The sequence below is a fragment of the Nicotiana sylvestris genome, chromosome 10 (genome assembly GCF_000393655.2).
Source record: "Nicotiana sylvestris chromosome 10, ASM39365v2, whole genome shotgun sequence".
NCBI classification, from domain to species: Eukaryota; Viridiplantae; Streptophyta; class Magnoliopsida; order Solanales; family Solanaceae; genus Nicotiana; species Nicotiana sylvestris.
In genome coordinates, this window is record NC_091066.1 from 148,042,071 (window position 1) to 148,113,605 (window position 71,535).

At 38.3% G+C, this 71,535-nt stretch overlaps 6 protein-coding genes across 13 annotated transcripts; 2 read left to right on the forward strand and 4 right to left on the reverse strand.

Annotated features, from left to right (window-relative positions):
• Positions 1-13,425: 13,425 nt before the first annotated feature.
• Positions 13,426-15,832, reverse strand: LOC138880102 (uncharacterized). Its single transcript, XM_070159763.1, has 2 exons — positions 15,523-15,832; positions 13,426-15,047 (listed from the first exon to the last, which is right to left on the reverse strand). Exons 1-2 carry the CDS (start codon positions 15,830-15,832, stop codon positions 13,426-13,428), a joined length of 1,932 nt encoding a protein of 643 aa, XP_070015864.1.
• Positions 15,833-22,629: 6,797 nt separating this feature from the next.
• LOC104213138 (photosynthetic NDH subunit of lumenal location 2, chloroplastic) lies at positions 22,630-23,714 on the forward strand. 2 transcript variants are annotated; one of them, XM_009762574.2, is made up of 3 exons: positions 22,630-23,093; positions 23,163-23,229; positions 23,318-23,714. In XM_009762574.2, the coding sequence occupies exons 1-3, from the start codon at positions 22,747-22,749 to the stop codon at positions 23,414-23,416; spliced, it is 513 nt and encodes a 170-aa protein (XP_009760876.1). In that variant the 5' UTR covers positions 22,630-22,746; the 3' UTR covers positions 23,417-23,714. The 2 variants fall into 2 exon arrangements, with proteins under 2 accessions (XP_009760876.1, XP_009760875.1); XM_009762573.2 differs by having other exon boundaries at positions 22,630-23,229.
• A 242-nt stretch (positions 23,715-23,956) lies between these two features.
• On the reverse strand, positions 23,957-25,215 carry LOC104213136 (casparian strip membrane protein 2). The gene is made up of 3 exons (XM_009762572.2): positions 24,936-25,215; positions 24,462-24,585; positions 23,957-24,353 (listed from the first exon to the last, which is right to left on the reverse strand). Exons 1-3 carry the CDS (start codon positions 25,148-25,150, stop codon positions 24,138-24,140), a joined length of 555 nt encoding a protein of 184 aa, XP_009760874.2. The 5' UTR covers positions 25,151-25,215; the 3' UTR covers positions 23,957-24,137.
• A 6,824-nt stretch (positions 25,216-32,039) lies between these two features.
• On the forward strand, positions 32,040-36,180 carry LOC104213135 (uncharacterized). Its single transcript, XM_009762571.2, has 7 exons — positions 32,040-32,146; positions 33,958-34,116; positions 34,752-34,811; positions 34,934-34,981; positions 35,078-35,131; positions 35,584-35,647; positions 35,744-36,180. Exons 2-7 carry the CDS (start codon positions 33,973-33,975, stop codon positions 35,818-35,820), a joined length of 447 nt encoding a protein of 148 aa, XP_009760873.1. The 5' UTR covers positions 32,040-32,146; positions 33,958-33,972; the 3' UTR covers positions 35,821-36,180.
• Positions 36,181-37,562: 1,382 nt separating this feature from the next.
• On the reverse strand, positions 37,563-44,566 carry LOC104213134 (KH domain-containing protein At4g18375). 7 transcript variants are annotated; one of them, XR_011402754.1, is made up of 9 exons: positions 44,383-44,560; positions 42,768-43,371; positions 40,292-40,687; positions 39,940-40,194; positions 39,522-39,779; positions 39,275-39,339; positions 39,091-39,154; positions 38,307-38,416; positions 37,563-38,202 (listed from the first exon to the last, which is right to left on the reverse strand). XR_011402754.1 is itself a non-coding variant. In XM_070159960.1 (8 exons), the coding sequence occupies exons 2-7, from the start codon at positions 43,344-43,346 to the stop codon at positions 39,106-39,108; spliced, it is 1,602 nt and encodes a 533-aa protein (XP_070016061.1). In that variant the 5' UTR covers positions 43,347-43,371; positions 44,383-44,560; the 3' UTR covers positions 37,563-38,416; positions 39,091-39,105. The 7 variants fall into 7 exon arrangements, 4 of the variants coding, with proteins under 4 accessions (XP_070016061.1, XP_070016060.1, XP_070016059.1 ...); XR_011402756.1 differs by lacking the exon at positions 38,307-38,416 and adding an exon at positions 38,474-38,527 and having other exon boundaries at positions 37,563-38,172; XR_011402755.1 differs by lacking the exon at positions 38,307-38,416 and adding an exon at positions 38,474-38,527.
• Positions 44,567-66,473: 21,907 nt separating this feature from the next.
• On the reverse strand, positions 66,474-67,628 carry LOC138880103 (uncharacterized). Its single transcript, XM_070159764.1, has one exon. The coding sequence runs from the start codon at positions 67,626-67,628 to the stop codon at positions 66,474-66,476; it is 1,155 nt and encodes a 384-aa protein (XP_070015865.1).
• Between the last annotated feature and the right edge of the window lie 3,907 nt (positions 67,629-71,535).

The window sequence follows — 71,535 nt, forward strand, 5'->3', positions numbered from 1 at the left end:
ACCCTAACTATTTTCAAATAAAAGTAAAATTTCTGTTCTTTTGGATTATTTTTGCAAAAAGGAAGTTGGACCCGATGGGGGTTGCCTACATATCTCACACCCTGTGAGAATCAAACTGGCGTAGTTCGGGCAAGTTTGACAACACAAAAACCAATTTTTTTTTGTTTTTTTTTCTTAAAACAATAAAATTCTCTTTTTTCTTTTTTCTTTTTTTATTTTTTTGTTTCAAAATTTCGGCAGAATTTCGGTATATATAGGTTTTCAAAACAGGTAATTACCTCCCTTAGCCCTCACACTGCTATTTCTTTTCCAAACTTTTTTCTTTTATTCAAAAGTCGGTCAACATGCAAATCTGAAGCAAATAAATGCACAAGTAGCAAGTAGGATGCATCAGGATGGTCTTTTCATTTTTTGTACACCTGTCCTAGACAAACCCAACCCCTGTGTTGAGTCTCCAAAGTCAAAATGCACATGATGCAAACAAACGTTCCTATTAGGGATCCGGCATGAGGTATTGTTATACTAGGTTTATTTGTTCTAGACCTGGCTTACCCGAACGGACAACTCGAGCCGAGGGAGGGCTGCGTACCGGTAACTAAAAGATCATCCGGCTTTGCAACTTGTCCGAACCTCGTTCTATTTGGGATTTGACACTAACAGAAAGAAGTCACGACCAGCGTGCACTCCTCAGGAGGGAGAAGAGAGGGGTTTCGTAGCAGTTTATATATACAGTTCAGATAATATCAAAGCGGTAAAAAGCAACAATTAGCACATCAGGCCCAAACATGTAATAAAATCAGATAATAAATAAAGCTAAATAATAACAATTATTCTAAGCTTGAATTCTAAACCCTGAACCAGAGATTCTGGGTTCGGTCCCCAGCAGAGTCGCCAGAGCTATCACGCCTCCTTTTTCCTACACCCCCGGAGAAGTATAAATAAAGGGAGTTTTTCCAATTAAAAGACAATCGAAACGGGATTTATTTATTTAAAAATTCAGATTCGCCACTTGGGAATATTTTATGGTGTCCCAAGTCACCGGTTCAAATCCCGAATCGAGGAAAAGATTGACTCAGTTTTACAGTCCGCGAACAAAGAAATTCAGGTAAGGAATTCTGTTAACCCGGGAGAAGGTGTTAGGCATTCCCGAGTTCCGTGGTTCTAGCACGGTCGCTCAACTGTTGTAATTTGCCACTTGGGAATAAATAAATAGGATTTATTTATTTAAAAATTCAGATTCGCCACTTTGGAATATTTTATGGTGTCCCAAGTCACCGGTTCAAATTCCGAATCGAGGAAAAGATTGACTCAGTTTTACAGTCCGCGAACAAAGAAATTCAGGTAAGGAATTCTGTTAACCCGGGAGAAGGTGTTAGGCATTCCCGAGTTCCGTGGTTCTAGCACGGTCGCTCAACTGTTGTAATTTGCCTATTATCTGATTTTTTTATACATGTTTTAACCTATGGTTCAATTTTAACTTTTTAACCGCTTTTATTTAATTTTTAAAATAATTCAACGTCACATAAAAAAGTGTTTTGAACCGCGTCACATAAATGCGCACCCGCAGTCCGCAACTCATTTTATATAACGTTATTAGGATTTGGATTTAGGTCACATAAATGCGCACCCTAATTTAGGAAGGTAGATTGTTGAAATAACGCGCCTAAAGCAACTACGTGTTTTTAACTTTACGAGGGCCATGGGAATTTGCTAAACGGCGCGCCTCAAATTTCCAAAGAATTAAGATTCATCAAGTGATGGCCATAGGTTATATGATTCAAATGTGTGAATGGCACGCCTCAAAATTATTCAACTAAAGGAATTAGGGAGATGCGTAATGAAAACTAATTTGAAATTAAATATCCCAACCACACCCCGAAAACAGTACCCTTATTTTAATTATGTGCCTAAAGCTTGATCACCATATTCATAAATTGTTTGTTCTTTTCCTGTACTTGAGACCAATTGTATGTGTTTAAAAACTTGCAAAATGGTTTACGTATAAAGTTACGGAGAAACTTTAGTTAATATGAATACCATTTGTTTTATGAAATAATCATCACTCCACCTAATGCAAACTCAACTTTGTATATCCTCTCTTAAAATGCCGAAATCAGTACTCATAAAATCTGTTCGTACTATGTACACGTTTGGCATTTGCCTATTTATCAACATCACAATTTTAATCATATACAATGCACCGAAATTTTTACACAATTAAGCAATCATTACTTCAATACAGACGAGCTCATCACATGAACCAAAACCGCCTTCCACATAACTTCTACACATTCATTTCTAATCCAAGTCTTAACCATTTTGTTAATTTGTTTATGACGATTTGGTTTTAGACGAATAAAATCAGGCCAATTGTTGTCCAAACTTGTGAAAACTATTTACAACTACCAAATCTATACCTTGTAATAATGTTGACATCGCTTTGTTATAAGAGATGGGCTAATTGCACTCCTAAACTAAAATAGGCAATTTATTATCAAGAAGGAGAAATAGTCTACAAATTGATTTGATAGGCAAATTCACACTACATCTACTGTGAATACACAATTGAACCTCTCCGAATATCCCAATACCTTAAACATAATGGACCGTACCAATTTACCTCTAACTTATGGTTATCACAATAGCTGTTCTCATACAAGATTACATACAAACAAAAACACTTATCTCAGCTGGAATTAAAGATGCTTGACGAAGTATCCTACTGTAGTTCCTTGATAGTCCCATACTACCATACACTTAGCTAACATGGCTTAAACACAAAAAAAGTTAGTTAATGGTCAACATTCTATCAAGTTTCCTTTCTCAGCAGTTCAAAACCAGCTATAACCACAAAAGTTTCAGAGGCAAGTAAAATTACTATAGGGTTATACTGACTTCAAAGAGGCAAGCTGACTAATAGCTCCCATATTAAGCATACGACATGTCAATTAATTAAAAAAACAAAAAACTGAAACTAAACTAATAGATTTGAATGTGCAGAAGACTCATTTGGAACTCCAGCTTTCATTTCATTTCAATACCAAAACCTTGTGTGAGATAGTCTAAAAACATGTACCTGGAAGTAAAGATGAAACAGATGGGTGAGGATTTCAGCAGTAACAGCAGTAAAGTAGAATTCAGCAGTAACAAGTGACCCAATTTCAAATTCAAAAAATGATATACAGCAGCCCAGAAATTAGTTTTGATCGAACAGCAAACCAGATTCAATAATCTTTCGATGAAATTGACTCAAAATCAAGGAGACAGTGAATAAAATGCAGAATCTGCCTAGACTTTTTCAACGAGAAACATATTCATGCCCTTTATCACACTTGATGAACCATAGATGCCTTAACAAGTTGAAATTTTAAAATCGGAAACAATGGAACCACAGATCCCAGCTACCTCTCTGTGTATATGAATTTTTAGTCCCCTTTCTCTGAGGTTTGTCCCCCATTATATACCTCATCAACCAGCCCTTTCCAGCTTCTCTTTTCTTTAAAAATATATTCTTTCAGCTTCTGAAAATGTCTCCCATGTTCTCTTACTTTCTAGCTCTAAAAGGATATCAAGCTGACCACTGTCAGTTTCCTTTTTTATTTTTAATTCACTCCACTAACCTAGTGCTTTTAATTAATTCATTAATGCAATTTCACCCTACCACTACTTCCTAAGTTAGGTAAACAATCTCCTTTTATTGAATAATTCCCAGACTACCCTTTAAGTTCATAATTATTCAATTAGAATCTCTGAAGCTATAAACATTTACAGAATGGCTAGGCAACAAAACCAAAAGTGGGGGGTGTTTGGTATATTAAAATGGGGAATTAACCGGGGCCTTTGGATTAAAGGGGATCGACGATCCAGATTGATCAAGGGGAAAAACGGGGTCGTTTGGTGGCTAAGTGGGTGATCCGTGTATGGGAATGGGTCGGGTTGTGGGAAAGGTTTGGGACCGTTCGATCAGGCTGATTCAACGGTCCAGATTAGAGCATGTCCAAACGACGTCGTTTTGACTGAGGCTGGAGACGGACCGGGTTGGGGTAGACGGGTCGGGGCTGGTTTGGGGTGTATTTGATTTGGGCTTTGGTGGTTAAATTGAGTTTGGCCCAATTTGATTTCCTTTTCTCTTATTAATTCTTTTTCTTCCTAAATTGTCTTCAAAATTAAAACCAAAAATCCTAACTCAAATTATAAAACCAAAATTGACTTAAAATACTAATCCACTTTAAATAATATTTATCACAAGTAATTAAATACTAAAAAATAAAATAATCACACAATTTGACATTAAACACTTTAAAAATGCCAAATACGTTATTTTTTTATTCTTTCATTTTTGTAAAAATAAGTAATTTACTACTCAACTAAAAAATTATAAAATTAAATCCTAAATGCAAATACAATCTATTTTTTTGTATTTTTCATTTATTTAAACATACAAACATGCACGAACTCATGCAAATAATGACAGAAAATACTATAAAAATCCACAAAATTGCAAACAACGGAAAAAATTATTTTATTTTGGATTTTTTGGGAGTGATTCTCATAGGGCAAAAATCACGTGCTCACAAATCACATGCCCTAACATCACACAAGAGAGTAGTTCCATATATATAATGATAGTGATAACAATTAGGAACTCAAATAGACAGAATTCGCTCACTCTCCAAAAAGAACATTCACATGCCACAAAGATGCACCATAGGCTTGCCCCTAGTGTAGTACTCGACTAATCGAGCCCCACTCAGTCTAAGATCAATAGGACTTTATTTGGTTGTAATGTAGGCTAAGGGACGGGTAGGATACATTAGTGACTAACCTCCCTAAGCACTTTTAATACAATTACGTTGAATTTAAAAATCATCATTTTGTAATCCAACACTCCACCACATTTATTTAAACATCCCCATACATTAGGTGCAATTTGCACAAGCTACCACTTATTAATCATTACAAAATATATGAACTTTTTTTTTCGTGGTGCTTTTCTTTTTACGCTTCACATTCTGCACCTTTTCTCTATTTCCATGGTTCCACTTCAAAAACCAAACCACCACCCCACACTTTTGTTTTTACATAATCTCAACACCAATTTAGTGCTTAGTGAGAGGGAGGAAAATTGATTCAAACAGCAGGCTATTCAAACAAGTGGTTAAGGTTCACATCGTGGTTGACAAAGAAACAGGCTTATAGGCTCAACGGGGTTAACTAAGATGTAATGCATTCAGGTGGGTTCACTTTATATGTCTGGCTCAACAAAGAAATGCCTATATCACTTCTAAAACAGAATGAAGCTACTATTTCGCTTTGCAAACACACAGGGCAAGTTCTAGGCATCAAATGTATAGCATGGAATACAATGATACTCACACCCACATGGCACATGACTCACTCCGGATTAGTTTATCAAAACATTCTCTTTTGAGTGTTCAAGTTAGGTACAAACATACAATTTTTAAGGCACTTAAACAAGATTCAACCCTTGAAGCTAAGCGCTACACTATAGCGTCTATCGTGTTCGGGTGTAAGAACACTAAGGGTTTTTCTTCTTCAATTTTAAGCTCGTCACTCATTAATCCTAACCTAAAACAAAAAAATCTACCTATACCCGGTTCAAGCTAAACCTTTGAAAAAGAACCGTGGCCCAAAGAAAAATCAAGGGGGAGTTACTACACTACCTAAGAAATAAAAAAAACTTTTTGGTGTTTTTTATAGACTAGCTTCCCTCAAGAAAATTGTCTAAAGAATCCGTCATTAGGAAGAGTCTTTATATTTCAAATTTTTTTTCTTCCTCGACTTAGTCCCTCAAGAACCCCGCCGAAAGCGATCCATCGTCGGGCCAAGTCACTTCTATTTTCACTTCCTAAAAAAACTGCTACTCTATTTCTAAAGTCACTAACACAAAAAAAAAAACAAGAACAACAAATAGATAATATTCACAAGTACAACATACAACAAAGTCCCCCACCCCACACTTAAAATTAAGACATGTCCCCATGGCTTGACAATATAAAAAGCAGTGAGGTAAAGAAACTTCCCTGAAGGGTCACTCTTGATCTGAAACTGTGTCTGGGTTCACGTTGCAGGCGCGACCCAGCGCTCTCAACCAACCCATGAATTTCTTTTCCGACTTCACCTATCGGTCAGCCACAACATCCATGCGGTACCTCAAGTCAGTGATGGAGGTCCACAGTCCAGTCATTTCCCGCTCCAAAGCATCTATCTGAGTGCTCCGGCGTGGCTGTGACGATCCTGCCTCGTCCCCTCTAGGAGGGGTTGTGATCTCAGTAGCTGCAGCAGCATCAGAATCATCCTCAGACTCAGACTCATCAGACGAGTCATCATTGCGTCGTACTGGCTTTGGTCCCTCTTGCCCAATTTTTCTTGCCTGGAAAGGGGTTTTTATAGGTAATTTCCCATCAACTCGAGAGTTCTCGGGAACATTAGCAAGGCGGAATATACGGGTGACAAGCGAAGGGAAGTAGTGGCATTTGCTTAGTTCGGGCGATCGGATGAACATTTCTTCAGAGAGGACTCGAGCGACATCAAACCCTTGGTGAGTCATGAAGTAGTAGATCATAGCAGCCAGTGGCCCATTTACATCGGTGGTATTGCTGGATGGTAGCAACCGAGTGGTGATGACAGTGAGCCAACATTTAGCCTCCCAAGTAAGAGACTTGGAATGCAAAGTCGTCGGTTGTGCAACCCATTTGGGCTGTCTGCCAGGTATACAGATGACCTCTAGAATTCTGTCCCAGTCAACCATCAGGTGACTAGCCATGATGTAATGATCATCACTCGTGAATGCAGGGAGGCGATACACCCTACGGATGACCTCTATAGCAGCATTAACCGGGGTGTTGCGCACAGTCACAACCTTGTCCTCGTGTTCTGGTAGGTTTGCATAGAACTCCCTCACTAGCTGAATATTGGCTTCCTCGGGAGCCTCAAAGAAGATGTCCAGTTGACACCTCCGTAGCTCATCAAACATATTGGGGCATTCCTTCACCAAAGCCTTCTTGTCGATATGGACCTCATGGAGTAACTTCTTGGCAAGTTTCTGATTGTACCGTGCCTCTGCTTCTGCAGAGATGAACCGAGTGCTATCAAACCGTGGTGCACTGGTTTGGCCCCTAGCTCGTGAGGAGACTCCTGGGCCACTAGCAGAATGCCCGGTGTGTTACACCCTATGTTTTTGTATGTTAGAGTATCCGTAAGTCAATTGATGTAAGCTCAGAAATGAGATCAACTTTGAAAGTACGTAAAGTAAGTTAATCCTTTTATAATGGAGGTTACAAATCTTTATGATCATGAATAACGAGTACCAAAAGGGTTGGAAAGCTTAGGCGCTAAATGAATTAAAGAAAATAAGTTTCGTCGAATGTCGACAAGTTTGGAATGTTATAACCTATACTTTTGGGGTTAGAAAAGGGTAATTAACATGATGATGAGGTTATGTTATGAGTTAGTTTATTCGTATGATAGTCGTGTGATATGTTTTTAAGTCAAGCAAGTTGTGGAAAAAAAGTTGGAAAAGGTCATCACAAGTTACATTCAAGAATGAGTTGAAACTTAGGTTAATTGTAGCTGAGATTTTCTCACAACATACTTTGAATAAAGGGATGATCTACATATGAAATTGAAGATCTATGAACCTAGTTTTCAACTCATTAAACCGTTTATCAATACGATCTCGGAGTATAGAGATATTCGCATTTTCGCGAGACCGCGCAGCTAGTAGGTGACAAGTAGGTGCATCACCTACTTGCCAAAAAGAGAGGCCTCAACTAAGTCGGTCAAGAGGGGACTTTTAAGGTATTATAAACTCAGTTATTTCACCTATATTTCAGACCAAGAAAACCTAATTGAACCCCTGCAACTCCTCCCCAAAAATCCCACACAAACCCTAGGGTATTCCGGGTGTTACGACGCGATTCTAGTGCTGAAAAGTCCGGACAGCTTGCTAGTTTCTCTTTATCCTTCTTGTAGCCATGTTGAGGAACTTATTTTTGATGAAAAAGGACCAGGTTTCGTGGGTTATACTTAGTACAAGGTAAGTTTATGCTTCTCCTTCCATTATCTATGTGTTTGCGAGTTGTAACTCGATCATAAAGAATAGACCTAGCTAGTATCGAAAGAATGGTATGTTGTTTGTTCTTGTGTAATGGTTGGATGGTTGTAAACTTATTTCTAAGTTGAATTCATGGCTGGTTTATTGGATAAGAGGTATAATGATGTACTTTTGGTTGTATTTCCCAATTTGAAAGAAAAGACAAGTCGAAACGTGTTTAAGTAAACTGAAAAATTATTTTTGAGTTGATGAACTTGTGGGAATATTTTTGGGCTGTTTCGTGTTGTTATTGGGTTGTCTCTTTTACTAATATTTTTATGGAGTTGAGAGGAGGAAAGTTGTGGAGAAACACCACATAATGACAAGGTTATTTGTTGGTCGTTCGTCGTAACATTTTCGGGTTGGTTGACACTATTATGGTTGTCGTGTTGTATATGAAGTGATAGGGGTATGTTGGGCTGTTTGTGATTGTTTTGACTAGTGTGAAGTCATATATATAGGGGAGGTTCTGTCCATTTCATTGTAAAATAGGTTGTGGTCGATACATAATAGTTACGACGCTTAAACGATAACGAGAGTGTCATTTCTCTTATTTTAGACTAAGGAGCCGTCAAATTGCATCTTGAGGTTGGGAAGAATATACAAGGTATGTTAAGGCACTTACTTCTTTCTTTTGGCATGATCTAAAGTGACATGAACATAAACGGTACGCTAATTCATAACGGATCTACTCCTAGAAACTAAGGTTGTCCATGTTGTTCTTTCCTTATAAAGTTATTCTAAACAAGTGTGTATGATCCTTAAATCCCACTAAGGTTCATATTGATGGTAGGGATGTCCATAATGTTAATCGAAGGTGCAATGACCTTACATCACTCCGAAAGGGTTAGAACGTGATTCCATGAGTCGAGCATGCATTATATATATGTATCTATTTTACTCTACCGAGCCGCGCTATAGTCGGCCGGGTATGGAACCTACTGTGCAACCACTGATTAGTTGGGTTTACCGAGCTCCACGTGGCCGGGTACGATTCTACCGAGCCTTATGATGGCCGGGTACATTTTTACCGAGTCCTCTTTAAGGCCGGGTACGATATGATGATGATGATGCCCATAGAGGCGAATGTTTTTAAAAAGTTCATGTATATATATGTATTATGCATTTCATGTCAGTAGCCCCCAGAGGCACTTAGATGTTACAGGTTGTATCTCATCTATCTATCTTTACATTACTATTCTTGTTTATGCTTTCCTGCCTTACATACTCGGTACTTTATTCGTACTGACATCCCTTTTGCCTGGGGATGCTGCGTGTCATGCTTGCAGGTCCCGATTGATAGGTTGACAGTCCTCCTAGTAGGCTATTAGCTCAGCGAAGGTGTTGGTGCACTCCACTTGCTCCGGAGTTGCCTAGTTGGTCAGTATGCTTTGGATATATATTGATTGGTATGGCGGGGCCCTATCCCGATCTTTATGATTTTATGTACTCTTAGAGGCTTGTAGACAGATGTCAGGTGTAGGGATACTTGTATGGCCTTGTCGGCCTATGTTTTGAGTTTACAACAAGGCCAATGTTTTGAGTTTACAAATGGTCATGTCGGACTTATAGGCCCGCATGTCACATATATAAGTTTGTATATCATTTTGGGTCTTCATATGTTGAGTATTCCCTTATGTTTTATTCTTGTTATCTCATGACCGGTTTTCTGGCTCATTTACTCATGATAGTATGATAAGAAAGATATGTTACGTTGGTACTCGGTTGAGTAAAGCACCGGGTGCCCGTCGCGACCCTCTGATTCGGGTCGTGACACGGTGTTTCGTCTATTACAGGTTGAACTCATAACACCTGTCAAAACAGAGAAACACGTATTAGGATGAGCCTAAAATGTGTGACTATGGGTGATTACTCAGACCTCACCACAACCATGTCACAACATCTCCTTATATCACCATTGAGGCAATTTCTCAAACACATTGTGGGCAAGGCATTTTCTTCATGTTCATGGCCCCAAGGGAATCAAGAAAACTTCCCAATTCACCTATCTACTACACCCACACATTCCACACTTTTTGTTAACCATCACCTACCAACAACACCATTCCAAACATTCAAAACACAGCCCCTTCACTAGACATATGCTAAAAACGAAATTACACTAAAAAGAACAAGAAGAACTAAACAAAACAAAATCCTATCACTAACACTACATTAGAACAACATTAACTAGCATAATGCAACAAAAACAAAGAAAAAAATAGAAAGAAAAGAGAAGGGGGTCGGAATCATACCTTAGGGGAAAACGATGGGAGTGATTGTGAAGGAGGAAGAAGAAGAAGAAGAGAGTATGAAGGGGAGGGTTAGGGTTTAGAGAGAGAGAGGGATTAGGGGACTTTATGGGGGAAAGTTACGTTTGATTTAGAGGAAGAGGGGCGGGGGTGTGTTTTTATTTTCAATTTGAAGGGAAGAAGAAGAAAAAATATTGAAGAAAAATGAAAAGAAAAAAAATATATATACCGTCTGGTACCCGACTGCGGTCGTGTCCGCGGTGCACGCCGCGGTTTGGGACAGAGTCTCCCGCGGTTGACACCGCGGTCCGAGCCACGGTCGCAGAGGAAATGCAATGCTTCAGTGATTTCCGCGGTCATCACCGCGGTCGATGCCGCGGCCGCGGTGACTTTACATCGCCAGGCAGTGTCTCCCGCGGTCGCGGCTGGAAACTTTTTTTTTCTAAACACAAAGTTACATACTACACTTACAACACATTCGTGGGTTGCCTCCCACGCAGCGCCTGATTTAACGTCACGGCACGACGCAAATGGTTGAGCCTTCACTCCTCATTCACGTACTGGGGTTCTTTCAAATTGATCACCACTGTATTCCATTTTCTTCAACTGTTCCAAGGTAATGTTTCAACTTTTGCCCATTTACTGAGAACTTGTTTGTCCCATCTTCTGACTCAATCTCAACAGCTCCACTTGCGAACATTTGCACCACTCTAAATGGTCCTGACCATCGGGACTTTAACTTACCCGGAGACAATCTCAGCCTTGAATTATACAATAATACCTTGTCACTGGGTTTGAAATTTCTGTCCATAATGTGCTTATCATGCATCTTCTTCATTCTTTCCTTGTAGAGCCTCATGCTTTCAAAGGCTTGATATCTAAATTCTTCCAGCTCATGCAACTCTGTTAGTCGATTTTGTCCAACTGCTTCGGGATCCATGTTCAATGGTTTCAGTGCCCACCAAGCTCGATGTTCTAGCTCCACAAGCAGGTGATAAGCCTTCCCAAATACCAACTTGTATGGTGACATACCTATTGGTGTTTTGAACGCAGTCCTATAGGCCCAGAGTGCGTCATCAAGCTTCTTTGCCCAATCAGTTCGTGTGGCATTCACCGTCTTGGTTAGTACACTTTTTAGCTCCCTGTTGGACACTTCAACCTGCCCACTGGTTTGCGGATGGTAAGGGGTAGATACATTGTGGCGTACATCATACTTTGCAAGCAATTTCTCGAAGGCTCTGTTACAAAAGTGAGTGCCTCCATCACTGATGATTGCTCTTGGTATCCCAAATCGGGTGAATATATTCTTTTTCACAAAACCTATCACCACTCTTGCATTATTAGTGGGAAACGCTGCAGCTTCCACCCATTTAGACACGTAATCCACAGTAACAAGTATGTATTTATTGCCAAATGAGTTGACGAAGGGGCCCATGAAGTCAATACCCCAAACATCAAACACCTCTACCTCTTGAATCGGGTTCATGGGCATCTCATGGCGACGAGAAATGTTCCCGGTTTGCTGACATTCGTCGCAGCCCTTCACCCATAGGTGTGCATATCTAAACACTGTTGGCCAAAAGAACCCGGCCTCTAGCACTTTCGCAGCTGTCCTGGCTCCTCTAAAATGTCATCCATATGTTGATGTGTGACAAGCCTGCAAAACAGAAGATTGTTCTATCTCGGGGACACACCTCCCGATCATATTATCAACACAGATTCTAAACAAATAAGGCTCGTCCCAATAATACATGCGGCAATCACGATAAAACATTTTCTTTTGGACAGATGAAAGGTCATAGGGAACAATACCGCAGGCCAGGTAGTTTGCAAAATCTGTATACCATGGTGCATCCTCAAGAGTGGCTGCGAGCAGCTGCTCGTCTGGAAAGGTTTCCAGGATCTCTTCGACCTCGACTGATTTTTCAGCTCCTTCAAGTCATGATAGATGATCAACGACTTGCTTTTCTATGCCCTTACGGTCACGAATTTCGAGGTCGAATTCTTGCAACAGTAGCACCCAATGAATCAGGCGCGGCTTAGACTCCTTTTTCTCAATTAGGTACTTGAGTGTTGCATGGTCAGTGTATACAATTACCTTGGAACCAATCAGATATGATCGGAACTTGTCAAATGCAAACACCACCACCAACATCTCCTTCTCCGTCACTGTGCAATTGAGCTGTGCACCGCTTAGCGTTCTGCTTGCATAGTAAATCGAGTGCATCAGCTTATCTTTTCGCTGCCTCAAGACTGCTCCTATAGCATAGTCGCTGGCATCACACATGAGCTCAAATGGTTGCTCCCAGTTGGGTGCAACAATGATGGGTGCAGTGATCAATATCTTCTTCAGTTCCTCAAATGCCAACCTGCAATCATTAGAAAACACAAAGGCATGATCCTTTTCAAGGAGTTTGCATAATAGGTTAGCAATTTTGGAAAAATCTTTTATGAAACGCCGATAGAACCCAGCGTGTCCAAGAAAACTTCTCACCGCCTTGACTGAAGTGGGCGTTGATAACTTCTCAATCACGTCAACCTTAGCATGGTCGACCTAAATTCCTTTACTGGACACTCGATGCCCCAGGACTATACCTTCTTGTACCATAAAATGGCACTTCTCCCAGTTTAGCACTAAGTTTGTCTCCACACATCTTTTAAGCACTCTCCTTAAGTTGTGAAGACAGTCTTCGAATGAATCTCCCACCACGGAGAAATCATCCATAAAGACCTCCATAATATCCTCCACCATGTCTGTGAAGATGGCTAACATGCACCGTTGAAAAGTCACGGGTGCATTGCAAAGCCCAAAAGGAATTCTCCGAAAGGAAAAGATGCCATACGGACAGGTGAAAGACGTTTTCTCTCTATCTTCGGGGGCTATTGATATCTGATTGTACCCCGAATATCCATCCAAGAAACAGAAGTGCGATCGCCCAGCCAGCCTGTCCAACATTTGGTCAATGAAAGGTAAGGGGAAATGGTCCTTCTAGGTGGCTGTGTTCAATTTCCTGTAATCCATGCAGATACGCCACCCTGTGACTGTACGAGTTGAGATCAAATCATTGTTCTCATTTTTACAACAGTCATTCTCCCCTTTTTCAGCACACATTGGACAGGGCTGACCCAATTACTATCAGAGATGGGGAAGATGATTCCTGCATCTAACCATTTGATTACTTCTTTCTTTACAACCTCTTTCATGTTTGGGTTCAACCTTCGCTGGTGTTCCCTGGAAGGTCTGTGCCCCTCTTCCAGGAGAATCTTATTCATACAGAAGGCTGGGTTGATACCCTTTATGTCTGCCATGGTCCAGCCAATGGCAGTCTTGTTTTCCTGCAGTACCTGTACAAGCTGTTCTACCTGCACATCTAATAAACCGGATGATATGATAACAGTCAAGGTCGAATCAGGTCCTAAGAACACATACCTGAGGTGATCTGGGAGTGGCTTCAGTTCCAACTTGGGTGGTTCCTCTATTGATGGCTTTGCTGAAGGAGTGGCCCTTTTTTCTAGCTCAAGGGACTCGAACTGAGGTTCCCTTGACCAAAATCCTCGGCCTTCCAGTGCCATGACCCATTCAGCTAACCCTTCACCATCCATTTCTTCTAAATTCGTCAGACATGCCTCCAATGGATCTTTTACAGTTAGGGTCATATCATCTTCTTGCAGGATTACATCCACTGCTTCCACTAGAGAGCAATTAGCATATTCACTGGGTCTCCTCATAGATTGTTGAACATTGAATATGACTTCTTCATCGTTCAATCTCATTTTTAATTCCCCAGTTTCACAGTCGATCAGTTCTCTCCCCGTGGCTAAAAATGGTCTCCCTAAAATAAGGGGTATCTCCTCATCCACCTGACAATCCAAGATAACAAAGTCTGCAGGGAACACTAATTTCCCCACTTGTACCAACACATCATCAAGAATACCAGTGGGCCTCTTCACTGTGCGGTCAGCCAGCTGTAGCAGCATCGAAGTTGGCCTAGCTCTACCAATGCCCAGTTTGGTGTACACAGCCAGCGGCATCAGATTTATGCTGGCTCCCAAATCACACAACGCCTTTGCAAAGGCATAACTTTCAATTGTACATGGAATAGTAAAGCTACCTAGGTCCGACATCTTTTGAGCCATCGGTTTTGTCACCACTGCGCTGCAGGTCTGTGTCAAACTTACAGTGTATAGATCCTGAAAATCAAACTTCCGTGACATTAGATCTTTCATCATCTTAGCATAACCGGACATCTCCCTCAAGGTATCCATCAAAGGAATATTCAACTGAATTTGACGCAGCATCTCCATGAACTTTTTATATTGGTCTGCCTTCTTTTGTTTGACCAGTCTCTGAGGGAAGGCTGCAGGTATCACCCTTTGTGCATTGCTTTCTAGCTTCTCTCTGCTAGAATTTTCTGGCACAAGAGGTGCCACCTGTTCTGCAACTTGCTCATTCATCTTTTCTTTGTCTTTTTCCTCCTGACTCTGCTCAACCACCACTTCAGTAAGTTCTGTTGGTTCCTCTACCTCTAATTGAACTTGAGTGACTGGTGTAGTGTCCTTGCTGGCTTGTGCAATTTCCTGCTCTCTGTCTAAATCTCTCCCATTCCGGAGACTTACTGCCATCAGCTGATTCAGATTTTGGTCCTTGGGGTTTATGTTTGTGCTGCGGGCAAAGTTCCCTGAGGACGGTTATTCAAAGCCATGGACAGCTGACCCAGCTACGTTTCAATATTCTTTATGGTTGAATCAAGCACTGCCAATTTTTCCTGCACTTTATTATTTGTCCCCATGAGTTGCTGAAGCATACCCCTGATTTCTACCATGTTGTTATCTTGCTGCTGGGGGTGGTTGGTATGTCAATTGTTGCTGATTTTGCTGTGGATAGCACTGTGGTTTCTGATATGGTACTGGCACCAATTGGTTTTGAGGGTGCATACCACAGGCTGTTGCATATTAGGCATGTACTGCTGATTTTGCTGCGGTCTCCACTGTTGTGCTCCTTGCCTCTGACCCCCATAGTTGTTGACATAATTCATATCTTCCCTTGCCCCTTGATTTCACCTTCTCCGCTCCATGAACACACATAAGACTGATTAATACAAGGTGTACACAGTCCCCCATTTGTTGTATCAATAATGTGCACCTATTTTGTACCCATCTCATCAATCTTCTTTGTCAATATGCTCATCTGGGTCATGAGGGTGGCCATGTTCTCTGTATGTGAATTATTTGGGTCAAGAGGAACTAAATACACTATGGGTGACAGTGTTGTACCTCTAGTCATCCACCCCGAATTTTGTGACATCTTATCGAGAAGGATTTTGCACTCAGTGAATGTTTTACTTAAAAATGCACCTCCAACTGATGCATCCACATTTGCTTTCAAATTGTCAACTAGCCCCATGTAGAATCTCTGGCCGAGCATTTGATCTGGAATGCCATGGTGAGGACACTTCACTAACATCCCTTTAAATCTTTCTCAAGTTTCTTGCAAGGACTCAGAGGGCTGCTGCCTAAACTGCAATATGTCATCAATCTGTTTTGGAGTCTTGTTAGGCGGATAGAACTTGTTTAGGAGCTGCTTGACTAATTCCTCCCAGGTGGTAATAGAGTTGATAGGGAGCGAATTTAGCCAAGTCTGAGCTTCCCCGGTTACCGATAATGGAAACAGTAGCAGCTTGATAGCTTCCGGAGTTGCATTTGGCTGCCTTTGGGTCATACAAATTGACAGAAAATTTTTCAAGTGTTGTTGCGGGTCTTCAATGTGTGACCCGGAGAATAGTCCTTTATTCTGCAGTAGATACAGCATGTTGTTGGTGATTTGGAATGTCTCCGCTTGAATTGCGGGCATAGCTATGGCAGTGGCCAGATTATCAGTTGTGGGCTGTGCCCAGTCATAAAGTGTAGCTTCGGGCACAAGAGGTGCCACCCCTCTGACATTTAAGTCAGTTGGCTCATTCCTAACGTTTCCGTTGACGTAATCTACGTCACCCATGTTAAATTTGAGTTGGTGTGATTGTTGAGATTGTTGAAGTCTTTTGTTGGCACGGTTCAATGCCCTGAATGTTTTCTCGAGGTCTGAGAGTCCTTCTAGCAGTTCTCCAGTCCTCGAAGAACTTCTAGGCATACACCTGCTTTCCACAAGAATTCAAACGTTAGAATTTCAATGAAACGATTGGGTATAGAGAAAACTGACTACACTTAGAATTTTTGTACTTCTCTCAATTGTAATTGATAACACCATTAATTCCCCGGCAACGGTGCCAAAATTTAATAACGCCAAACTATGCATTATACAAAGACACACACGGATGTAGCAAATATAATCTGAGTAATTCTACCCAGAGTCGAACCACAGAGAATTAACCTATCAATTACTTTTGACGGATTTACTAAATTCACAGAATCAATTTTCCCCAAACTTTATAATTCACAATTGATGATATTTCTAATAACTAAAGTTTGAAAATAATTAACAGCTGAAAATTAACTATGCTTGATGTGTAAATAGTTGGAATAAGGTCTAAGGTAATGGTTTCCCCCGTTGGTAATTTCCTTGGTTGTACGTTTCTTATAGCGATGCCTTAATTGTCTCTATCAATCAAGAACTCTCCGCTCTCAAGCAATTATGATAATTTACTAGACGCACTCTCTCAAGCTACGCTAGCTAGATTCACATTATCGTTCTTTTAGATTGCACCCGAGGTATCGTTATCTCTAATCCAATCTCTAAACCTTCGGTTATGACTCTCGTCTATACTCCGGGAGTGATGTTATTCAAACAACTACCTAAATATGCACTCTCTCTCAAGAAGATACATAATAAATAGGAACGGATAATTGAGGGCCCTTTCAACTAACCACAATCAAAACGTAGAGAAGAAATAGAGATTAACAACCAATTCAAACTATATTAATATAACAACCAAGTCATCCCCAACGGGTTTCACCAAAACCTTAGATTAAAGTATTTAGCTACTCATGACAACGTAAGAATAAACTACGAAAATATTCATAATGGAAAACTGCAAGAAAAATAGAAGAGAATAAGAACTATGATGTTTTGGGTGATCTCTCACACTTGTTCTTCTTGCAAAAGTAATCTCAAAATAAGCCTCTCTTTCTTGGGCGAGTTTCCTACATCTTATAAGGGTTTTACAAAAGCTTTCCCGAATTGACACTTTGGCCCCTTAAATTTCTGGACTGTGAATATGCCGTCGTGGCCGCAGCGCTGACCGCGGAGAACACTGGCTCTAACCGAGGCGCGGACCGCGGTGGCAACCGCGGTGAGTATGCTGGGCCTTTTTGTCTCCGTGTTCCTTCTCTTTTTGCTCTTTTGTGTTTGGGTACTTCTCCGGTGGGTGTTTTCTTCACGTTATTGCCTCTAAACACTTCATGTTGCTTTCTCACATCTTATATTCCCTGCGAAACCAAATAGCATTAATTGAAGCATTTTATTGGCAACTTACATTATAAAACAACAACAAAGCATGGGCAATTATGGTGTAAATAACAACTATATATCCTATTATCATAATCCCCATAAAAATAGCCTTCTTTGCCCTTGGATCCAATTTTGACTCTGTCACATGATAATATGCTGTTGAGCCAAATACGTGCAAAGAGTCATAATCTACAACAGGCTTTCCATACCATTTTTCAAATGGTGTCTTGCCATCAATAGCAGCAGATGGTATGCGATTATTGAGGTGTCATGCATATGTAAATGCCTCAGCCCAAAATTCTTTGTCCAAGCCAGCATTGGACAACATACACCGTACCTTCTCCAGCAAGGTCCAGTACGTTCTGCCACTTCATTATGTTGTGGTGTATGTTTGATAGTGAAGTGTCAGACGATGCCATCATTTTCACAGACCTTATTAAAATGATCATTTTTGTATTCACCTCCATTATCTGTGCGAATACACTTGATCCTCCTGCCTGTTTGATTCTCCACCATCGTCTTTCATTTGAGAAAAATTCCCAACACTTCATCTTTGCTCTTCATTGTATACACCCACGCTCTTCGGGAAAAATCATCAACAAAGGTTACAAAATAGTGCTTCCCACCCAATGAAGGTGTTTTGGAAGGACCCCAAACATCAGAGTGTACATAATCCAAAATGCCTTAAGTATTATGGATCGATGTACCAAATTGAACCCTTGTCTGTTTCCCTTTGACACAATGCTCGAAAAACTCCAAGTTGCAAACCTTTACTCCTTTTAACAGTCCTTGATCTGATAGAGTTTTCAGGAATTTTCCTCCAGCATGTCCCAAGCGCATGTGCCATAGCCTGGTTGATTCTGCCTTTTTTTCGTCACTGGATGTCACTGTCGCTGTCCCAATAACTGTACTACCGCGATAACGGTACATGTTATTGTTCTTCCGATTGGCCTTCATTACCACTAGTGCACCAGAGCATACTCTCATCACTCCATTTTCTGCAATGATTTTGAACCCTTTTGATTCTAGGGCTCCCACAGAGATGAGATTCTTCTTCAAATCCGGTACATATCGAACATTTGTTAATATTATGATCATTCCATCATGGTTCCTTAATCATATTGAACCAATTCCGTATGAGCTAAGAGGGATGTTATCCGCTGTGTGGATGACTCCATATTTTCCTTCTTGAAAATCCACGAACAAGTCCCTGTTGGGACACATATGATAGCTACAAATCGAGTCCATCAACCACATGTCTGATGATGTTGATGGCTCTGTTGTAACTAATGAGAAGTCTGAATCATCACAATCAACTATATTTGAATCCATAATGGCCTTTCCATTGTTATGTTTGGTCTTATTCTTCAACTTTGGACAGTCTTTCTTCCAGTGCCCTTTTTCTCGACAAAAGGCACATTCATTTTTGTTGGGTCTAGATCTTGACTTGGATCTTCCATTCTTTGTCCTGGTTTGATTTTGAGGGCGACCCCTCACAACCAGTGCTTCTCCTTCTCCGTCCTTTTGTTTTTCTCCCTTTCTTTGTTCATAACTATACAAAGCCGAACAAACTTCTCTGAGAGAAATTTCGTCATTCCCATGGAGTAGAGTAGTTTCAAGGTGCTTGTACTCATCAGGAAGTAACCCCAACAACATCAAGGCCAAGTCACCATCATCAAAAGTTGCATCCATATTTTGCAAATCTGTGACCAACTTATTGAAACTGGTAATATGTTCATTCATTGTGGTACCAGAAAATAGGTGAAGGGGAACAGTCTTTTCTTCATATATAATTTATTTTGACTGTTTTTCTTCAAAAATTATCCTCCAGTGCTTTCCATAATTTACTTGCAGAAGTTTCCTTTGTGTATGGATATTTTTGCTCTCTAGCAAGGTAGGATCGAATGGTACCGCAAGCAACACGGTTGATAATTCTCCAAACTTCTTCTCCAATAACATCAGGTCTTTTTTCTTCAATGTCTTGCTAGCTCTTGTTGAAAAAGGACATCTAGAACCTCGCATTGCCACATCCCAAAATGTCCTAACCCGTCAAAAATTTCTACCGCAAATTTCCCATTTGACACAATTCTTGTCATAAGCGAAGATGCCAATAATGACGTATTGTTGATACTTGATGTAGATTCTTCTTGTTTATTATCTCTCATCTTTGACACAAATATTATTTAATAGCTGACGACACAAATCAAGATTATTTCCTTTCTGGTGTGGAAGATCATACTAAGCTGCAACAACAGAGCATACTCAGACAGAACCTTTACTCAGTTACCAAGATAAATCTTTTTTGATTTGGAAGATCAGACTATGCTGCAACCACAGAGCATACTTAGACAGTACCTTGGCTCTGATATCAATTGTTGCGGAAGCCAAATGTATATAGTGTGAATGAGTCACAACTACTATACCAAAAATTATGACAACCACCAAATAATAAATAAGACAATAAAGCAGCAATAAAAGGAACACCAGAATTTACGATGTTCAGCCAATTTTGCCTACTTCCTCGGACACAACTAATATTTTATTCCACTCCAAAAATACTAGCGAAATAATACTAAAGAGAGAAGATACAAATGCCTTAAGAAAATGAGAAGGCAAATAAGAGGTGTGTTTAAATCCTAAACATTAGGCCTCCTTTTATATGGAAAAAATCCCAACCAAATATGTCACCCACCGATGTGGGACTTTTGACATTTTCAACAAATCTCCACCTTGGCAAAATTCTACATCTTCAATTTTCTCTTCATAACAAATTTTGGTTGTGTCTTCATCTTCAATCTTCAGTGTTCAACAATGTTGATCAAATCCAAACAATGTTGAAACTTGACTGCAGTCACCACTTTTGTCAGCATATCAGCAGGATTCTCCGTAGTATGAATTTTCTTCACCGTGACTCCACCTTCTTCTATGATTTCTCGCACGAAATGATACCGAACATCAATATGCTTCGTCCTTGCATGATAAACTTGGTTCTTCGCTAATTGAATAGCACTTTGACTATCACAAAAAATTGTGATACTTTTTTGTTCAAATACCAAGCTCTTTTTTAGCAACTCCTGAAGTCAAATTGCCTCCTTCACAGCCTCTCTAATAGTCATGTACTCTGCCTACATCAACAGTGTAAATGTATTAAGAATACGTATAAGAGTATCTAAAGCTAAAAATGACACAGATTAGTCAATCCCTACATCAACCTGTATATAATGATTATTCATCACAAAGCAATTCTTGCATTATTATTCATCGCATAACATTTCTCGCATTATGATTCACCTCATAAAGTTTCTTGCTTAAAATCCTCGCATATTAGATTGTAAACCAAAATACCTCTAACAACATTCTAAGTCAAGCATACATATTTCCTTAAGGGAGCTTTACGCAAGTAGCCGGCTAGATTCACTGTTTAATTTTTCTAATAAATATACGTAGATTATACATTGATTATATATATATATATATTAAAAGCACGAAGTCCCTTCTTTTTTATCCTTTAATAATAAATTTTATATTAGACAAAATCGTAATTTGGTTATTTTCCTAATATTTAGAACTTTAAAACTAACTAAAATTTTAAATATTAAGTCTTTCCTTCTTTGAATTATGTTAGAATTGTCCTAATATTAATGAATTTAAAGTAGATATAGAATCATTACATTTCTTTTCCTTATGTATCAACACGGCAACTTCCATGAAAATATGTTCATATTCATTCTTCTTATTAGGGAACTTATAATTCTAACTAGATGTTTCCATATATTGTTACTATTAAAAGTAAGAGATTTTCTACCTAATTAAATATTACTCTAATTATTAAATGTGTTTAAATATTACACAAATTGATAACAGAATAATATATGGTTTGAGTAGGAGAAAACTTTGAAATACTTTGCATCTTTTAGGAACTTATATTTTTTTAGCGTGTTTCCCATCTTAATGAGTAATTTTTTGTAAGAAACTTACATGTCTTTTAAAAAATTATGTCTGAGTAATAAAATAAATTGCTGAAATTATTGAATATTGATCCTATATAGCTAACTCAATAAAAGAAAAAAGTTTGTTCATGAAAGTCCTCAGTCATTATTCAATATATACATCTTAAATTATATTCTGATCTATAATTTTATCAGTTCAATTTCACAAGTTATCATACTTTCTTTTTATTTTCAGTGAAAACACATAGCCCTGGAAGATTTAAAAAAAATAATTTTTTTTTCAAAAACTATTCTCAAATTCATTTGAGAAGACATAAACACGATATAGACTAAATATATATTTTGATTTAATATAAAACTACTTTTTGTATGCAATTATTAAAAGACATTGCTCTATTGAATATACTATGTTAATATTTATAATTTTTACGAACTTATATTTTTTTCTTTGATAAAGTTTAATAACTCAAACACATTATTTAATAATATTTATATAATTTTAAAAATTGTATTCTTATTGATATAGGTACAAGCGTAAAACGCGTACCCTAAAACTAGTATATATATACCAACTATTTTTAGTTTAAGTGGTTAGGTGGACAGCTATTTATGTTAATTCTTCTCAAGAAGTATACATGTTTGTAGGCCATTAGCTACTAGGCTACAAAATGAGGCTAGTGTTCTTGGTTGGTTTCAAAGTAAACAGGCCAGCCCAGAATTAACAATTCCATTCCAAAATGGGTCGATTATTAACTACTACTAGACTTCACAACTCTTGAGAATTTGACCCAACACAAGTCTGTTGGAGGAAAAGAACATTCTTCAAAAACAAATAAAGAGGATAAAGAAACGCCAAGTCACCAAAAGCTAAGGTCCATTTTGGATTCAGAGGAAGCAATTATTATCCAACCAAAAATACTTACCCAAAACTCAGCTATGGACATTACATTTCAAAGCAACACTCTTTAACTTGGTAACACAAACATGAGCACCTTTACAAATCCTGCAACTTTGTTACATCCAAAAATCACCATAACCAAAAATCATCACACAAAATACAACACATTACCCAAAATCCAAGCAAATTTATCAGCTGATGAAGAAAAATTCTCGTGCAGGCGAAAACTAGTCACGACAATTCTAGCCACTTCATTGACACTAGGCCTACAATCAACCCCATTAGCATTGGCTGAAAATTGGGGCGTTCGATCATTTTTAAGGGAACATTTTTTCGAGCCCGGATTATCCCCTGAAGATGCAGTGGCACGAATTCGTCAAACAGCAGATGGACTACATAGCATTAAGGAAATGTTGGAAACCATGTCATGGAGGTATGTCTTGTTTTACATTCGTCTTAAATCAGCTTATCTTAAGCAGGATATGAAGAATGCCTTATCCAGGGTGCCTGAAAGCCGAAAAGAGGCTTTTGTTAAAACTGCCAATGAGTTGACTGATAACATGGCTGAGGTACTGTCCTATTTCCTTATCATAGAAAAATTTCAAGATTTTTAAGTCTGGTATGAGTATTTATATGTATTTTCCTCTCTTTTTTCAGTTTGACTACTATATTCGAACTCCAAAGGTATACGAATCTCGTGTATTCTATGAGAAGACACTGAAATCAATTGATGAATTGGTGGCATTACTTGCATAATATCAAGAGTTTGCACATCAAAGGTGAGTGAATGGTACGAAAATCGCGTTGGTTTAGCAAATGTAACGAGTCTGCTTCAGTAAGTGGTGAAGAAATATCGAAATTATCTACAATAGCAGTTGAAATAGTCTCATTTCATGTTCATTATTTTGTTCAAAAAGAAAAATGAAAAGGTTCTTATTGGCTTTCTTCAATTAGCAAATTGAAGCCTATGAGTATATAATTTTGATGGCCATTTCTGAAACCATCTATATTGTAAATAACAGTTTCTGCTTATTGAAATGTGGATTGTTCTTAAGATTTTGAAGATGAATACTCATGTTAACATAGGCGAATCCAGGATTTAAATTCTGTGGGTTCAGCTTTTAAGATTTCTTTAACATTGAATCCACTATCTTTTTAAAGTTCGAGTTTATATCTACTATTTTTGTAATTTTAATAAATTTTTACTCCACGTCGAAAGTTATGAGTTCAGTTGAACCCGTTGCTAACACACTTCCTCCGCCCCCGCTCCTGTATATTTCCAAGTATTACAAAACATAGCAGAAAACAGGAAATCTTTTCATTTTTGAATATTCATGTGGATAAATGGCAATCTAGATACAAGTTTCATGTTGTGAAAAATACAATGAAAAGCAACTAATGAAAATTCAAAACACAATACACACAAACAGAAACACAAAGGCTAGCAATTGCAAGTGTAGCCAGTTTTTTTAACAATTTAGCGCCTGGATAACGCGATAGCTGACAAAATAATAAGGAGAACCAGCAACGCCATTGCACCAAAAGATCCAATGAGCGATCCAGCAGAACGCTGGCAGAAATCTGTATACTGTTGACATATCGAAAACCAGTTAGTTGAAGTATTCCCATTATGTGCTAAATACACAATCGCGGCTGCTGCTGATGCTCCAGATGTGATAAAAACCAGCATTATCTTCAAAAATTTCAAAGTACAAAACATATCAGCACAATTTCATAGGCTTGCAATAAGTGTAAATATGAAGTAACTATATATTTATATAGTAAAAATTAAATACATTACCGCGTCTAAAAAGATGAGCAAAACTCTGCTCTTTCCTGCTCTTCTTCTAATAATGTGAAAGATAGAAACAGAAATAGAAAGAGCAAGATATCCACAAGCTATAGCATTCACAGTAACAAAAAACCTTTACCACAAAACAAAAATAATGAGTTAGTTAACATTTCAATACAATCTAACAACAACAACAATAACAACCACTCAGTATAATCCCACCAGTAGGGTCAGGGGTGGGTAGTGTATAGTGTGTACGCATACCTTACCCCTACCTTGGGGTAGAGAGGCTGTTTCTGATAGACCTTCGGCATTCCTCCCTCCAAGAACTCCCCACCTTGCTCTTGGGGTGACTCGAACTCACAACCTCTTAGTTGGAAGTGGAGGGTGCTCACCAGAGCAACCCACTCTTGTCAAATACAATCTAACAACAAAGATTAATTTTTTTTTTTTTTTTGAAGTAATATGTTGGGATTTGCTTACTTAAACGCGTCGATATCATCATATTGAGCCTCAAAATTTACAATCTGTGTACTAAAGGAAAGTGCTTGATCTGCAGTACCCATTGCAACAGCACTTCCTAAGGTTCCAACAAGTGCAGCAATACGTAAAATGAGATCAAATACTGAGATTCCTCTGTTAACTCCATGAACTTTGGCTTTTGATGCTTCTCCAGCTTCAATTGATGTTGCCTTCATTTTTAATTTCAATTTTAACTCAAATCAAATTTACTGTTGTGATTTGTATGTTAAGCCTGTTGTGACATAAGTGTAACCGTGTATTTATACTAATTTGGGAACCAAAACATGCAGCAAATTTACCATTAAGAACTACTTTGAGTGGATGTTAGGTAACGGTGACATATAATTAATTGTTCATTTGCTTATCTAATCAATCAAATTTAAGGTACAAGTATATGGTTAAGATTTGCATTTGACTTTTTATTACCTGCTCTACTTTCTCCATAACTTGTACTTTAAATTTATTAATGCAGAAACTGCTACATTCTTTCTCCAATTTTTTTTTTCCAAAAAATTTTGCAAGCCCACTTATGATCATTTGTGTCACGCACACTAAGTCATATGTAGGAATGACAAATGGTGCGGGGCGGTTGCGGCGCAAACCCGCGAAGATTTCAACCCGCCCCGCCCCGCAAAGCAAAATTTGTTGTTTTTAACTGCCCCGCACCCGCACCGCTCCATTACCCTCCCTAGTCATATGATAATTTACTAATAATAATCTATGGTCCTAATTAACCATAATGATTTATTTTTTTTTGGCCAATGCTCGTAGATTATTAGGTTGTTAAGGCCAATGCTTTAGGTAGAGGAAAGGTGAGTTCTCCATAGCTTTGAGTTTATTCCAAGTGGTTTTTTGGATTAGGCATAAAGTTGTACTTGAACATAAGAATACTAGAAATGTGAGAATCAAGTACGATGTATATTCTTTATAATACGAGAAAGTTTAGTGATTGATAATCCTAGGCTTACTATTTAATTAACGATGAGAAAGAAAGCAAAGAAAGAGTTCATGGAGTAGGTTAAATCTAACTAATTTCTAGTTGTTAATCTTTTGTTTTCATTTCTTTTTCTTAGGCTGCCTTTGATTCGTTGGCATTATGATTTATGCACTCGTACACAAATTTATTTCGCTACTATGTTACACAGATTCCTTTATCGGCACATATCAGAATTCAGATACAAGTATATATTTGCAAGTATTCTGTACGAGTACGTCAAGTTCTTTTGCTAAATCATAGTGTGTATTTTGAAGGATTCACAACATGCTCTTATCACGCCCATCTAATAATACAAGTACGTCAAGGTAAATGAAGGATCCACGTAGGGGTGGTAAACAGGCGAGTCCGATCGGACATGGGTGGGTCAATGACGGATAATATAAAAAGAGATAAATTATTTTCGGCCCGCCTCATATTTAATACAGAGAAAAAACGGGTTAGCCGGCGGATAATATGGATAAACATATTATCCATGGCTTCTTGAATATGATCACTTTTGGGAGAATTCCTAGTCTCCCAAACTTGAGTAACTCCCAATTAGGGCAAGTGCACAGATAGCCATTCTCAAGGATGCTATTTAGAGAATGCCAGTATTTATTTTTGTCCTGAAATTTTAAATTAAAAATCGTAACTTCAGGACAATTCATGACATTTTTGTCTTGAAAAATTGAATTGAAAAAGTGAAATTCAGGAAGCACTTGCTAATTCTTAAATAATGGCCCTTTAGCACAGTGGCTACCTGGTGTCATTTCTAACTCCCAATTTGATGTTGTACAAATGTAAAAGTTAAAATTATTAGTTATCCATTGGTTATCCATTTTCTAAGTAGATAATATGGTTATTATCCATATTTGACCCGTTTTTAAAAAGATAATTATCCAACCAATTTTGTAATGGATATAGATGAATAACCAATTTTATAATGGATAATATGGGTGAATAACTGTTTTCTTTTAACCATTTTACCACCCCTAGATCCACGTAACATTACTTAACTCTACCACATGCTCTCTAATATATGCAATATCGTGGATGGATTGAGAGGGTAAAGAAAAAGAAAAACTCTCTGCACCCAAAGGCTTATACTAGTAAGGAAATTTTAATTGGTAATACTTTCACCCAAATAGATTTACAAATAAGCTGAAAACTGTGCATATAATATTTTAGTTTATTCCGCATCAACCAGAGTAGCCAATTGGACCAAGCCCGGTTCAGTTATTCCACCAAAAGTGTATATAATTAGTTTCACTTCGAATATCCCAAAGCAAATTAGGTTCAACATATTCTCTTGCCTGCAACACCTTTCTCCAAGTGTGAGATTGCCGGGCCTTGAATTCGAGTGTAGAATCTTTTGGTAAGGAGTACATTTACCTCTTTAGTCGGCCAATAAAATTCAGATACTGAAATCTTTAAAAAATATACTGATCTACACCCAATTTCAAGATGAAAAGGATATACATTTGCCCCTTGCTAGAATTTTCATTAAACCTAATTATTAGCAAGAGGTCTAGAACGCTTTGAATGTGATCAAGAATGATGCAATGAGCAAGAAAATGAAAGGTAGCAACCAAATATACAAATAAAGAAAGGAGATCTTATGACATATGAAATTATATATTTATGAAGCCACACATGATTAGAAACATGTGATATGAGTCAAGATAATAAGACTCCTTACCTACCAAGTACGTACATGTTTGTGAGCTAGTCATGGTCGGGGCATTTCATTTATATTCACTTTTTGGGTCACGTTTTAACTTGTGTCCGCTTTGCCAAAAAAAATTGCAAACGTATTCACTTTTTCGCGTAATTTCAGCATACGGGGCTGAAGTAACAAAGGCAATCACGCAAAACTTCAGCATTCTAGTAGACGAGCCTGAAGTAGCAAGTTTGCTGAACCAAATGTGCTGAAGTTTTTGTTTGTAATTGCTAAACTTAAGCATAGTAGCTGATATTTTGTTCTCTATTTGCTGAAGTTTTTGTTTGTAATTGCACTAAATAAGCTGAAGTTTTTTTGTCCTGGATTCATTAGTTTTGTCAATTAAGCTTTTTCACAAACTTCAGCAGAAGATGCTGAAGTTATTTAGTTCATTTATAAAAATTTCAGCACTAAATAAGCTAAAGTTTTTTTTGTCCTGGATAAGCTTTTTCAAAACTTCAGCAGAAGATGCTGAAGTTATTTAGTTCATTTATAAAAATTTCAGCACTAAATAAGATAAAGTCTTTTTGTCCTGGATAAGCTTTTTCAAAAACTTTAGCAGAAGATGCTGAAGTTATTTAGTTCATTTGTAAAAAATTAAGCACAAAAAGTTGAAGTTTTTTTTGTCCTGCATTCATTAATTTTGTCATAAAGCCTTTTCAAAAACTTCAGCAGAAGATGCTGAAGTTATTTAGTTCATTTGTAAAAACTTCAGCACTATATAAGCTGAAATTTTTGAAAAGGCTTTCTAACATACTAGATAAATAATCAGATTGCCAACAGTATCTAAATCATAAATTTTGGAAACAATAAGCGTGAAAAGAACAGAATTATCATTGTCTACTAACTTACGTACGTGGAAATATTTACAAATTATTGTCTACTAACTCACGTAATTATTTATAATTTATTTTTAAATAATCTGATAAACATATTTATGGCAATCATCCCATGAACTGAAGTTTCATAGCAGCACCAACAACAACATAAGGAAGAAGGAGGAGAAGGAGGGGGAGGAGGAAGAGGGGCTGAAGTTGTTTAAAAAGTGAGTACAAGTTGAAAAAAATAAAAAAAAATGGGTATAGGTTAAATGAGGGCGACCAAATAGGGCATCCCGTGCAATTTTTACGTCATGGTCAAGGGCGGATTTAGGTAAAAATAGCACGGGCTAGCCAGTTTTCGGATTGGTCATTGAAAAATAGTCAGTGTTTGCAAAGTCATTAGAAAATAGCCACTATTTTGCTACAACACGGAAAGCTCCAGCATAATATACTAGAGATTGGTGCACCTGTGTATGAACTTCCAGTATAATATACTGGAGATTGGAGCACTTGTGTATGAACTTCCAGCATATTATGTTGGACCAGTATATTATGCCGGAAGTCCAGTATATGATACTCGAACTCCAGTATATCATACTGGAAGTCAAGTAAATTATACTAGAACTCTAGTATATTATGCTGAAATTTTTTTTTTCGAATTTTAAACAGTGTTTTCGTTCAGATTTATCTTTACATGAAAAATGGCTAAATTTCGATTACTTTAAAACTGTGGCTATTTTTCAATTACCACTTATAAATCTGGCTATTTTTTAATTTCAGCCGGATTTAAGGGCAGAAGTGTTGGGTTTTTTAAGCTTGGTTTAGCTTAAAAGATGGTGAATGGAAAATAGAGGAAAAATGAAATATTTGAGTTTCCCTCCTTAACAAAGGGATATTGTCCCATATTGGAGGACGAAAAGACTTTTGATAGGTATATATACAATTGCTCTTCTTCTAGCTCTTAAAAAGTTAAGAAGAAGACAAGTCTCGCACCGTCGTCCTCGTCGCTCATCTTCGGCTTTGGTCAAATCGATTGATTGATTAATTTTTCAGACCAAATTTATTTGTTAATATTAAGATTAACATAATATTATTTTAATCCAAATTAGCCATTTTTGTAACGGTAAATTAATTTTCCCCCGCGTTTTGATTTCCTATTTTGTTTTACGTAAGTAGCCATTTATGTGATAGTCGTTCTTACGCAAACAGTCACAACAGTCACTCTGAAGAGTTGCACCTCTTCATTTAAACCCAACCTGCTGGCTATAAATAGCAGACCATTCCCTCAGATTTTCCTTACGAAATTTCTGAATTCTCATCTTCCTTTCTGCATTGTTTTCTTACAAAACAAACAACGTAAGTGTGATTTGCTGCCGCCATTTGTGTTCGTTGAAACACTGGGGTTTGAAGTACCGCTATACCAATGTATAATCCATTCTATCCTGGGGTGAAATAATCCACAACCTTAGATACTAGGAGGGGATTAAGTTTCTTAAGGAAACATTGTGAATTCAGCGGGCTCGGATTAAATTCTGTTTCTTCTACATTTTCGTTTATATGTTATTTTTCTTCTCCGGAATTATTTTGCGAATACAGTATACTAACAAGAAGGGGTTCACCCGAACCTCCTCCGCCGAAAAATTACATTGTGAAGATTAGACAAAACCTATTTTTTACCTTTATATATTATATTTTGAATCCCCTTGACATAGCCCAAAAGCATAGCTTAATGGGTACGTGGGTTCAAAACCTTTATAAGGTCGATGGTTCAATTCTTAGTAGCAACAATCTTTTTTAACTTTTTTTATTTTTTGAATGTCGTTAGCGAAAATCCTGTCTCCACCACGTCATGGTCACTATTACAGAGTCAGTTGGTTTATGTTTCTCGTGTAAAAACAAACTACTTGTATCAAATAAATTATCCTTTTAAAACATTAAACTCTATCAGAGATAGATGGACACTGAATCATCTTATTTTCAGAAATTATTAGAAAGTACTTCGTGTTTTCAAGGTCTATGTTTGTATATTACTCAATATTTTTCCGTTTAATTTTGATATAAAACAATATTTTACTAATTATTCAAACATAATTAATTTTGTGATCAAGGATACAAAAGGATAATCTTGTCTGAATGGTTTTTAAAGTCTCGGAGTTTGTAGGAACATTTTGATGAATCATTGGATATCAAGGATGAGTTAGTGCAAAAATTTCGTAACAAATAATAACAATTACGTCCCCCTGCCTAAAGATTGTAAGAAACAAAATGAATACTCCAATATTTTAATTTCAAAATACGTTGTAGAACATCTTAAAAGATAAAAAGCATTGTGATCTCTTCATGTACAAGGTAAGTTTTGTCTATCCAGGAAAACTTGTGAACAATTTGTACCAAACTTATGACTTACACAACATAACTTGTGAAAGTTTAATTTTACATTCTTCACCCGCTTGTGAAAGTTATGATCCGTGATGCTATTTTTTATAATTTTTTTATAGTTAAAATAGCACGGGCTAGCCAGTTTTCGGACTGGTCATTCAAAAATAGTCAGCGTTTGTAAAGTCATTGAAAAATAGCCATTATTTTGGTGCAATACGGAAAGTTTCAGCATAATATATTGGAGATCGGTACACCTGTGTATGAACTTCCAGCATATTATGTTGGAACTCCAACACGCGGAAAGTTCCAGTATAATACTAGAGATTGGAGCATCGGTGCTCCAATCTCCAGTATATTATGCTGGACCGGTATATTATACTACAGTTCCAGTATAAATATTTTGGAACTCATGTATATTGTATTGAAGTATTTTTTCTGATTTTGAACAGTATTTTCGTTCAGATTTATCATTACATGAAAAGTGGATAAATTTCGATTACTTTTGAAACTATGACTATTTTTGAATGACCACTTGTAAATTTGGCTATTTTTGAATTTCTCCAAAATGGGAATAAAATTTAAACAACAGCCTTAATGATCCTATTCATGCAAATCCTCCCATTTTGCGGGCGTAGTGCACCAGTAGCCACTTTTAAAACAGTAGTTTTGGATATATCCATAATTTACAATATAATTATAATTAAAGATTAGCCAATTCACCAAAACTTCGGGACTAAGTATTCTGAATTTTTGTATCTTGAATTTTTGAGCTGCTAATTTGGAATTCAGGACTTAGTGTCCTAAATTCTTGAGCTGCTAATGTACAATTCAGGATTAAGTGTCCTGAATTTTTGAGCTGCTAATTTAAAATTTAGGACATAAAGATTCGAATTTTTGGACACAATTTTTGAACTTCAGGACACGATATCCTGAAATTTGGACTTTGAGGTTTAAATCCCAGGACGCCGGTCTTGAAGTTTGAGAGAATTGGCTAATCTTTAAATATATTATAAATTGTGAATATATTTTAAACAACATGCTTAGTGGTGTCATTTCTACCTTTTTAGCGGATCTCAATAATTGGGCTATGAGCAGCAATTTGGGCTCCAAGAAACAACCCGAGCCCAAAACAGATGTCAATAGAAGAAGGCCATATTCTCCTGTGGAATGAGGACGCAACCTTTTTTCCATATTCCAGTTTATTTGCTGTCTTCTTTCTGTTCCATATTTCTGGTAAAACTCATCGGTTTCCACCCACCTTCACTTCAGATTCCAGGTACGTTTCTTTTACTTCTTCTCCTTATTCTCTTTATTCTTTTCCCATATCAAGAAACTGATTTTCTCGGTTCCATGCTTTCTATTTTATTTTCTTTAAAGGTGGCAATATTCAATATGTATTGCTTATTGGGTTTCTATCGAGATTGAATTTTTCTTTTTTGTGTATTTTAATCTCATGATTAAGTTATCATTTGATAATCTGCTTTTCTGTCATGGGTTAAATTGGGATTTTAGTAATGACTCAAATTTGACTATGAAAAATTGAAATGATTGATTTGGTGCTTAAATTGATGTGGATTACTGAATCTATGCATTACATTTCATGTTTCTTGAACTGGCAATTTATAACATAGTTTTCCCCTTCTTTTGCTTCTCTTGCATGTTTATTAGCTTGGCTCCTTGATATAGTATAATCTGTGTAAATTGATATCTTGAAAAAAGAAAAAAACTGATAAATAAGCTTGAAATCGTGAAATTTATAATCAATTCAGCTGTGTAAAACTGTTGTTTTTGTATGGTATCTGGCCAACGTATCAAACTAGAAACTGACATGTAGACTAATAGGAATATCTAAATTATTTCCGTCTTAATTTGTTTTTCTTCCTTTTTCTCTGAAAGAACTCTTTCTTTTCTTGGTCATGAGCAGTGATTCAACTCTTCAGTTTATTGTGTATTGATTAAGTCGATTGGATATCCATTGATGTTGGATTTAAGTATGTACACTGGTGGCCCCTAGGGCTTTGGTGTAGCGGTAAGAGCGCAACGCGTGATGTGTGGGTTAGGCACGTCAAGGGCCTTGCAGACATAAGTGTGGTATGTAAGTGGAGAAGGGTAGGGGGAGGGGGGAGGGTCCATTATCCATTGTAATTTGATCTGGGTGCCACTAGCCCTCGATCTTTTCTAAATTATCCCCTGAAAAAAGAAGAAGTTTGTAGACTCAAGCACCCAAGAGTGCGGCTTAGTGGTTAATGAAGTGAGTTGAGAACATGAGCTCTCAGGTTTAAATCCCAACGGAGGCAAAAAAACGTTAGGTGATTTCTTTCCATTTGTCCAAACTTTGGTGGACAAAATTTACCTTTGGTGGTGGGAGGTAGTAGGTATCCGGCGGAATTAGACGAGGTGCGCACAAGCTGGCACGGACACCACGTGCCACCACAGTTAAAAAAACAAAAAGTTTGTAGAATGAAATTGGTTTATGTAATCTATGATCCTTTAAGCATTTATGTAGAGCTACCACAGTATGTGGTATCTTGGAAGAACACGCAACATGGGTGTGTTAGCCATAAATTCGATTAAAGATCAAAAGCATTTATACGGAGCTTTATGTTATCCAGGGCAGTGGATTGGTATGTACAACTGTTGGTTTTGCATTTGTTACCTCGGACTACATATGCTTTTAGATTCTTTTGTTCTTGATCCTTTAAGAGCATTTATATTGAGCTTTATGTTATCCTGGCACTATGTTGTCGACTTTTGGTTTTGCATTTGTTACCTAAGATTTCATATACAATGATTCTTGATTTATTGATTTTACATTCATTTATTTGTTAATGCTTACCTCTGTTTACTGTCATTTTCTGATTTGTGGAACAATCGAAACTTTTTGCATTCAGTTTAGATTTATTTAAGAGAATACCTTGAATTTCAAAATTTAACTGGAAGATGCCCAATATTTTGGCTTTGCTTGTCATGGAATCCATTAAAATGTTTCAAGCAAAGAGTTCTCGATCCAGAAGAGCAGCGAGCAGCTGTGTCTGCTTGACTTAGCTATGGCCTATGGGTGATAATAAACCAGTTATATTTTTGCAGAGACAAGTGTGCAATATGTCAAACCCAAGCGCAGATGAAAGTGTGAAGGAACCAAACGTTATTAATGATCATCCTAAAGGTGAAGAAAATGATGACCTTGCAGAAGATCCAAAGGGTTCAGAAGTAGAAGAAAGCCAAGTTCCATCTCAAGAGGAGGAGGTACATATTGGCATTTGCGGTTTCTACACTTAATTGGTTCCATTTGCTCAAAGCTTTTACAATACTAATCAATACTGAAGCTTATGTTAAAGCGACAGCGATTAGGGAATACAAGTTTGCACCAAAAGTTTTTTGTTAAAAAAAATCTCTGTCTACTTTGTTCTTTCATTTGCAGCTCAGAGCTTTTATAATACTAGTCAATCATGAAGCATACATTAAAATGATAGGGATAAAGTATATTTTTGCACCGAAAGTTTTTCTAGACTGATCCCTATTTATTTCCAGTATTTGGAGCTCAAACCATTTAAAATGCCAGCCACTGATGCAGCATATTTTAAAGTGATATAGGATGGAGGAATACATTTTTGCATCCGAATATCTTTTGGAACAATCCCCATATATTATGTTTCTTTTTCCAGTGCCATAAAACCGTGTGAATGAAATTGTGTTCATAAGACTAGTATCCATCTATAAGCCTATAAGGGTATTTGAGGAAGATTCTGTAGGTCATGAACGGTTTAGGAAAGTGACTTCGAAATTTGATTAACTGCAAAAATGTTGAAACATTTACAGTACTTCCGTCAACTTTTCCTTAAGATTCGGGGCATAAATCCTTTCCTTGTTAATATATCCAGGAGGAACTGAAGAAAAAGTATGGTGGCTTGGTGAAAAAGAAACCTCCATTGATATCTAAGGTGATTATTTTAAGTTTTAGTTCAACTTTTGGTATCTCAAATTCTTTCTTCTTTGTATTTTAAGTTTTTCTTCAATATTTGTCCTAATTGAATTCTCTATCAACCTGTTTTACATTTTCAAGGACCATGAACGTGCTTTCTTCGATTCTGCTGACTGGGCATTAGGAAAGGTACACAGCTCTAGCCTAACTTTTGGCTATTCAATCTTTAGCTAAAGCTCAATGCTGAAGTTTGATCGTCTTATACCATGTTCTTTTCGTTTGCAGCAAGGAGGACAGAAGCCCAAAACGCCTGCTGAGGCACTTCGCCCAAAATTGGAGGTGCGTTACCCTGTTACTCTGGAAATACATTCCCAATTTCATTGTTGGTTTGAATACACACTTGGTTTTTTTTCTGCCTTTGTCATTTTTTAGAGTTTAGATTCGTTAGATTACAACTTAGACTGGAATTAAACAAACCAATGGTCAACTCACTCCAAAACTTTTGTATCTAGCCTTGAGAAACGATGTGTTGACGAGCATTTGATTTCCTGACTATTTGTTTCAGTAGGAGAAGTTGTATCTTCCTTTATATATTCGAACTAAATCCTGAAGTAGACATAGATAAGGAAGTTAAATCCAACCACAAGATGGCTACAGAAACTTGTCTTATAGATAGCAACAGAAAAAAATGACAAATACAAACACACACCCTGCTCCAAGTTGCTGCATGCTCAATTTGTATTCGACTAATCACAAAAAGATTGCATTACTTATGTATTCTTTGATAACAGCCTACGCCACACCAGCAACTTCGTACTCGGCTCTCAGCTTCTTCTCTGACAGATGCCGGTGAAGGTATGTACATAAAATCCATTTCCTGTATTGCATTCTTACTGGAACTAAACTCGAGTCCTTTGTCTCTTTCCTTCTCCGTTTAAAATCTGGCTGCAGATGGTAGCAACAACGGCTCTGACCAGCTAGATGACCAGAGCGGAACATCAGCAGCCGATGATGAGAATAATTCTTAGAATCAGAAGCACCAAAGCCGAGACATTTGGAGCAGCCTCATCATAGATTCCTGCTGAACTAACTGAAAGTGGTGTTGTAAATCTGGCTAGATACTTAATAGAGGTAAAAAAGAAGAAAAGAAAGAATAAATGCTCTCATGGCAAAATTTTGTACTGAGTTTTAGAGTTGTGGTCCTATACTAAGCTGATTTGCTTGCATAAAATTCAGAAAACTACGTGCAAGTTCTTTTCACAAGAATGATCATTTCTCATCTGCCTATGCTATTCTCAAAATGGTGATGTATTATACTTTTTGGTGGCAAAATTCTAGATCATCATGGTAATGAATGTTGAGACCATACATATTTTTTTTTGGCAGTATTAATGTTTGTCACTTTTCAGTACATTATACTGCACTTCATACTTACGAAATGGCAAAGCCAGGAATTTCCCAAGGTGTTCAAACTTGAAAGAAGTAAAATAAAAAATTTCCGACAAAAAGTGTTCAATATATGTTATATACCTCTAAAACCTAATATTTTACCTATATATACGTAATATAATTTTTCAACCCCGGTTTACGATCTCGTGCCTACTGCTACATATTTTGCCAACATCTTTTAACCCAAAAGAGTGTATGTTCCTGTGACCCTAGAACTTGTTGCTAGTGACAGAAGGTTCTATCAGCTTAAAAAAGGTAACATAATCTGAAACACCTGATTTTTTATTTGCTTGCCTCAAAGCTCAAACAAATGGCTGAAACTCAAGACAATTGTGTCTCCAAACGATCAAGGCACACACTCAGAAAAAAATCGTTGATTCAACAGTGCAACTACAGTCAGATTGCTGGAATTGAATTGATCGCAATATGGTTATTACTTTCTAGAAGCCTTAGCTGCTTGTAAATGCGCCAAAGAAAATTCACATTTCTTTGAAAACTAGACAGAAACTTTTTGCAGCTCTCTTCTTTTTTCTTTTTTGTTATGGCGAGCTGTCTCATCAATTTGAGTAGTCATTAGTTCCAGATATGGGTGGCAAACGGACGGGTCGGATCGGATATGGGACGGGACTAAACCGAATAATGCAAAAAAACGGATAATTTATCCAACCCATATTTAACACGGATAAAAAATGGATTAACCGGCGGATAATATGGTTATCCATATTATCCATGGCTTCTTGAATATGATCACTTTTAGAAGAATCTCTAGTCTCCAAAACTTGAGAAACCCCCAATTTAAAGTTTCAAAATGCAAAAGTTAAACTCATTAGTTATCCATTGGTTATCCAGTTTCTAAGTGGATAATATAGTTCTTATCCATATTTGACCCATTTTTAAAATGTTCATTATCCAACCCATTTTTAATGGATAATATGGGTGGATAATTGTTTTCTTTTATCCATTTGCCACCACCAGAGACAGAACAATCAATTGCTGCATGCTTGTGTGCTAGCAGACTTTTCACCAATTTGAGATAGGGTGAAACATCACATCTTTGTGGCAAAAATGCACACACTGCTCTACCAAGCAGATCGTCCCAGATAGAATTTTAACACCACATGCAAACAACAAACTAATAATAATTTTCTTATTGGGGCATGAATTCCAGAAAACATAAGAAATTAGGTCCGCTTTGAAATTACAGGGTAGAGTTCTAAATTAGCACCGGGAAGCAAAAAGAAGGCAACAAATAAATCCATATCATACAACAAACCCCGTTTTTCGCCACACACAATCCATGCTCCCAGAGAATAAATAATAGCTAATGAAAGAATACACTTTAGACATGAAATCCCAGTTATTCTAATAGCTGTAAAGCCACCACAACCCAGATATGAGCTTCATATAAAGCCCTAAAAAGGCAAAAAGAAATAGTTGGTAATACATGCGATATGGTTCCATATCATAACTTACACTGGTCTAATCAAAATGTCCTGTTCTTTCATCAAAAGAAATATCCCTTTGTTGTAATGGGCTAAGACGCCTCTCTTGCTAGTGTAAGGTGGCGTTAACTGGCTAAGCACGATACCACCGGCTTCTTTTCTCCTCAAATATTTGACATTTGTATGTGTATGTTTTCTACCAAAAATCTTAAAATCTGTCTCACGTTGAATTCTTGCTCTCTCTAGTTTCCAGATCAATGAAAAAATTAGCAATTGCAAGAGAGAAAATTACTTACCTTATAGGAATTTAGCATGAGAACTAAATTATCTATCGATCCTGCAGAATAAATTACACAAAATAATCAGACATGAAATTGTGATGAACATCATCATTTCCTTCAGGCCAAAAGAGCAAAAATATTAACAAGATAAAGACACACACACTTATCACATACATGTCTGAAAGCATATTCACGCCTACTCACCAACCTGAAAAGGAATAAAAAGTACCTTTTTACCCTGGAGAAGCAAGATAAGAAAATTAACACAGCTTCGATAGAAATCTGCCTTCTCAGAACATATTATAACATGCAAAGTTGAACATGAATTTTGAGCATAATTACCTATAGATTGATCTCTTAAAAGCTCTTAGATACGTGTAAGCAACTAATAAGGGCTTCATTCACAAGGATTGAACCCAACAGTGGGAATCATGCCAAACTACGCGAGATTACTACAAGCAAAAGCAGACAAGGGATTCATAAGTATGAGATGACTGATTACATTTTACCTCCTGAAATGCGGAAACCTGACTTTCTTGAACTTTGGTTCAATAATTGAAAAGCTGTCAAGAAAACATGAAAAATTTGATGCAAGAGAAAATGATAGAATGTTCAATCCTGTAGCAAAACTGGTCAATAGTAAAAAAAAATGATACCACCACTTCACAAAAGTTTTACAAAACACAAAACAAACAAAAAAATAAAGGAGAACTATCATGACTTAGTCTGCTACACAGATCCACTAAAGCAGAGGTATTATTGGATACAAGGCCTTCAATGGCCAAGAAGCATCGTTTCATACAATATCTGCGCTGGTAACACCTAAGAACAGAAATACTAAGGAACGGATGGCCATAAGTTACTCTATCTTGTTCGTCTGGTCTTCTGTTCTTAGGCTGGATGCATCATCAAAAGGGGCAATAGGCTGGAATCAGGCATCGAAGATTGTAGCTGTTTAAATGGCAAGTGGGAAATGGCAAAGTAAAGAAAGAGTATTAGTGACAGCACAGGCTTCAGGCTAGTTGACGTTAGCAATAGGAAGATGTGCTTGAGGTTATAGTGAAGTACAGATAGAGAATCCAATTGACTATGAATGAGACAGAAAAAAAAGGAGAAAATTATGTACCTCCATGTGCTCAACCTAGTATCCATAAGATTTACCATAGGCAGAAGAGTTATGGTTGGAAACCCTGGTAAAACTAAAAAAAGTAAATAACAAAAGCTTTTTATAGAAAGTGAAAGATGCTGTAACAACTATAGGCAGGAAAGATATCTTGGATGCCAAAGCATGTAATCAAAGAATGCTTTACCCTGCACTACTAGATCGCCCAGAGGAATAAACGCCATATGGTGCATAACCACCTCCACCACCAACCTGAAAAGATGAATTTAGATCTACTAATCCAACATATTTTGCTATACAAAGATAACACCAAATAGATAGAAATACAGAAAATCATCAATGAAAATAAGAACAGAACAAGATAATCTGACGTGTATCTGTAAAAATGAGATAAAGCCAAACTAACTTCTTAAAGATGAACACTGAGGATTTACCTGTGAACCGCCATAACTATCACTTGGAGACGAATCATTATAATCATGTCCACCAGAATATGATGAATAACCATGCCGACGTGATTTATTATCACGGTTTGCATATCTTGAACCATCTGACATGCTTGGAGACAAGGGGAGGTAAGAAACAGGAGGAGAAAATGCAGCAAAACTTCCCTCCATCTCAAATATATTGGCCCTCAACCGCATAAGTACTTGTAATAACGCATTGGCAGCAACATTAACATCTCCAGTTATCTGGAGGAGAAAAAATAACATGACATAACAATTTCTGCATCACAAGCACACCCTAACCAAACATCACCCCCGACCTAGGAACTCTTTTGAGGTAAACAAAGCAAGGGTTTTTTTAAAAATTACCAAAAAGAAGGAAAAAGAAAAAGAAAAAACCATTTACCTGCACCATCTCGTCATCTTCAGATGCCACTTTAGGAAGATTTTCCTTTGAAAGAATGCGGATGCTCGCCCTTGTGGTATTTCGCATCTCATTGACAATGGAACCACCTTTACCAATTAGGCATCCAACTCGTGAGCTAGGTACAAGCAGGCGAGTCGTCAGAATAGCATCACCAGAATCTTTTTCAGTTTTCTCACTACTTCTTGGTTGCAAGCGCATTGTTGCGTCAATGGTTGGGGATTGATCTTCATATGCCTGAGATCACAATTGGATAAGCAACAAACGCTGCTGACAGGCATGCTCAGTCCTAGCCATCAAATAATTAATTTAATAACTACAAACTGTGGCTCACCTCCTTAGCTGATACAAATATAATGCAATCATCTCCTTCAGCTGCAGCACTATCGACTTTAATAGATGCACCTGATTCCTGTCTTAGCTGTTTGATAATGCTTCCACCTTTGCCAATTACAGCTCCTATATTTTCAGTTGGACAAACCAAACGAACTGCAAACTCTTTTACAGAAGCAGATCGACTTCTACCATCACTTTTGTAACTCCCATAAGGACCCATCAATGATGTCATGCCCATGACTTGGGGACCCGCATGAGGATTAACAAGTCCAGCACCAGACCTATATATGCTGGGCGACGACAGCAATTGATGTTGGGACCGTGATGGATTATCACGGAGACGCGCTGCTACTTGATAAAGTGCTTTTTTAACAACTGCACCTTCACCAGTTATCTGAAAATAAAAGAAGTATCTCTTAACACATCATTTACGTATTTGTATAACCAGAAATAAGCATCAGATTAAGTTTGACAGCATATTCTGACATTTGCAAATAAATACTTGAATACAGCAGTTGCTCATTCAACAATCGGTTCTAAGTTGATTTCTGTCATTATTCCTCTTAGTGTTTTTACTTTTTAGTACCATTGATATATGGATGCCCCACAATTACAAAAATGGACATAGCTAGCAGACAATAAAACAGCTATTAAACAACCAAACTAATCATGTTTAAGGTTCTGCTCTTCCCCTGCTATACTTCTTACCAACCAACTACCCTCAATCCCAAACTAGACAATTGATACACGAATCCTTTATAACCATTCCACTCTATGGACTCATTTTACTCGATTATAATTCCATAAACTTCCCATTTGTAACTCAACAACGGAACCCTGTTTAGTTCTTTTTTGAGAATGATCTTTTAAGGCAAATTAGGAGTTTTCTAAAGCTCACACTAAACACTAACATGCAATCCGTGAGCAGACTAAAAAGGACTCTTTGCAGACAGTAGACTCTTTTTTCTTCTTTTTTAATAAGGCAGCAGACATAATACAAATATAACAGCATGCCATAACAACAGCTAGTTGTATCACCTATATGGATTCTTTGCTACATTATGTTTTCTTCTTAGCTAAATCTGCATTAAGTCTAAAAGTTTCAAATCATTTAAAACAACTTACACCTCTGTGATTTAGGTCTATGTCACTCCATTTAAGAACCTTCAATCATCAAAAATGAAAGTGATGCACCTATAGATCGATGCATCTACGTGAGACATGAACAAACTATCCTGGATGAAACTCTCATTTTATCCTCTATATGTGCTACTTGTGTTCCCTATCAAAAATAGAAAACTAAGTCCCGAACAATCTAAAATGTGGTGGACGTTCCACCACATATAAACCCAATTTAGGTTTAATAGCAAATTCCAACAAAGGACGACCATACTTGATCTCTCTATCTCTTTCAATGTAGATGCCATAAGGCGGACCTTGGAAAGTTTTAGAACAAGTTAGAGGACTCCAGGACTGGTATGATCCCTTATTTGATTAGAAAGCGCAGAACTCTCAGCCCACTATAAAAAGAAAAAGCTAGGCCTCAGTAATCCTCTATGTTTGCCATTTAAACCTAATGTTATTTTATTTTATTTTAAGAAATGGTGAGAAATGAACCTATGTTATTTGAACCCTCCGTCGGTCGTAGAAAAATTAAGAAGACTGTTGTCCCCAACCTATCTGAAATACCGTGGATGTTCCACATAAGGGCATCTCCATCCTTAAGCACTAATTTTTACACCAAAATGGCATAAACCCCAAAATGCTGGAAATTAAACTCCAACCCATTACACTATTTTTTACACCAAAAAAGAATATCCTTTTTATACATTATTTTTTACACCAAATTTGGTGTGTGAATAGTGTTACACCAAATTTGGATATTCTTTTTTGGTGTAAAAAATAGCGTAATAGGTTGGAGTTCATTTCCACCATTTTTGGTGTAAAAAATAGTGCTTAAGGTTGGAGATGCCCTAACCAAACATAAATCTAAAGAGCTCAAAATAAATTAAAAACTGAGGAAATCCAGAATCTTTGTGGGGGAGAGTGGGAATAGCATGTGTATAAGCCGGTTGACAAGCTTGACCAGGCAACCAGCTAGCAGACAAACATTCTCTTCATCTTTTTTTCACGTATAAGCAGTCCTCTTCATTGCTACAGACCACGGCTGGAAAATCAAAACCTTGTTTCTAGCTACTATTATATATTGTGAATCCATTTTTATTAATACATAAATAAGCAATTATCCATCCATTGAGTATTATCTCGCCATAGATCAGAACACCTGATATTCTTATAGATAACCAAATCAATTATGATTAAGGAAAGTGCTCACATTCAAAATGCCGATGAAATTACTTCAAGTAAAGTAAAACCATACATGCCCTAAATATTTCAGTTCTCTGCAGTACATGCACAACGTAAATGCTTATAGTGATCTTAGAAAAATTAATAGATGAGACAGAACTTTGTACCTGGATAAGTTCATCGGAGCTTAAGGCACAAGGTGGCAAGTGCTCACTGCTTAAGACCCGAATTTGTGCGCCTGTTTCACTGCGCATATTCTGGATTACTTGTCCACCTTTCCCTATCACACAACCTATTTGATCTGATGGGACAAGCATTCTTATTGTAATCTGCTGAGGATCATCTAGGTCTTCTTCCATACGCAGTTCTTCAGCAAAGACTCGGTCATGCACCTTCAATAGAGCATCTTGAGCAGGTGAAATCAGGTCACCAGTATCTTCATAGACATTAGTTTCTTCACTCAAGCTATAAATAGTTACCACACGCTCCTCACATCCAGGTATAGTCTCACTAATCCTAATCTTTGAATTAGTTTCAGTCCTCAATTGTTTTGCAATGTCCCCACCAACTCCAATGATACTTCCAATTTTTCCTGTGGGGCACAAATAACGGAATACAGTATCCTCTGGTCCAATGGAATTTGATTCTTTTTCATCAGTTGGATTCCTTCTCTTACTTCCGTCATTCCTAGTATAGTCAGATTCCGATTGCATTCTCTTCCCAAAGTTATTCCTCTGGCCTGCCATGTCAAGATGAGCTGAATATGTCACCCTACAAACCAAATACTCTATATCAACTGGGATCAATCTAACAATCCTTATGAAACTAATGGAAACAAACTAACAACTCATGAATTGTTACCATATCGAACTTCATAAGGTGGAACATACAGAAAGCATAACATGGAAATGAAAGCGCAATTCAAAGAGATGCAGGTTGATGTCATATGCAAATGTCAATTTCCCAATGAACCTATATTGCTTTACTCAATGACCTAAGGACCAAATAAAAGCTTTTACCAACCGACTAAGCAAGTTACAAAACAAACTCAGAGAAAATTTCCAGGTTTTATCAACCTTACAAACATAAATGCAATAAGCAATTTTCACTCACTCAAGACTTCTAGTTTTCTGTAAACTTACAGATGCAAAACCACCCCCACCCCCAAAAAAGTAACTTGCAATTGACGAAGCAACAAGTTGCAAACTCACATACAAGATTCATGCTTGAAATCGAAGACCCTCTTACAGCAATAAAATATCTAGCACTATATAATTTCCAATTATGGCAATCAACTTTAACAAAAAATCCATACACAATCAATTTTCAGTCACAGCATGATTTTTCTCTTCTTTACACGTACCCTTTAAGAAACCCCAAATAAACTCACATAAAGAATTCATGATTGAAATTGAATACTGAGTTTTTTTGTTTTGTTTTTTTTTTTTTTTTTTTTTTTTGGGGGGGGGGGGGGGCGGGAATCTCTAGCACTCCATAATTTCCTTCGAAGAAACCAACTTTACAAGAAAACCCAAACCCAGAAGCAATTTCCACTCGCCCAAAAATCTCTTCTCTTCATTAAAATTATCAATAAACCAACAAAAAAAAAGTACTCCTATTTAAGAAAATTAATACATTCAACGATTAAAAAGGGCAAAAACATGAAATAAGCTTTTTATCAAAATACACTAGGTGCAAGATTCAAGAACTGGATAAAATAACTGATCTTGTTAATGGATAAAAAAACACAAAGAAGTAATGAAAATGGAGCAAGTAAATTACAGTGTTTTGGGGGAAAATGAAGTCTTTCTGGTGTTGCTTTAGACTTCACGAGCAGGATAACATAAGTAAAACACCAGTAGAGGCACTTCGTTGTGATCTATAAAGAACCAAAAAACTGCAGAAAATATCAGAACAAATATTGCCAAATGGAGGACGTTTTTAGGGTTTGCATGTAAGAACTGTCAATTACTGAAATATCCAACCGAGCATATATAGTCCGGCCTTATAAAAGACCTATAACCTTGTTAAAATAACGTAACTAACCCTAACGAGGCCTATCCTATGACTTTTGTGTAGGGGTAATTAAGTAAAGATAAGAGAATATAAATCAAACGAGTTAAACGATATTAATCAAATTGGAATTCAAAAACAAATATTAGAAGATTAAGATTCTAAAGAAGAAAATTTTAAATTACACCAGAGGAACGGTAATCAATACATCATGATTTGTTACTTAATATTGCTGGAATACTTTGTGGTTTGCTACGCAAGATGCTAGAACTAATTTAATTTCAATATAAATAACAGAATGTATTTGAAAATTAGGGTTTTAGATGTTAATTACATGTTACCTTATATCCATTTCTATAATTACAAGCCCCATGGAAAAATTTAATGTGTTTCTATTTTTACACTTAAGATATAAAATATATTTTTTCACATATTAATTAATTTGGTACTGTTCAAAAAATATATATTTTTATAAAATGAAAAATCTACCCTAATTTTTCGATACGATTATAGATTTATATAAAAACCTATAATTTTATTAAAAGAAACCTAATAATCAATTCAGTATGATCTAGTTGATTTTTAAAGATCTGTTGACACTCTTACTTCTATGTGTATTGTCCTTGTGCAATAATAATATTAATCTTTTTATATTCTTTTAATTTTATCAAATATCTCAAAAAATATGACCTAATATATAATACCTTAGAGAAGACAATGGAGAAGAAAAAATAAGAGATAATTACTAACAAATGCATATATAGAGATTTTATATATGTATTTGTGCTAGTGAATATGTTAACTTGAATGTGTGGGTTTTACATTTGAGATGATATATATGTATAACATAATGATGATTAAAAGTGTTAAATGACAGATTATATATAAAGAGTATAGATTATCTCAACATGCATGCAAATCTAGTTAAGGTTGTAATCGCAATACAAATTAATTAAAGTAGATTAGTAATTGGGGATTTGTAAGGGCAAGTGGCTTTGTCTACTTTCTAATGAGTAGATTATTAAAGTAGAAATGAGTATAAATGTTATTATTGAATTTCTAATTTTAGAGAATCTTCTTTTTGTCTTAAATGATGAGTTATTAATATTTGGATGAAATTAGTTCAATTGAGCAGAATTAATATAAAAATTTCATCAAATTAACTTCAGTTCAGTTATATTAATGCATTGAAACTTCATAATAATACATCACTAATATTTCTTATAGAATTTGCAATTATGTTATGATTTTCAGTACAATATTTAGTTCATAATAATACATCACTAATCTTTCTTACAGGATATGTTTTTAGTACAATATTTAGTTCAAAAGTAAATGGACACAATAATGTTGTAAATCAAGTAGCTAGTTTGGAATCATCATTATCAGTTTGATGAATTATGTTATTTTAGGGTTACACCGTAACACAAAAAGAAAGTGAATTGTGTTTCATCCGATTTTTACAAATTAAAGAACTAAGTTATTTGATATACCCAAAAGACACAAACAACTAGTAAATATTGAACACAAAGGACACAACGATTTTTACATGAAAACCCTCATTGTTGAAGGGAGTAAAAATCATGACCTACCCTGATAGAATTTGCCTTTAAACTTCACTAATTTCAAAGAGCGATTTTAGATTACAACTCGATAACTCACGAGACTAACTCTAGCACCCTAACCCTAAATTCAACTCAATCATAGTGACCCATTTCTAAATTAACTCTAGCATGGAAATGGAATAAAAATTTACAATATTTTTGTGTTAACCTATGATTATACTTCTCAAAAGCAAATAGGTTGTAATTCGAGAACAATAGGCTCAACCTAACAACTAAAAAACTAGGCAGTTTCGGAAATAGGTTCTTTACTTGAGGAGTTAAAATCCTTTGAAAGCACCTTCTTTCAATGATTGTTGTTGCCAAGAGTAAATACTTCACTTGTGTGAATACTATTGGTTGTATACGGCTGCAAGAAGTCTCTTTATTTAGGTATAAGGGTGGCCGAAATTTTTCTCCAATTAATGCTCCAAAACCTAGAATAACTTGGTTAACGAAATCTTCTGTTAATTTAATTTACTCTTTATTTTTACCTCCTCAACCTTTTTTTTCCATGCAAATTATTCCTTATTTGTTGAAACCCTTTTATCACATGAATTGCTCCAGCTAAGATCTTTTTTTATATACATGAACTAATTTTTTTCTCGAATACAACCTGCACGCATATTCTATCTTCTCACACTTGATCAGCATTCAATGTTATTCATCAAGAACCTGATTTTTCTGGCACCTGCATGTCATATATGCGCACCAATTTAGTAATATAGTATCTTGTCCATAAAATCAATTTCTTTCAATATAGTTGATCATAGTTTGTCAATCGTTAAAACACAACCATAATAGAATATGCTCAACTCAATAAATTTTTTCCTTTTTATGATGACAAATTCATATGCATCTCATCTAACATTACTCAATTTATTTGTTGTCTTCAGCCTAATAACTAGTTTTACTATCAACAATCTTCTTCAAATTATTCATGGTTGCACATATATAAGGGACTAGATTTCCATTCAATGCAACTCTATAGATGACTAAGCATATGGCATTTTAATTCCAGCAAAAAAGATAAACTTTCAACATTATCCCTTTTTGGCATCATCGAAAATGTAAAGCATCAGTTAAAAATGAGAATTAAGCAATATCAAACTCATGGCCACTTGGGCTATATTAACATGTACATATTAAAATCTCAAGCGTTTAATCTAGGAATTAGACAGGGACACCCACGAGGACGAAGTACTAGATTCTTTGCTGGAAGAAGACTTTTCACTAGTGAGCCCCAAGAGCCTATCAAAATATGCAGTAGCAATAACCTGCTCTTTTTTCATCTCTTCTTTCAGCTGCCTGTTTTCCTCTTTCAAGGAAGCACCTTCAGCACGCAGTTTCTCCATCCCTTATTTGGTAGCAGCCAATTCTGCCAATAAATTTGTGACTATGTTTTTACTTTTTATACTCAATGGTATCTAAATGTAGTCATAATCTCTCAAGGTCTCTTCATCAAGCATGTGCTCCTTTGTCCACTTCTTTGGTTCTTACTAGTGGACCTTAAAATATTCAACCACCCTAGTCAACAAGAAACTCATATGGCAAAGCATGTGTGCCTCGTACTTGATTAGTTGTCATATATTTGATAATTATAGAGGAAAAGTTAAGGATACTATTTTGGTCAAACACTTTCATTATTGTAAAATATAGGTAAGTAGCCTCATTCTTATTTTAGAGCGAGATAGCACACACTTATTTACAAATTCGAATAGGAGCTTGTGAATCGATTTTATTTTATTTTTACCTAGCTTCCTTGGTTTCAACTTCTCATTTCCCTATATATTCTTCGAGGTCAAATATACATCATCCTCTTCCTCCCCTAATTTGAGCTATTCTCGTTGAACATATGTATCAAACTCATTCACGTGCACCCTCAAGAATTCTTCTACGAATGCAGCATTAAGAACCAAGTCCATTCCTCTCACCTTAGTAATCACTGTACCTTCCTTAAGCAATTTAAAATTCTTATAGAAATGCAATATTGCTTTGCCATATATCATAGGGAGTGGGCATAGAAACAAGTGCGTCCACTTTTGGCACTCAAGCTTCTCCAACAGTTCTTTCATTCTTAATATCTCAGAAGTAGCAAGGTCTATCACCCTTCAATATCACCAGGCCACTGAACCAGCGCACTTTGCCTACAACAATAATATTTTTCTTAGTTTTCTTCTGATGTTTGGAGTTGATTCTTTTGACCTGTGAGTCCACTTCTTCTTTTTTACAAGTCCTCTTTTTTGGTGTGGTTGAAGATAATCCATCCTTTTTTTTCCTTTTCTTTGAAGAGTAATCTCTTCATCTTCCTCTTCTTCCTCACTGACCAAGTTAACTTATTCTACCTCAGACCTATTCCTCAACTACAACTCGTGTCGTTCCTTTCTCTTTTTCTTATTCTCCTCTAAAGTTTTCTCAAAGTAGTCATATAAGCAACGACAACTCTAACATCACTACTCGATTTTTCCCTATTTTCTCCTTCTCCTTCTCACCTTTCATCGTCCCCCTCCCCCCCCCCCCCCCGCCAAATCTCAGATTCCTCCACCATTTGACTTGTATGTTCATATTTTTCACTTTATTTATTAAAGTAAATGACTAGTCCGTTAATAATTTTTGTGTTTCTTGAGTGAGGTTTTGGTCTGACTCAATTGAGTTGGTGAGGCAAAAAGGGGCGTTGACTGTTTGAGTGATTTCAGACTCCAAGAAATTAGATGTGGGGAAATTTATGAGGCCGACATTATTAAGATTTTTAGATTTCTTAGAGAGAATTGGGGTTTGGAGTTGTTTGCTTTTGTTTCTAATTCGGAGATTCGTAGAGAGATAGGAGATTATGGAAGGTAATTAAGAGTAGGAATTTAAATAAGTGACAGTTTGAGTCCTAATCAGTCAAGGCAATAACTTCTAATCCAATTCAAAGTGGGAAATAATAATGCCCAATGTTCAAATTTTTGTCACGATCCAGAACTTAGCCTGCTGTGATGGTACCTAACTTGGTACTATGCAAACCGACACTTCAAAATATTTCTAACACTTTTAAATGAAAAATAAGCTTAAATAGTTTAAATAATCAAAGTTCTCATAAATTGGATAGAAAACCAAAACTCAACGGAAGTCCCCAAAATCAGGGTGTCACTGAGTATATGAGCATCTATGCAACACAAGTATGAAAATATTATCTATGAAAAAATGGAACTAAATACATAAAGTTGAAAGTTAGGGAAAGGGAGTCAAGGTGTGTGAACGTCGGGCAACTACCTTGAAATATAGTAGTGATCAAGCTGCGCAAAGAATCAACACCCACCGTGTCTAAAAATACCTGGATCTACACACGAAGTTTAGGGTGTAGCGTGAGTACTACCAACTCAGTAAGTAACAAGACTAAATAATGGACTGAAAGTAGTGACGAGCTTCACAGGTACAGTTCAAATACAGAAATTACATATAGGAAGATTGGCATGCTTTCAAGTTCGACAATTAAGGCCAAAACAGTTAATTCATATCAAGTCCAATTGAAATAGGATATAATATCTCTCAAAAATTACATGACAGTGATGTATGCCAGTCGAAGTACAATAGTAATGAAATCAAGTGCATAATCTCAGAGCAACAGTTACTCAGTCCTCCCATTCACTCCAACCTCACAGTCACTCATTTCTCCTAGTTGTTCAGCACTCGCACTCAGTACTCGATACTCGCACTCAGTAGGTACCTTCGCTCACTGGGGGTTGTACAGACTCTGAAGGGGCTCCTTCAGCACAAGCGTTATAATAAGCCAATCATGGCATAAATAAGTAAAACATGTTGCGACGTGCAGCCTGATCTCATAAATATCCTCACAATTAGGCCCTTGGCCTCACTCAGTCATCACTCTCCCCAGTCTCTCGGGCTCTCAATAATCATGATATTCAGCCAAAATAGCAATGATATAATGTATCAATAAAGAATAATAGAGACTGAGATATAATATACAAGTAAAACTGTGATTGAGTACAAAACAACAATTTAGTAGATAATTCAACATGTAACACGACCTCTATGGGTCCATACAGTACCAAAACATAGCCTAAAAATTATTTCTAACATGATTTGCAGCTCAATTTCGATATCACATGGAGAATATACGGATAACAATAAATTATTCAACTATACAGTTTCATCGAATTGACCAAGTCACAATTCCTACGGTGCACGCCCATACGCCCGTCACCTAGCATGTGCATCACCTCAACACCAATCACATGACACGTAGTATGGGGTTCTATACCCTCATAACCAAATTTAGAACTGTTACTTACCTCAAGTCGTGCAAATCTCTACTCCAACACACCTTTGACTCGCGAAACAGCCTCTGAATGCCTCGAATCTAGTCACAAACAATTCGATACAATCAACACGAGCGAAAGGAATCAATTCCATAAGAAAATACTAAGCTCTTAATCAAAAGTCATATCAACTCAAAAGTTCGCCCACGACTCATAATCGGGTAAAAGTCACAAAATCACCTCGAGTCCACCCATACCAAAATTACTCAAATCCGATACCAAAATCTCGATCAAAACCTCAAAATTCGACCTAAGAACTTTCCCCCATTTTTCCAATTTTCCACCCTAAATCACTAATTTAATGATGAAATCAAAGACATAATCATGGAAATTAACCAAAACTAGGTATGAATCACTTATCCCAATCACCCACTTGAAAATCTCTCCAAGAATCGCCTTCCACCGAGCTCTCAAAATCAATTTTATGTTATGAAATCAAACCCTCATTTTTGAAATTTAACATTGCTGCCCAGTTATCCTTCATCACGAACGCGACCGTCTTCCCGTGTTCGCGTAGCAAAAAATAGTTTGCCTCTCTAACTTACCTTATGAGAATGCGGAGACCTCCACGTGAACGCCAACCCTTGCTTCTTCCAACGCGATCGCGTTCCTCTTCACGCGATCGCGGAAGAACAAATGCATGACCCCAGCTCCTGCCTCCTATACCCTACGCGAACGCGACCTTAGCCAGGCGTTCGCGAATCACAGCATCCCACAACTACGCGATCACAACCTCCTTCTCGCAAATGCGTAGAACAAAGTCCTCCACTGCTAGCTAAGCCTACGCGATCGCGGACCTTCCCACACGATCGCGTATAAGGGAACTAGATCAAAGACACCAGAAAACTTTAGCCTATCCCCAAGTCCAAAAATTGATCGTTAACCATCTAAAACTCACCCAAGGCCCCCGAGACCTCAACCAAATATACCATCAAGTCCTAAAACATCATACGAACTTAGTCGAACCCTCAAATCATATCAAACAATGCTAAAACCACAAATTGCGCATAGATTCAAGCCTAATGAACATTTGGACTTCTAACTTCTATATTAGATCCCAAAACCTATCAAATCACGTCTCATTGACCTCAAATTTTGCACACAAATCATAAATGACACTACAGACCTACTCCAACTCCCGGAACCCCAATCTGAGCTCGGTAACCACAAAGTCCACTCTCAGTCAAACTTCTAAATTTTCAATTTTTGCCATTTTAAGCCTAGTTTCACTACGGACCTTCAAATCACAATCCGAACACTCCTAAGTCCAAAACCACCAACGGAGCTCACGGAACCATCAAAACTCCATTCCTGAGGTGTTTACACACAAGTCAACATCTGATCAACCTTTTCTACTTAAACTTTCAACCTTGAGACTAAGTGTCTAAACTCATCCTGAAACCTCTCCGAACTTGAACCAACTACCCCGGCAAGTTACATAACAACCGTAAAGCATAAAAGAAGCAATAAATGGGGCCGAGGATACAACTCTCAAAACGACCGGCCGGGTTGTTATAATTTTAAATGAGGTAATTCTAATCGGCTTTAATTGGGCAGTAGAGACGTGTCTAGAATAGTTTTAGGAACCTGATCTATTTAATTATGCATGAAAAAAAATCATGATTATGGGATATGATCAAGTCACTCGGAACCTGATTTTCATGATGCGAAAATTTAATAGTTTGTTATAAAGGAGGTAATGCCACGACCCAAAATCCGACTAGCCGTGATGGCACCTAACCTCACCCGTTAGGATAACAATAATCCAATTTAATTAATATGTAACTGACTCTAATACACTCACCAAGGATTGGTAGTAAAAATCATGAGCTTCTAAGATTAGAGTTTACAAAACTGGTATGAAATAAATGCATCATGTGTTTGAAATATACATAAACAGATTAAAAATTCCAAAGCTACCCAAAACAAAAGGCATCTAAGTCTGGATTGCAGGTACATCTTTAATGATTGCTGCCGCCATGCACAACAACATCGGTATCTGAGATCTGTACGCAATGTGCATAAGTGTAGTGCGAGTACAACCGACCATATATACTCAATGAGTAACAAATCTAACCTTAGATTAAAAGTAGTGACGAGCTGGAACATGGTCGGGTCCAACGCCAGTAGCCAACAACAATTCATAACAATATAGAGCATATAAATAAGAAAGTAACTTAGAGATAAAATGCTCAGCTTTTTCACAATTTTTCGAAAATAGTTTCACTTTTCAAGAATATCAGTGAAAACCCAAATCTCTTACCGAAGTTGTCAAAAAATATGAACAGATTGGGCGAGGAAGTTAGATGATGCACTTTGGGCGTATCAAACCGCTTTCAAAACTCCAATTGGCATGTCACCATACAATTTGGTATTTGGGAAGGCGTGTCATTTACTAGTAGAGTTGGAGCATAAAGCTTGGTGGGCGTTAAGACGGTTGAATCTTGATAGTAAAGCTGCAGGAACAAGTAGAGTGACAGAGTTGTACGAGCTTGGCGAGTTCAGATATCATGCTTTTGAGAGCACAAGATTATATAAGGAGAGAATGAAGATGATACATGATAGGAATATTATTGAACGGAATTTTAAACTTGGAGATACGGTATTGCTATACAATTCACGTTTGAGGTTATTTCCGGGTAAATTGAAATCACGATGGTCAGGGCCTTTTCGTGTGGTTGCAATTCACCCCACAGGTGCCGTAAAGATTGCTGCAGAAAATGACTCTCGCACATTCAGAGTCAATGGGCACACGTTGAAACATTATGTGGGCATGGATAAGGCAAAAGGGTATCAGAGACCCATTGAGCGTATGCCTGAATACGAGAAGTATGCCTGAATACGAGATCAGCCCTCTGTTTCTGTTTACGCTCATCTACACCTTGAGCGTATGCCTGAATACGAGAAATATCAATGTCTAGCTGAAGTGAGACCGACATACAATCATTAAGCAAGTGAGGCTCTAATTCCATCACGAACCGGTGAACCCGATCCTCCATCTTAGATACAATAGTGGGAGAATACCTGGCCAACAAATCAAACTGAAGACTGTACTCCCGAACACTCAGGTTACCCTGTTGAAGGGTCAAAAACCTATCAACTCTGGCTCGCCTAAGCTCTGGTGGCAGATAATGACGAAGAAAAGCTTCTGTAAACTCTTGTCATACTGCTGGAGGGGCATCCTCACCTCTAGATAATTCCCAAGATTCGTACCAATTAACTGTAATATCTCGGAGTCTATAGGAAGCTAGATCAACTAACTCAGTCGTAGTGGCCTTCATTACCCTTAACGTCATCTGCACACTATCAATAAATACTTAAGGGTCCTCGTTTGGATGTGCTCTAGTGAATACTGGAGGGTCTAAATTAATGAAGTCACGAACCATCGCACTGACGGACCTATCTGAATAACCAATACCTATTTCCTGATGCCGAGCCTGTGCGGCTACTAATCGGGTCAATAACTGAATAACATTTCTCATCTCCTGACCCGGTGTATCTGGCTGAGGTGCTGAATGTACAGGGGCAGGCGCTGGAGCTGGTGCCCCTCGGAGCTCTTTTGGAAAGGGTGGAGTATGTGAAGTCTGAGATGGAACCTCACCATGAGACTCTCCCCTATCCCTGGTAACTCGTGGCACTCGACTAGTAGACTCACCAGCCACGGACTTTCCTTTATGGGTGGTCATACTCTTTGGAGGTGTCACACCTCCTTTTTTACTACACCCCGAGAGGGTGTATAAGGGGAGTTTGACCAATTAAAGTGACAATTGAAACGGGATTATTTATTTATTAAATTCAGAGTCGCCAGTTGGGAGATTTGTGGTGTCCCAATTCACCGGTTTAAATCCCGAATCGAGAAAATTTGACTCTGTATTACATTCCACGAACACAAAAATCCGGGTAAGGAGTTCTGTTAACCCGGGAGAAGGTGTTAGCCATTCCCGAGTTCCGTGGTTCTAGCACGGTCGATTAACTGTTACAATTGGCATATTATCTGATTTTAGTACATGTTTTAGCCTATGGTTCGATTTTAACTTTATAGCCGCTTCTATTCACTTTTAGGAAGTTTGCAACGTCATTTAAAATATGTCTTGAACCACGTCACATAAATGCACCCATAGTCCGCAACACATTATATAACATTGTTGAGATTTGGATTTGGGTCACATAAATGCGCACCCGAGTTTAGGAAGGTAAATTATTAAACTAACGTGCCTAAAGCAACTACGCGGTATTAACTTTGCGAGGGCCATGGAAATTTGCTAAATGGCACACCTCAAATTCTAATATTAAGTTGAAAATTAATAGAAGGCCACGCAGTCATCATTCTTGTTCAACATGGCGCGCCTCAAATTGTTCTTCTTCAAAGGTCTCTAAACTAACTAACGTTTCTCTAAATAGCTTACAAGAGATTTGTTAACTTATTTAAAACAAATGGGTCTAGTTCAGCCCCCCAAAATAAACTGACGGTCCAATTGACAATAGGCTGCCCAGTCCGGGCCCCAACATGAGCCCAACAACTTGCAGAACCTCAAAAGCTGCTGATGCTGTTGATGGACTTGAGATGAAATCCAAATGACTGGTGCTGGGACTCAAGATCGAGTCCCTGCAAAGGCAGGAAACATCAATGCAGATAATAATTATTGATACAAGGAAGCATGTGTGGACGTCCAGTTGGCCTTCCGATTCAATAACTACTAGTATAGCCATTTTGAAAACCCAAGATTAAGCAAAAATTAAGTAATCACATTCAACTTAGATTTTTAAGCCATCTTCAAAACATACAATTTCATGCTGTTTGAGGCAGAAGGAAATAATAAGCAAAGAAATTGTTGGGCCTGAGGCACAAGCCCAAGCATCAACAATCAATCCCTTTCTCTGTAAGAACAAAGTTCATACTCTAAAATCTTTCAGAATTAAAGTGTCTAGCTAAAAAAATAGATGTCATAGCCATAACATCCCTCTAGTTTTTAAATGAAACTTGTATTAGACTAACATATTCAACTACTAATGAGACTTTGAATTTTCTAACTAACACTAAAACTTAGGGAAAAACACAAAATAGAGAATAGAGGAAGAGCAACACTAGCTAAGCACCTAGTTAATCTGAAGCTAGGAGATGTTGTTTCTGGCTATTTGAATACATATATGATTTTGGATATAGCAATAGTGTCACGACCCAAAATCCCAACCCGGTCGTGACGGCGCCTCTCGTGAGGACAAGGCCAGTCAATCAACAAAACAGTACATCTCTTTATAATTACTTAGCAGGAATAAGTCTAAATCATGGGCAATATAATCTTAAATGCGAAATAAACGTGATAGAACAAGGAAAACCCTCCCAACTCAGCCCGAAATCGGGGTGTCACAAGTCATGAGCTACTACAGAGTTTACTAATATTTTACAAAGTCTGGAATTATCATAAATAACAAAGATAAGGGAGAAAACGGGGCTGCGGACGTCAACAGCTACCTCGTTACTCCTAGTCACCGCCTGGTCTGGAAAGAATCAGCGCTCAGGAGCGAACTCAGCTCTGCCTGTATCTGCACACATGGTGCAGGGAGTAATGTGAGTATGGATCACCTTGGTACAATACCCAGCAATCATTCTCACACGAGATATTAGCGCACCGGTCATCATATCCATATTCTACCCTTTCCACCCCGTCAAGGTATTAAACGCGATTAGTCTCGTTTACTTATTGCATGCTAATACCCGTCCCGACCTATCAGTCCCGGGGTATTAGGACTTCTAATCCTAAAAGGGAGGGGGGGAGAAAAGGGATAGAGGCATATATGGAGTTTCAAAAGGATAAAAAGACTAGGGCGTCAATCAAAACAAGTAGCAAGTAATGGGGAATAAACAAACATACAAAGGCTTCACATAACCCCTTTGAATCACATAGCAACTAGTTTAGCATGACTTGCACGTACTGATTTGGTCTTTAAAAAATTAAACAGCGGATAGATTGGTTCAACACGTAGATTTGGATAAAAAGTCTACATTAGGCAGCCCGGATCCAATTGTCAGCAGTTGAGGTATTTTAAACAAGTTACCGATTAAGCACCTAATGCAAAAGAGTTTAAGACAGAAGCTTGAAAATTGTAGGAATTCAGAGATGACTTGAAAAATCAGCAGAATTGTTTAAGTAGAAGTACGGTGAAATTGTAAAGTAGAGTTTTCAGAAATAAGAATGCTTTTAAAAGAAGAGTGAGTTTGAAACCTGTTTTGAAAGAGAGCTTCATGAGACGAATAAAAATTCAGGCAGAGAGTTGAAAATGTTTTAAAAAAAAAAGAAAATGCAAGTTTAGGAAAATTGCAGACAGGTTTGGACGAACTTTGTTTGAAATCGCTGAAGCCAATGGCCTGGTTATCACTTACGCAGATTTAGGCGAGTCTGAAACCCGATAGGCCGGATATCTATACCTTGACTCGTTAAAGAGTTGGTAAATAGATGAATGTTTAATTACCCTATAGTTTGCCTAACGCATATGCATTTCCTATAGGCATGGTTTCTATATGCAATTGATTACATGAATGTTAGAATCCTATAGGCAGGATCTCTAGTGATTTGCAATATGATTAAACGTTAAACCCTATAGGCATGGTATCTAGGTGACTGAATTAGGAACATTAAACAAACCTATAAGCAGGATTTCTAGTAAAATTTAAAGAAAAAAAGACCTATAGGCATGATCTCTACCCTTTGATTTATGCAGGCAACATAAACCCCTCCCACACCCTTTACTAATATTTTCCCCGAGTTTTCTTTTACAAAACTGGAAGGAAAAGACTAAAAATAAATACATCAAAACTACAGACAGATCCGAGGAAGCCCAATGCAACCTTAATGTCCAACACATGTGTTTCACCAAATCCAGATTCCAGTTCCAAGGCCTTCTCCTTACTCAAAATGTTTTCAAAGTTCCAAGGAGTCTTAAGAACTACAGGCAATGCTTAACACTTTGAGTAATTATAATAGCAACAGAGTAGTGCAATGTGGAAATGCCAGCCCTCAGGCATCCAAGTTCAGAGGGAGCTCAAGGGTCCTAAAGCATGGCTTACCAAAGGGGGGGGGGGGCAGAACTTAAGGAACTAGGAGTAAGTGTAAAGTGAGGGGAATTGAGGGAATCAGAGCAAAAGGTGGTCATACCCAGCCATGAGTATAGGCTGGCACATCCCTGACCCTTTACTTGATCCAAACAAATAAAGAGCAGACTTTTTAAAGTCAGACTTGAGCCTGGATGGTGATTAGGACACTACCAGACTCCAGTCAAGGCTCAACACATAAAGGGGGAAGAAGGGAATGAGACTGATTTGAGTAAGGTTCAAGAGAACCTGGTCCCAGGTCATGGATAGCAATGGGATGCTACCCTAACCTAGAACGGTACTCACACATAAAGGGTCAAAGGGAAAGGGTTCACATGGAAAGCATGTATAGAAAAACATCAAGGAGGGACAAGGAAGCATAACAGAACTTAAAGGTGCAGAAACATGAAGAAAGAACATAACAAACTAAAGTATAGCTACAGAATGCAGGAAAGCACAATACAATATATAGTGAGGGATATGTGAAAGGGAGAAGTAAACACATAGTTTTGGAGAATGTTATTTAACTTATGGAGACATACCAGTTGCAACTTTCAAACAGCAGAACAAACAAAGCAAGAAAATAGCCAGAGAGTCCACTCAAGCCTCAGCAAACACTTGAGAAAAGCAAGCAAGATTCTATAGTCTAGCCTTGGCTTTCAGCCGACTAGACACAACAGTAGTACTAATAGTGGTAAAGAGAAGAGAGCTTTTAGTGTGTGTGTGTTTTTGAACTCTATTGTTCGTGTGTTTAAAGAAAAATAGCAGGGTATTTATAGTTTAAAAACCAGGCAAGTAAGCAAGGCAAAGAATAATTCAGTATCAATTAGAATCAATCAGGAGAAGGGGATTCCTTTAATTAAGGAGTCCAAATTTGAACGGTAAAAGGGCAGAGTTTTATTTAAGGAAAGAAAATCAAGTAACACATTGGGCAATGAAGGGTAAATACATAAGGGAAGTTTAAAAATACACGGTTAGGTAAATAAGGTAAGAAGTAAATCAACTAGTACATAGTAAATCAAGGAATCAAGGATTCGAAATCAATAATGAACCAAGTCAGAAAAAGGTCCAAATTAGACAAAGAAAGAATCAAACAAGCTCACATAATGGTAGTCTGAAATCAATCCCCAAAATTAGGGTTATTTCGAGAGGGAAAGGTCTGACTATAAAGAGTGCATAGCTTTAAACATGCGAGGCTGGAATTAAACAAACAGAGTGGTCATGCAATCAAGAGTAGAAGAACATAGCTAGAAGAGAGTGTCAGATAGCATGAGAGAAATCAGAAGGTCTTGCAAAGCTTAGCAAGAATCAGAGAACATGAGACGAACTTAGAAATTAGGGTTTTTGAAATCAAACTAGTTTAGACACATGAAGCAAAACAATCACACACAAGTGTTTTGAAAACCCCCAAAATCTAGGGTTTCCTCCATAGATTAAATGTAAAGATGAAAGCGTAGAAAATCAGGCAAAGTAAACACAGCAAATTCAAGGAACATAAACATTTCATGGAATCATAATGAAAGAAAACACAGTAAAGGAAATCACTAGCAAACCCTAGGAGGAAATACAGTAAAAGAAAAATACATAGAAAATATAGTGAAAACGCTTAGGAGTTACAGCAAAGCAAAATACAGTAAGAAATCATAGTAGAACAAGTAAAAATCAAGGAAACCCTAGGTTCGAGAAGACGAACAGTTTTGAAAGCAAAAACTTGAAATGATGTAAGAAATACTTTAAAAACCTCAGAATTAGTACGAATCTAAAGTAGATCTAGAGAGAAACAAGAAAACCTCGAAATGGCATAGGGTTTCAGAGATACCCTAGAAATGAGAAAGGCCTAGAAAAGGGGATGGTCCGAGTCGAGATGGACTCATAAGGCTAAGACACGCTGGAGATGAGCCGGAGATGGCCGGAGAAGGTGAAGGGAGCTCATCAGAGAGGCGAGGAGGTGGAAGGTTCCATAGAGAGTGAGAGATAGAGAGATAGAGACGAGTGGGTGAATGAGAGGGGATTGGGGGGGTCGTTAGGTTAAAAAAGGAAAGGGCAAACGGGGGCCGTTGATTAAAACAATCAACGGCCACGATTTTAAAATGGGATCCGGGCAGGTTCGTTTAATTGGGTCTGGGTCGGGTAGAAATAAAATTGGGTTGGGAATTGGGGCTTAGAATTAGGCTGTAATTGAAATCAAAAAGAGGCTAAAATTGAAATAGCCATTTTTCCCTTTTGAATTTATAAAAATAGTAAAAGATGTTAAAAATCAAATTAAAAATACTGGGTTGATAAACAATATGTAGGTATTAATCTAAAAATATTAGGATTTATTTTGTAATAAAAATTGCTATTAAATCTAGAAGTAGGCTATAATTGCAATTTCATGCAATTTTTGTTTAAAAATACCAAATGGACTTGTAAAATTATGCAAAAATCATGTAAATTATATTTTGACGTAAATGTGAGAGTGAAATAAATTATTTACCAAAATGGCAAGTTTTGGGAATAATTAATGGATTTTATAGTGCACAATAGGCCATAAATTGGTCTTAAAAATTATTAAAAATGTCAAAATCTTTTGGGGTGCTCATATATGCACACATATGCTATTTTAAAAATATATTGGGAAAAATTGGGTATCAACAGCTGCCTCTCTTTATCCGAAGAGGATGAAAGAGTTGTCGGGTAAAGACAAGATGGCCAATTTTGACCGGATCGGTGATTGAAAAGAGTTTTGACCGAGCCCTGGATTTTGAGCTGCCTACATATCTCTGGTTTTACATGAATCAGGTCATATGTAGTTCAGGAACCATTGACGGAGTATGTCGATGGAGATTCGAAAAGATGGATGAAATGATTAGATTTGAAAAGGTGTTTGGAGTCGAATAGGCTACGGAGGACCGGAGCGGGATCGCTCCTACTGAGACGGCCGTTTGCTAGCCGGTGTACTTGCAAATGAGCAAAGCGGCGTATATTGTGCATAATTAAACATGATGCAAGTTCCCGTTGGACCATGAATGTTGTCTTCGGACGGTTAGGATGACGTCCTCGGACTATGATGTCCTGGGCCATGAATAACATAAAAGTAAAGATTCACAGGCCATGAAATGGTGTTCTCGGGCTATGTAGATGGTGCCTCCGAACTATGACGCCTTTGAATAAGTTGGCGATTTTTCAGCCCATGAGAAGGTGGCAATCTTTCAGCCGAATAAATGCAAAGAGTGGCGATCTTTCAGCCAAAGTGAGAATTTAAATGCAGGTGACGATATTTCAGCCGAAGTGAGAGATTGAATGCAGGTGGCGATATTTCAGCTGTTCGAAAAAATAAAGTGGCGATATTTCAGCCAAAGCGCGATGGAGACAATACTTAGTCTCGGAAGGCAGATAGGTAGCCTTATGCAGGATGGAGGTAGAGCTTAACCTCGAAAGGCAGAAGAAAGCCTTATGCACTGCAGGAAATGCAAATGGAGATAGAGCTTAGTCTCGGAAGGCAGATAAGTAGCCTTATGCAGGTGATGATGGAGGTAGAGCTTAACCTCGGAAGGCAAAAAAGTTGTCTTATGCAAAATGCAGATGGAGACAAAGCTTAGTCTCGAAAGGCAAAATAGTAGCCTTATGCAATGCAAAGATATGCAGATGGAGGTAGAGCTTAACCTCGGAGGGCAGATAAGGTAGCCTTATGCAAAATGCAGATGAAGACAGAGCTTAGTCTCGAAAGGAAGAATAGTAGCCTTATGCAGGATGGAGGTAGAGCTTAACCTCGAAAGGCAGATAAGTAGCCTTATGCAAGAATGCAGATGGAGACAGAGCTTAGTCTCGAAAGGCAGATAAGTAGCCTTATGCAGTGCAGGAATGTAAAAGAGCAAATAGTAGTAATTTTCTTAGCTGATAGGCGGTTGCGATATCATGACTGCTGGGGAATGTTGGGTGTAGATAGTAGACCTTTGTGAGTTGGGTGATTGTTTCGAGGGTTTCGACTTTGAAGAGTGAATGTGTTTTGCCTTGCGATCTGAGTTCCTGCATCCAAAGAAAAATCGTGAGTTCTGTAGAGGGGGAAGGCTAGTTCGTATCCCTTGGCTCCTGACGTTACGTATCATTGGGTAGCATTGCTAAACGATGGTGATGCAAATGATGTTTATGCATGATTCAGTAAATGTAATGTAAGTATATATATTTTGAAAAAAAATGATTTTATTTTGGATGAACCAACAACTGCAACGTGGTTCAAGACACGGCAACCTTGCTCGATTCCAGAATTTTGAGGGTCCTCCTCAAAATTCTGCCCCAGTACACTGGGCAGGCATTGCTGACGGCTGTGCTGAATAACTGAAAGTAGATCGATTCCAGAATTTTGAGGGTCCTCCTCAAAATTCTGCCCCAGTTTACTGGGTTGATGTTTTATGCGAAAGCCGACAAACTGACTTCGGAATTTTGAGGATCCTCCTCAAAATTCTGCCCCAGTTCCAATAGCGGGGAAAATGGAATTTTTTATTAAAATGTGACCGAACCCATAGGGCTGCCTATGTATCCCCTCTTAAACGGGAATCAGGTCAGGCATAGTTCAAATTACATCATAAAGAAAAGCATACGATCAAATGTAGTATCTCTTTACTACGTCTGAGTTGATCGGCTTCGGCCAGACTTCTCCGTCCATTTCTGCAAGAATAAGGGCTCCTCCGGTTAGAACTCGGTGAACCATGTATGGACCCTGCCAATTGGGAGAGAATTTCCCTTTGGCTTCGTCTTGATGTGGAAATATTTTCTTCAACACCAGCTGTCCTGGTGTAAACTTCCTTGGTTTAACTCTCTTGTTGAAGGCTCTGGACACTCTGTTCTGGTATAACTGACCGTGACAGACTGCATTCATTCTCTTTCCATCTATGAGGGCTAACTGCTTGTAGCGACCTTTTACCCATTCTGCGTCATTTAACTCGGCTTTTTGTATGATCCTTAATGATGGAATTTCTACCTCAGCGGGAATGACCGCCTCTGTACCATAAACCAACATGTAGGGAGTTGCCCCGGTTGATGTACGGACTGTGGTACGATAACCCAATAAGGCGAATGACAACTTCTCATGCCATTATTTGTGCCTCTCGATCATCTTCCTTAGTATCTTCTTGATGTTTTTGTTGGCCACTTCTACGTCTCCATTCATATGCGGTCTATAAGCCGTAGAGTTCTTGTGTCTGATCTTGAAAGTCTCACACATTGTTTTCATCAGGTCGCTGTTAAGATTGGAACCGTTGTCGGTGATGATTGACTCTGGAATTCCGAACCGACAAACAATACGGTCGCGGACGAAATCTGCTACCACCTTCTTGGTAACTGCTTTGTATGATGCTGCTTCAACCCATTTAGTAAAATAATCAATTGCTACCAAGATGAACCTGTGCCCGTTTGACGCGGTAGGCTCGATTGGACCGATAACATCCATTCCCCAAACGGCGAACGACCATGGTGAGCTTGTTGTATTAAGCTCGTTTGGAGGCACTTTTATCATATCTGCATGTATCTGACAGCGATGGCACTTTCGGACATACTGGATGCAGTCTATTTCCATAGTCATCCAGAAATATCCTGCTCGGAGTATCTTCTTTGCTAAAACAAAACCATTCATGTGCGGTCCGCAGGTCCCTGAATGTACTTCCTCCAATAACTTGGTTGCTTCCCTTGCATCAACACACCTTAGCAAACCCAAATCAGGAGTCCTCTTGTACATGATTCCTCCTCTGTGAAAGAAATTATTGGATAGTCTCCGAAGCGTGCGTTTCTGGATAGCATTGGCAAGCTCTGGATATTCTCCTGTGGTCAAATACTCTTTGATGTCGTGGAACCATGGTTTCCCGTCGGCTTCTTCCTCAACATGAGCACAATAAGCTGGTTGGTCATGAATATTGACCTGGATGGGGTCAATGAAATTTGTATCTGGATGCTGAATCATAGATGACAAAGTGGCAAGTGCATCGGCGAACTCATTCTGTACCCTGGGAACATGCTGGAATTCTGTCTTTCTGAACCTCTTTCTCAATTCCTGTATGTGATGCAGATAAGGGAGTATTTTGGGATTCTTGGTTGCCCATTCTTCTCGAACCTGATGTATGAGTAGGTCAGAGTCTCCGATAACTAGTAACTCTTGAATGTTCATATCAATAGCCAGTTTAATCCCTAGAATGCAAGCTTCATATTCGGCCATGTTGTTGGTGCATGGGAACCTGAGCTTGGTGGATATCGGGTAATGCTGACCGGTTTATGATACCAGGACTGCTCCTATGCCAACTCCTTTGAAATTTGCAGCTCCGTCGAAAAACAACCTCCAACCATCATAGGATTCTGCAATATCTTCTCCTATGAAAGATACCTCTTCATCGGGAAAATACGTTTTTAGGGGCTCGTATTCTCCGTCTATGGGATTCTCGGCGAGATGGTCCGCCAAGGCTTGCCCTTTGATTGCTTTTTGGGTCACGTAAACAATGTCGAATTCACTTGGCAGGATCTGCCACTTGGCGAGCTTGCTAGTGGGTATGGGCTTCTGGAAGATATACTTCAGAGGGTCCATTCTGGATATGAGATAAGTAGTGTAAGCACATAAGTAATGCCTCAACTTCTGTGCGACCCAAGTCAGAGCACAATAAGTGCGTTCTAAAAAAGAATACCGGGCCTCGTACGGTGTGAACTTATTACTGAGATAGTAGATGGCTTGCTCCTTTCTCCTTGTTTCATCATGTTGCCCCAAAACACAACCAAATGCTCCATCCAACACTGCGAGATAGAGCAATAGGGGTCTTCCTGGCTCAGGTGGAACCAAGACCGGTGGCGTTGATAGGTATTCCTTGATTCTGTCAAAAGCTTTCTGATAGTCATCAGTCCATTTGGTAGCAGCATCCTTCTTCAACATTTTGAAGATAGGTTCATAAATGAACGTGGATTGAGCTATGAACCGGCTGATATAGTTGAGTCTTCTTAGGAAACTCATCACATCCTTCTTGTTCTTTGGCGGCGGCAATTCTTGGATAGCTTTGACCTTTGATGGATCCAATTCTATTCCTCGACGAGTCACGATAAAACCCAATAATTTTCCAGTAGGAACCCCGAATGCACACTTGGCGGGATTCAGTTTCAAATTGTACCTTCTCAACCTGTTGAAGAACTTTCGCAAGTCTTCCATATGATCTGCAGCTTTCCTGAATTTGATGATGACGTCATCCACACACACCTCGATCTCTTTGTGTATCATGTCATGAAAGATGATAGTCATGGCTCTCATGTAGGTAGCACCAGCATTTTTCAATCCAAACGGCATCATTCTATAGAAGTACATCCCTCATGGCGTGATAAATGCCGTTTTCTCTGCATCTTCTTCATCCATCCATATCTGATGGTACCCAGCGAAACAATCAATGAATGGCTGCAGCTCATGCTTGGCGCAGTTGTCGATCAAGATGTGTATATTCGGCAAAGGAAAGTCGTCTTTAGGACTGGCCCCGGTTGAGATCCCGGTAGTCGACACAGACTCTAACCTTCCCATCCTTCTTTGGTACCGGCACGATATTGGCTAACCATGTCGGATATTCTACCACCCTGAGAACCCTGGCTTTGACTTGCTTAGTAACTTCTTCTTTAATCTTCAAACTCATGTCTGGCTTGAACTTCCTGAGCTTCTGCTTTACCGGCGGACATGTAGGATGTGTTGGCAACTTGTGAGCTACAATGGATATGCTGAGACCAGTCATATCATCATATGACCAGGAGAAGATGTCTTCATACTCTTTTAAGAACTCTGTGTATTCTTTCTTTTCTGACGGCGACAAGTGCACGCTAATACGTGTTTCCTTGACATTCTCAGTATCACCCAAATTAACGACCTCGGTCTCATCTAGATTAGACTTAGGCCTATTCTCAAAGTTTTCGACCTCTCTGACAACCTCTTCTAGTATATCATCCTCTTCTGAATCTATATTCGTTTGTTGCATTGCCTCGTTACAAGTCACAGTTGTTGGTTCATCATCAAGATATGTAAGAGTAATGGTGTGTAAAATAAAGTAAATGATAGAGAAAAGTAATAAGAGTGCAATATATAATGAATTTGAAATGCTTTGATTGAAATTCATAATCGTTCGAGACATCAGAGCTCTTTTGGAAAGTAAAGACAATGCAGAAAGGAAAAGTAATTAAGAAAATAAAGATGCGATGCATGATGCTCGTTCAGCCTTGCTACCCCGAAGATGTACGGACATTGGTGGTCCTGACCGACCAATTGGTGAGGCTTTCCCCTCGGTTCACGGCTTGAATGGAAGGGCCTTCCTCCCCTTCCTCCTCGAAGATAACACAACAATCCATATCATCTTCCAGAAACAGGTTCTTTATTGCTACTAGTGCCTCATCTTCCTCTGATTCGTACAAAGTGTCGGCTGGCTGAAAAGTCTGCTCCAACTGAGGTATAGGGTGCTCCAGCGGATAGTATGGTCCGCGCCATGGAGGTGACAAGTGGTTGAACTCCTCCTAAGTGTACTCATACCCTAGGCCAAAAGTGGTACCGTGCTTCTTCAGCTTGATAGGTTTGGTGATACCCTGCAGGTTCTTGCCAAGTCCTTTTCCGGGTTCATACCCGCTCCAATTCAGGATGTTTTTGATTTTGTTATCCCACCACTTGTCTTTGTCTACAGCATTGACCCGCTCGATGTGGTGGTACGTTTCTCCTCCTATCCTTCTTCTGCCTCCGATCATCGGAATGGTTTGGCGACTGTATATAGGGTTGCTACCGTCGCCATGAATGATTACTTCCTGATGATTCTATTCAAATTTTACATCTTGATGCAAAGTTGATGCTACAGCCCCAACGGCGTGGATCCAGGGTCATCCCAGCAACAAATTGTAAGATGCTGGTACGCCAATGACTTGGAACTCAACATCAAACCAGGTGGATCCCATCTGTAGGCATAGGCTAATTTCTCCATTGGTGGACCTCTGAGATCCATCAAAAGCTTTGACACTGATAGCCCCGTCTTTGACCTCGTGCAATCCCTTACCCAATGTCCTGAGAGTTATCAATGGACAAATGTTGAGGTTGGATCCCCCGTCGACTAAAATCTTGGTGATAAAGTGATCCTCGCATTGCGCAGTGATGTGCAATGCTTTGTTGTGACCAAGCCCTTCTGGTGGTAATTCGTCCTCGTGGAAGGTGATCTTGTGGCTTTCCAGTACATGCCCCACCATGTTTGCCATTTCGCCTCCTGTTATGTTGCTGGGAACATAAGCTTCACTCAGTATTTTCATTAAGGCATTTTTATGTGCCTCAGAGTTTTGCAGAAGAGCCAGAATAGAAATCTGTGCTGGCGTTTTGTTCAGTTGCTCGACGACAGAGTACTCTTTGTCTTGTACCTTCCTCCAAAGGTCATCGGGTCCGGTTTCAACAACCCGCCCGGAGGCTTGCTTGCTAGACTCAGCCAAGTGCTCCGGGGTGTATACCCTGCCTGTCCTAGTCATGCCCTGTGCGGCAATTGCTTCCCCGGTATATGTCTTTCCTTTCCTTCTAGCCTCAGTAGTGTAATTCCAAGGTATAGCATTTGTCTTGAACGGGGTCACGTCTGTCATGGAGACCGGAATAGGCACCTTGGGAGGTAACACAGTAACTTCGACAGGTGTAGGCGCCTTTAGAATTCCGAACTCAACCTCAATCAGTTTTGGCGCCTTTGCGAAAGGTGCTTCAAACTCGAGCGGTATGGACACATTTACCACATCGCCCTTAGAGGGCTGAATCTGAACAACAATGGGATTGAGAGTAACTGATGGCTTCTTAGGTTCGTCTCCTTCAACTATCAAACCGATTGACCCCTTGGGGTCCCAATCATCTTCAATCTCGATCATATGGATGCCTCCACCCTTGTGGTCAGGCAGGGGGTTATTGAGGACATTAGGAGCGGGCTCCTTTGCTATAATGATCTTGTCGTCAATCAGGTTCTGAATCTTGTCTTTCAACGAGCGACACTCGTCAATGGTATGACCCTTCATCCCGGAATGGTATGCGCAAGTCTTGTTTGGGTTGATCCATTGGGAAGGATTTTCTAGAGTTACGGCTGGAATAGGGGTAACGTAACCGACTACTTTGAGTTTTTCATATAATTGGTCAATTGGCTCGGCTATGGCGGTATATTGTCTGGGAGGTTTACGGTCGAAGTTTAGTCTAGGTCGGGGAAAGTTTTGGCGGGTAGGAGGTGATGGGTAGTGAGAAGGTTGGGAGTTGTATGCTTGGTATACGAGTGCGGGTTGAGAATATCTGGGTGAAGTGGATTGATACGTAGGTGGTGGAGGTGATTGGTAAGCAGGTGGTGGAATTTGGTAAGTGGGTGATGGTGCTTGGTAGTTTAGGGTAGGTTGATATGTGAGTGAAGCTGAGGGATAGGTTTGGTACTTCATAGGGGAATTGTTCCTTTGCGCAACCATTACGGAATTTACATCCTTTTTCTTCGACGAGCCACCAGACTATAAAGCCTTGTTGGTAGCTTGCAATGCCTCGAGGTTAGTGACCATACCGTTTTTGATGCCTTCTTCAATCCTTTCTCCTAACTTGATGATGTCGGAGAACTTTTGGCCCTCTATCAGTATGAGCCTCTCGTAGTATTGCGGATCCTGAGCACGGATGGAAAACCTGTTCATTTGTTCTTCCTCCAAGGCCGGTCTGACCTTAGTAGCTTCTGACCTCCAACGAGTAGCATATTCGCGAAAGGTCTCTGTGGGCTTCTTCTTGAGATTCTGGATATAGAACATATCTGGTGCGTTCTCAGTGTTGAACCTAAACCGGTACATAAAGTCAGACGCCATGTTCACCCAACTAGTCCATTTCTTTGCATCCTGGCTAATATACCATGATAAAGCATCACCCTTCAAACTCCTCATGAACAGCTTCATGCGGATTTTTTCGTCCCTTCCGACTCCTGCCAACTTGTCACAATACATTCTCAAGTGGACCCTGGGATCACCTGTACCATCGAACATCTCGAACTTGGGGGGTTTGTACCCCTCCGGGAGCTCAACATCTGGCTTAACACAGAGATCTTCATAATTCAACCCTTCGACACCTTTGTTACCTTCGAAACCTTGAACCCGGCTATTCAACTTCTTGATCTCAGCGACCAAATTCTGAATGAGGGAACTCTTGTCATCTGACTTGGCTGCACTTGTGATTGGCTAACTGTAGTACGGTATAGTGTCCCCAAAGATAGGAGTGTTATGGTCTTTTATGGTGTTTTGTGGTTCAGGAACGAGCAGTTGAGTATTAGAGTGGGTTGCATCGGAGGTTGTGGGGTGTTTTGTGGAGGTGCGGGGTTCTGGGTGTTAACATCAGGAGCGGCAAGAGTGATTGACAGGCTTGCCAGGTTTCTAAGTTGATCCAATTCCTCTCAGAATCTTAGCAAAGTTTGCTCCAGATGAGCAGCAGTCTCCTTGGTGATTGCAGCATTCTGAGAAGTTTCCTCAAGTTCCTTTCTAGCGCTTGCATCTCCCATTTTGCCTTTGTTCCTGTTTCTGGTAGGACTCGGAGTAGGAGGAGGTGGAGGACCCTTGGATCTTGTTGAGTATGCTGATGGTGCCAGAATTCACGAACTAACCTTTGGGGAGGGGAATAAAAAATAAAAGAAAAACAAAAGGTAAGAAGTTAGTGCGGGTTATAAGAAGAAAATGTTGCAATATTTAAACACATTGTGCAAGAATATAAATCGCGTTCTAATTTGGGTGCCTCGTTGTGCCTGAGGTAGGCCTAGCGACACATTAACTTGGAGAACTTATAATGCTAAATGCCTCATTTTATTGATAGAAATAAGACGAATCCCAAAACGACACTAAAATAGCGGAAAGTAAAAATGTCACTAATGGCTATTGGCCTTATTACATTAAAAGCGAAAAGAAAGACTCCTAACTACTTGGCCCCAGAAGGACCTTCTTCAGGTTGAATGTTCTCGCTGATCAAGTCCTCCAGCTCACGCAGATTTTCCATTAAAAATGCTATCGCCATACGTTCTCCTTTGCCTTCCTCAACATTTTGACAGTCGACGACTCTTTTCCTCACTTTCCCTTCCAATTCCAGCAAGTTGTACTCCAGGTATTCTATCTTCTTACTAGCCTTGGTGACTCTCTCCTTCCACTCATTGATTTGGTTGCTCGATGGGAGGTTTCTCAACCAAGTCTGCAAGAGTGAAGGCATGTTTACCATACCGAAGTCAGGAACCTTGTCATTCATTTTCTGCAAAACAAAAGGGTTAAGACCTCACCCCCACCGGACTCGACTGTTTAATACCAATAATCAGCATAAAAAGCATTTAGTTCTCCAAATAAATGCACAGAACATGTAGGTGTCCGTTTGGGTTTCAGGGAAACCCGATGGACTTTGGACAAGGCTATCTTAATGAGTCATTATGCGGACAACATCACTGACTCGGCTAGGTTTGACCATGATGCATGCACAGTTAAACAGAGTAAGGTTTCTATTGGGGTATTAGACAGGTACCCTTGAGCGGACAACTCAAGAGGGAAAGGCACGGAACCGTCGACTGCACCACTGATCGACTGGTTTTACCGCAAATATGCCTTTGCCATATTTAGGGGGTTTATAATATCGGAAGGGCGCAACCACTCATTATAAGCGTTGCTATAGAATTTGTTTTGGCACGAGTGGAATATGATATTGAGGAATGCAGTTATAATAATGAGACAAATTGCAAGTATTTTCACGTTCATAAAGTAAAGATTACAATAAATGCTCTAAAATTACAACAGAATTGAAATAATAAGGCAGTAAAAGAAAAAATTAAAAGGAAAGAAAAACATGAAGAGCCAAGTTAGTATTTTGATGAAATAATAAAAGACAGAAGGTAAATGCAATTAAGGAAGCAATAAAGTCACAAAAGCACGTAATGGTAAAAGCCTTAAAGGTTTCCCCAACAGAGTCGCCATGCTGTTGACGCCCCCTTTTTCTAAGGCGAAATCGGGTTTTACGACATTATGGACAAAACAACTCTTATTCCCTTTCGAGAATTGGGTTTGGAAGTTGAAGAGTCGTCACCTAATGATTATAGTGCATTAGGACACTTTAAGAAGGGTTTGAGATGAAGAGACCAGAGATTAGGGTAAGGGCTTGAGATTATCTCGAGGGGAAGGTGTTAGGCACCCCTCAAGATCCACTAGTGTGGTTCCCGGCCGTACTTAGTTGTGACTTTAAGAAGAGTAGAAGTAATAGACAATGTTTGCACATAAGGAATACAAATAAGTTGAAAGTTTTGAAAGAAAAGAGAGAGAAAAAAGACATAAGTGGTTTTGGAAAGAAAAGATTGATTGAAGAAAATATTACTTTTAAGAATACATCACATCGTATAAATAAAGAAAAAGGTCCAAGGTTTAAATACAATATGGATCACCTTGGTACAATACCCAACAATCATTCTCACACGAGATATTAGCGCACCGGTCATCATATCCATATTCTACCCTTCCCACCCTGTCAAGGTATTAAACACGATTAGTCTCGTTTACTTATTGCATGCTAATACCCGTCCCGACCTATCAGTCCAGGGGTATTAGGACTTCTAATCCTAAAAGGTGGGGGGGGGGGGAGAAAAGGGATAGAGGCATATATGGAGTTTCAAAAGGATAAAAAGACTAGGGCGTCAATCAAAACAAGTAGCAAGTAATGGGGAATAAACAAACATACAAAGGCTTCACATAACCCCTTTGAATCACATAGCAACTAGTTTAGCATGACTTGCACGTACTGATTTGGCCTTTAAAAATTAAACAGCGGACAGATTGGTTCAACATTGTATCTAGGTGACTGAATTAGGAACATTAAACAAACCTATAGGCAGGATTTCTAGTAAAATTTAAAGCACAAAAGACCTATAGGCATGATCTCTACCCTTTGATTTAT

Coding starts and splice junctions, on each gene's coding strand:
- LOC104213134 (XM_070159960.1), bottom strand. CDS start 43,346: ATGGCAGGCCAGAGGAATAACTTTGGGAAGAGAATGCAATCGGAATCT. Junction 39,780..39,939: donor AAGATGACGAGATGGTGCAG/GTAAATGGTTTT, acceptor TTTCTCCTCCAG/ATAACTGGAGATGTTAATGT. Junction 39,340..39,521: donor ATAGTTATGGCGGTTCACAG/GTAAATCCTCAG, acceptor TCATCTTTTCAG/GTTGGTGGTGGAGGTGGTTA.
- LOC104213136 (XM_009762572.2), bottom strand. CDS start 25,150: ATGAAGGCAACATCAATTGAAGCTGGAGAAGCATCAAAAGCCAAAGTT. Junction 24,586..24,935: donor GATGATATCGACGCGTTTAA/GTAAGCAAATCC, acceptor TTTGTGGTAAAG/GTTTTTTGTTACTGTGAATG. Junction 24,354..24,461: donor TGCTCATCTTTTTAGACGCG/GTAATGTATTTA, acceptor AAATTTTTGAAG/ATAATGCTGGTTTTTATCAC.
- LOC104213138 (XM_009762573.2), top strand. CDS start 22,747: ATGAGCACCTTTACAAATCCTGCAACTTTGTTACATCCAAAAATCACC. Junction 23,230..23,317: donor TGACTGATAACATGGCTGAG/GTACTGTCCTAT, acceptor CTCTTTTTTCAG/TTTGACTACTATATTCGAAC.
- LOC138880102 (XM_070159763.1), bottom strand. CDS start 15,832: ATGTTAGTGAAGTGTCCTCACCATGGCATTCCAGATCAAATGCTCGGC. Junction 15,048..15,522: donor AAAGAAGATTGATGAGATGG/GTACAAAATAGG, acceptor AACCGTCCTCAG/GGAACTTTGCCCGCAGCACA.
- LOC104213135 (XM_009762571.2), top strand. CDS start 33,973: ATGTCAAACCCAAGCGCAGATGAAAGTGTGAAGGAACCAAACGTTATT. Junction 34,117..34,751: donor TTCCATCTCAAGAGGAGGAG/GTACATATTGGC, acceptor TAATATATCCAG/GAGGAACTGAAGAAAAAGTA. Junction 35,648..35,743: donor TCTGACAGATGCCGGTGAAG/GTATGTACATAA, acceptor ATCTGGCTGCAG/ATGGTAGCAACAACGGCTCT.
- LOC138880103 (XM_070159764.1), bottom strand. CDS start 67,628: ATGAAGGGTCATACCATTGACGAGTGTCGCTCGTTGAAAGACAAGATT.